The following is a 72,089-nucleotide window of genomic DNA, read 5'->3' on the forward strand; positions in this document are numbered from 1 at the left end:
ACAAGGGTACAATCAATTACCAAACGAAAAAGGTATGGAAAACATGTGCGATAGCCTTAGCAGGGGTGGGTGGATATGTGATAGAAACGATGCAAACTGTGTCACGAATATGACCAACGACTGTGAAAATTGTTGGTCAGAAAGCACCCAGAAAGCGCCCAGAAAAGCTCGAAGTCACACAAGTACTCTCGCCTAAGTGCACGGAAGGTGCAGCTAGCTGGCTGTAAAAATCAGATCAGCAAAATGAGACCCAGATTCAAGATAAATGAATTCGTCTCTGTGGATGCAAATATGCCCCATGCTTACCACTCTAGTGACATACAAGACTGCGGCAGTGACTGAGAATTCAAAGTTCAGCCCTGGAACCTGAGTTCTGCTCTAAGCTGGAGACATCTCGCTCTGCACCTTTAAGAGCAAGCGTACTGCCCCAAGTGCTGTGGAGGGATGTCTTCTATGATGTCTCTGGAGCAAGCGTCTCTAGAGCAAGTGAGTTCTTACCCTCCTCTACAAAACTTACTTGGTTCTGTCAGCATCGGAATCTCACCAGCTAATTGCATCATACCTTGTGAGTTGTGACCGATGATAATTTAATAAACATAGTGACAAATTCCTTACTCTTACAGATTTTCCTTCGGTTAACCGATGAAGTTTATCATTTTCCCCCTTGGTGTGGGGGAGAAGGCAGAAAATGTCCCCAACATGTAACAGATTTCTAGTTATGGCCAGTAAGAAACCATCCACATACAGTACACATGCCCAGGAACTACACCCTGCTACCAAAATAATTGCTATGAGCCAATCACGGAATTTTAAGAAGACATGCCATCTGGCTTCCTCCGGGCCTAACGGCTGGTCCCACACTCATAACATCACGTTGTCTCCTGTCCTTCAGATCTTTATCTTTAGTGAAAGGGATTCTTTTTGCTTGTGCACAATGAGACTTTATGACGGGCTGGCATTTGAAGATGTCCTATGTTTGGAAATGATCATCTATTCACTTACGCAACTGAAATGCCTTTCACACTAGTACAGAGCCATTGATTTTTTGAGTTTATACTGTTACATTAATGTAACATGAAGTGGTCAATCCGTGCTTAAGATACAGAGCAACATTCTAGCATCCTACGGAACCTCGAATGGCGCGATAAATCACCCACTCGTAAGCTCATAAAAATGTTTGGGAGTATTTAGAATGGCGTACTTGTGGACACGATTCGAGTATCGAGAGTGGTGTTACACGGTATTAGTGTGATATCTCCTAGGGTTGACCTTTTCGGTTCGGTAAGTTTATTACTTTTTCAAAGAAATTTTCACGACGAAGAAATAGGAGGAATCGGAATTATACAGAGTGCTACTAACTAAGTACCATCTGCGAATATAACACAATCGGGGACCGACGATTCTCGTACACGTGTGCCGTTCGCAGGGCGGCCGTAGAGCAGGATGCCGAGTGCGCGAGAGAGTTGCGGGTGGAGTAGCGGCAGGCGGCAGGCGGCAGGTAGCAGCGGCGGAAAAACGCCTGCGAACCCGGCCCCGGCCGGTGTCGCGGGGTCAGCGGCTAACAGAAGCGTCGGCGTCACTTTGCATATTGATCGGCGGCCGGCGGCCCGCGGGCGCGCGGATGCGCGCGCACCTCTGCCGCCGATTGGCCCGGGGGCCGTCCGGTGGGGAGGGAGCTCCAATATAAGTGTTAATTACGAGCGGTATTTGCGGAAGCGCTCGGGGCGAGGCGTCGAGGCGTCGGAGCGAGCGACCACCTGCGACGTGCGCCGGGCCGCGCAGGTCGCGCGTTGCCATGGAGACGCGCCGCCCCCGCTTCCCGGGGCAGGGCAAAAATCGCTGCAGCCCCCAGCGGTAGCGGCGCCCGGGCAAATACAGACAGATGGGGATCGCAGCGAGCCAGTCGCCTGTGAATTATTCGTTCCGGCGCGCGTCGCCCGAGCGGCCCGGGGCTCGCGGCTCGGCCGGCAGCTGTCGCGCCCTCCGCCCCCGCCTCCCCGCGGCACAGATCACTTCGCCAAAATGCCGCCAGCTTTCTCCGAAGGCGAAACGCCTCTAACGGCCTCGCCTCCAACGGTACCTCCAACTCTGCCCAAAGAAAGGGTTAACCTCTTTACGCGGTGCTAGCAGTCGCTCCCAGCAAAGAAATGCCGCAAAATAAAAGTAAGTCCAAACGTTACGAGTCGAACGAGACGGAGCTCAGACAAAGCGTATAACAAATGACACGTCATAAAGGAAATATGTAGTTACAGTTCCAGACAGAGAATATATGCACCGGGCGGATAAGTTTTGAAAATACTGATAATTCTTGATCACATTCTAAACTCGAATACATAAATTTCCTCGAGAGATAACGTTCTGCTCACAAATTAACGCCGATTTAGAAAGCATCGCTCGTGATAAACTCAGCTTGTAACTTTACCTCACGAACTGTGGATTAAGGCCAACAGGCAGATCCTATATTTGCAGGTTTCAGGGAAAACTTTGACACAGTACCATACTGCAGACTGCTAAAAACGGTCTGAGCTCACGGAATAGGTTCTCAGATATGTTAGTGGCTGGAAGATAGTTTGAGTAACACAATTCAGTGTGTTTTCCTATTCGGCAAGTGAGATCTGATCGGTCGCAAAATGGAAACCACAATGAAAACTAAAAAAAGTTCTCTACGTAGTTGCCACTCAGACCTAGACATTTGTCGTACCGTTCTCCCAACTTTCCGATACTCCCGTCATTCGAGACAGCTGTCTGTGCTTTCCACCAATTCTCTACCCTGGTCTGCAATTCGCTGTTTGTGACAAAATACTGGTTACATAGCCAGGGGTTCACACGAGCAGAAACGAAAATCAGAGGGAGCCGAGTCGAGGCTGCATGGTGGGTGACCAAATACTTTCCATCGGAGAAGCTGCAGGAGCGTCGTCATTGCCCCTACACTGTGTGGTCGAGGATTATTGTGAAGACGGAAATGCATAACAGTTACGTTGTTTGATCTGCATGAAATCGGGCGAAACCTCTCACAGGCACTCATACCTGGCGGGAGACACAATTTTCTAGGCATCATTACGCGCTCTCTGTGCGCTCAGAACTGAAAAATAACAACTTGACACGATCGACGGACATACTAGAGATATTGTCCAACCCATCTATGCAAAGCTTCATCGGATTTTCACCGCGGTTTCCATTTCGCGATTGATCTGACCTTACTTCCGAACAGCCCTTGTACATACACGATCTCACGGATGGACAGCAGTCTGCAACTGTAGTGCACAGGAGGGTGTTCTCTTTGAGTGACTGTAGGAGGATACAGGACGACTTGGATAGAATTTATGTTTGCTGTAACGTATGGAAGCTTGCCCTAAACGTGAAAACTGTAAGTTAAAGCAGATGAGTAAGCAAATAATCCTGTATTAGTAGTGTGCTGGTTGACACAGTCACGTCTAGCCGTAACGTTGCAGAGCGACGGTCGATTGTAGGGAAGGCGAATGGTCAACTTCGGTTTATTCGGAGAATTCCAGCTCATCTACGAAAGAGGCCGCGTACACAACACTTGTACAGCCCATTACTGAGTGCTGTTCGAGTATTTACGATTCCTACCAGATCGGATTAAAGGAAGACATCAAAGCAATTCGGAGACTTGCTGTTATATTTGATACCGACAGGTTCGATCAGTATACGACTGTTACGGAAATGCTCCGTGAACGTGAAAAGGAATCCTTCGAGAGAAAAAGACATTCTTTCCCCGAAGGACTACTGAGAAAGTTTAGATTACCAGCATTTGCGACCTACTACAGGCCTGTCCTCCTGCCACCGACATATATGTCACGTAATGACAGCGACAATAAGATAAGAGAAGTCAGGGCTCGTACGTAAGCATATAGACAAATGGTTTTCTCTCGCTCCATTTGTGAATGTAACACGGAAGGGAATGACTAACAGTGGTACAAGGTACGCTCCGCCATACACCTTACGGTGGCTTGCACAGGATGTATTTACAGGACTCGGATAAAAACTTGGATCAAAATATTGAAACACCGCGAGAAATACATGCTTGAACATAAATGCTGATCATAGCCAAGCCAGCAGGCTGTGCTGTTGTGCCTGACCACGAACGGCAGTAGTATAATGTCCTCAGTGCGTTGCAAGTGTATGTCCTTATCTGAACAGTGTTGCGTGTGTTGTGAGTGGATTATGTCAGAGCTAAGAGAATTCGAACGTGGGTGCTTCCGTAACCGAGGTACCCCAAGTTTTCGGCGTTTCGAGAGGCACCGTGTCGAAGATTTATACCGCATACAGGGTAAGCAAAAAACACTATCGCACAAATCACGACGTGAACGAAAATATATGTTGAGGGACTGTGACAGACGATCATTGAAGAGTATTGTGACGAAAAATAGGAGGATGACAACTGCAAAAGTCACCGCAGAACTGAATGTCGCACTCGCGAAGGAACTGCAGAGCGACCAGGAATTCCAAAGCCATCCATCAGAGTTGGAAATGCCCGTAAAAAGACAACGTGGTGCCGAAACCATGAAACCTGGATTGTGGACCAACGGAAGAACGTCATTTGGTCAGATGAGTCTTGTTTCACACTGTTTCCAAATTCTGGTGTTTCGTACAACCATATCGTGGTTTTTCGTGCGCCCCACGGTTATTCTGAAAGGTCGCATTACTACCGAGGATTGTGTGACAATTTTGGCCGATTAAGTCCATTCCATAGTACTGTGTCTATTCCAGAATTGTGATGCTGTGTTAAAGGAAGGCAGGGACCCTGTTCACGCAGCTCGCATCGTACAGACCTCGCTTTGTGAGCACGAGGAAGAATTTTCGCATCTCCCCTCCCCACCACATTTACAGATCTCAGTATTATTGAGCCTTTGATGGTCTACTTAGGAAAGAGGGGTGCTCTCTGTCTCCGTCATCGTTATCTGAACGTGCCACTATTTTGCAGGTAGAAAACCATACAGACCCCGTATTCATCCATTCCAAAACAACTGGAAGCCGCTCGACTTTCCTACAACGTATTACGCACGGTAATGTGTTGTGTTCTTGGTGTTCTCATATTTTTGTTCACCCCCGTACATGTATATCAGAGACGGAGCACAAGCTCGAATTGAGAAAGTATAGGGAAGGAAATCAGCCGTGTCCTTTTCAGAGCACCCATCCCGGCATCTGCCCTTAGCGATTTAGGGAAACCAAAACCCAAATCTTTATGATCAGACGACTGGAACAGCCCCTTCCCAAATGCGACTGCTGAGTTTTACCATTGGGCCACTCGCTCGGTCTGAAAGTACACAGGCCAGTTTGGTACTGTACAAGTCTATGTCTAATCACCTTATGTGGCCCTACAGTACGTAAAACGATATCTGCTACAATTAATGGTGGTGCTTATCGCTTCCGTCGGAACTGAATGCATTTTTTCCCGCAGAGCTGCAGTCAGTGTGGTAGGAGTTTGCTAACGCAAACTGAGGTAACATTCTTTCCGGGATCGTCCTAAACAAACATTAAGGATTTCATGCAGGGAAATCGAACTTGTTCCTGCAGCTTCTTGGTATTTAGTTGTTGAAATTCGACTACTAGATAAGCCCCGTGTAGTTTATAGTTGACATCTTGGAGGACGGAGTCATCGTCTGTCGCGCCACTTTCTTGAAGTTACTGCATGTATACATATTACAAATTTAAGACCTCCACCCTTTTTTCTGTCTGTATGTGAAGGCTAATACCAGGAACTACGGTAAGGATTTTGGTAGACTGAATCACGAGGAAGGTTTGTACATACATAATTTATTATTATAGTAATGATGAGTGCGTAACGTATGTACTGTTACCTCTTCCATACTTAATTGGCATTTGGATTGTTATCTCGTGGCAATGACGGCAGCTGCAGAAGAAGCTTCATCTGGCGGAGAAAGCACTAAAGCAAACAACTACCACAGCTCAATAGGGCAGGCATGCTTGACCAGAACCTATACATACTTCAGACTATACGAATGTACAGGCTGAACCAAAATTCCACCGACGAACTTCGATTGGTTGTTCAGGTACACCTTTTGAGTATTTTCGTATATGTAACCTAGGATTTCCGGCTGCCTATTACAGAGTTCCTGCATTTCGTTTGGAGTCTTGCCCCCAGTGGCTTTGCATTTGTACTGCAATGAAAATAGTGCACAACAGTTCAAATCTCACCCCTATCCTTTTACACCCCCATCTATCTTTTCACCCACACCCCTGAATGAAATGGAATATATCCTCTCCTACCACAATACTTTTCACCCAGTGGAGGTCCTTCGGATTTTAAGTGACAGTGCAATGCTTCAGTGTTTTTTACCAGAAGATGCGATGTGTTCTTAAAATGCATGTATTTTCGTTTTTTAGCTGACCACCTTCGATTTTTAAATTAACGTATAAAACAGCCCTAATACTTGTTTCTGATTCTCATTATACATTTTTTTTTAATTCGCTTGGCAGACGAGCGGAATATTGTGGTGCTGACAGCCCACCCCGCACCCATATGGGGAGAGGGGGATGAAGTAACAATAAAGGGGCAAAATGCAAATCTCGACAATATGTACTATGTGGCCAGTTTCCATTCGCTCACGGTACCTGCTGATGATAACAATAATGCCCTCACGTTCGCATTTAGCACTGCTCGACTGTGCCTAGGTTTTTGTTTCAAGGCATTCTCGATTGTGCGGTGACCGTGACACACAGCAGCACTGTGCATAGTTTTGTTGATGACGAGTTAGCCAGTATGCACCTCGTGTATAATTCATACTGTATAATTTCAGGTACCCTGTCGTGTTTTCCTTTGAATATGTGGAGGCTATGCTCAGGAACTGCCGTAGTGATTCTGATACGGTTTTCACTAATAGACTGATTCACGGGGTAGCTTTGCGTATAAAATGTATTAGTGACAAGTCTTCCGGCAGTAAATACTTAGGGATACCCGCGGGATAGGTCCCATAGTGACCCAGTGGACGCAGCCCACGTCATAGGGATGAGAAAAACCGACCGGTTATAGCTGATACCGGTGTCCTTGTTCTGAACAACAGGTATTTTTCGATATTTGTTTGTGTTTTTCTTACTTTTTACAAATAAAAGAGTAAAAACATAGAAATATCAAATGGATCAAATGGCTCTGAGCACTATGGGACTTAACATCTAAGGTCATCAGTCCCCTAGAACTTAGAACTACTTAAACCTAAATAACCTAAAGACATCACAAACATCCATGCCCGAAGCAGGATTCGAACCTGCGACCGTGGCGGTCGCGCGGTTCCAGACTGTAGCGCCTAGAACCGAAAGGCCAATAGAAATATCAATTAGCCATAACAGCAGTGCTAAAATTTTTCATTTTTAAATAAACCTTCTTTAAAAGAAAAGTAATTTTTATTCGTCAAATTTGCATTACCTTGAAATATTACGCTTTATAGGAAATGGGAAAACCGATCAAAGCTGTTTTAACAGCATTGCGACACTGCCGATAGAAACGAGCAACAAACACGTGGCATAACAATTGGTGCAGTATTGCTGGCACAATAACGTCCCTGCTGTCGTGTGTCGTGGCTTCAGATACACGTGTGTGTGTTTAGTGTGCAAGACTTTATGCACCTGGTCTATGCGGCAGTTTCTCTCTATCGTCGCCGGGCATCCGTTGTATTACAGAATGACACCAACCCTAGGCTGTAAATATTTTTTGGAAGTGACGTAGCAACGAAGTAAATTGCTTAATTTGTTTTAAAAGATCAATGATTTGTCTGTCATTTCTATAATGTAATAAAAGAGGAAGGAAATTATAATAACATCAATAAATTAAAAACTTAGCCACAATTCATTCGTAGTATACAATAGCAATAGAAAGTAGCTGACCTGCTGCCTGTGACTACATAATATGCCTTTATCTACTTGTAGCCCTTAAAACGGACGAATTAACCTCAGTTACCGCCGACTGTTCGTAATGCCCAAATGGTTCAAATGGCTCTGAGCCACGCCCAGGACGTGCATCATAAAGTCAAGAATCTCCGCGCAAGTTGTCCCTCTCGCCGAACCCTGCTTCTTCCCTCCTGCCTCAGTTGGTTATCACGTTGTACAAAGCGCTGCTCCAACCTGGGATCAGGTGGCAGACATGCATTTGAGGTCGCTCCAGACGGTGCAGAACCGAGCGCTCCGCTTGTTAGTACACTTACCGCGATATTTTCCGACGGGTCCGCTCCACTGCATGGCACAAGGCCCACGTGTATGAGACGGTTTTCGGGTAACTGCCAGCTCCTTCTACGAGGAGACGAGACGGTCGCATAACAGGCAGATCCGGTTGCTGGGCCAGAAAATGCAGCACAGCCTCACCACGACAGGACTTCAGCTCTAACTGCACCTTATACTCACGGATATCCACAAGTGAAAACCAATCGTACCGAACGACGACTGGACGGCAAAGCATGCAAATCGAGACACAAAGGAATTAAAGACATTAGTTGCCAATGGGTATTGATTTATATTAATGGAGCAAGTTGAAAATTTGTGCCGGTCCGTGATTCGAACCCGGGTTTACAGCTTACTAGGCAGATGCGCTGACCACCACGCCATCCGGACACAGTGGTCACCACAACCGAACGAGCTGCCCTTGCAAGCTTCTCAACTTACCCACACACCACTGACGCAATGCCCCATGCTCATTAGCCTCATAAGTGGCGGCATGTGGCAATTCCCGTAAGAGTCAGAGTTTGGTGTGAATCTGCACTGAAGGATATATATATATATATATATAATTATGGTGATGACGGCCAGTGATCCCTTCAGTGCAGATTCTCACACACACACACACACACACACACACACACACACACACACACACAAATATGAAACATGCAATTGTTGTGAACACCACCACCCTCAGAGACTTCATACGACTGTGTTAGGATCCGCGAGCAAGCTAGGGCGAGTCGCTACTATTTTATATTTTCCTGTTGACGTCATGCCACTAGAAAAGCCCTGTGTGGTCGACCGTTGTCATAATGGGGGATAGAATCATCATCTCTTGCATTGCTTTGAGGAATCAGAGAAGCGTGCCATCTAAATGAGGACTAATTCATAAAACTACAATTCGCTGTTGACATACTGTCCATGTTAGATGTTGTCGAGACCTCTGCAATCGCACCCTCCTATGCCGAGTGGTAAGTGGTTGATGACCACCCTGTATGCATAGCACCTTAATTAAATCAATAATTTCAGACATACCGTCTATGGAAGTTGGAGTTGGGCAGTCGTCCTGTACCTCTGACTGCAGTGCAGGAAATAAGTCATAACCATTACTCGCCTTTCACTGATTCTTAGCGATGGAATCCTGCTCCCGAACATGCAGTTCTGTAGCCTCCTCAATCCTGGTCAGTGCTTCGTCCTGGTATAAAATAAGACTAAAATACTAGATTTAAAAACTTGTGTGAGTCATTAAGATTTTGGATCATGTTCAGATTCTTATGTGCAATATTAACTCAATATTACACACCTAAAAATTGTGAAAAAAAGTGACACTGTAATGTGGAAGTATAGTTCGTTGGCGAAATTGGACGCTGTGCTACTTGCAAAAAAAATGGCACTGTATTGTTGTGATTAAATAAACAATATATTATTCGATGGTGTAGGGTATATTATCATGTTACAGCATATTTTGAATGCACTGTGGCCCCAAATTACTACAAACAAACAGAAATTACCTTTACTTCTTGAAGATGTGCTGACAATATGATAAAGAGCTTTTTTCAAGCAATTGTTGCCACTTACTGGGAACATGCAGAGACATGTGATACAAACAAAGCACATGGTGTAAAGTATATGCTACATTCAGGCACAGGAAGTTTAGTTAATTCTTTATGCTAGGAAAATATAAGTTAGGCGTAATATATAAGCTACATCAGGACTGAGGAAGTTAATGTTTACAAACGCGCTAGCGAAGTGTAAACGCCTAGTGTGCACATAACAGTATGGAGATGAACTATTGTGGTAAAAACACTCGACTTGCAAGACAATTTGCTTAAAATTTTCCCGAGATATTGCTGTTTTTGTGGTATAAATAATAAGGGACACTATGTATACTGTTTCTTCACCGATTACAGGTTTCAACTTCGAATGAACTGACAAGGAAATGGTCAGACTTGTCATGCCGAAACGTGTATTACTTTTTTTAGCACTGTTATTTAACTGTTCAAAAGGTCCGTATGCAAAATTGTAGCTGCTGACATGAACTGGAAGTCACCTAAAAAAAATCACGAACATGGCTGTTTTTCTTGCTTGGCGCTTGCAGTGACGGTTGGCCACCCCTGGAAATGGCGAGTCGCGAGCGTTGCGCGCATGTTCGGGCAGTGCGGCCGTCTTATCGCGGCGTTCACTAAAGATGAATACCGCTGCACGGTTTTGGTGGAAAGGGGAAGCGAATATTCGTTTCTGTGGCACGCACGTCCTTTTAATTTCTGGTACGTATTTCGAAACATACCATCCTGAAACTGGTTAGAGATGTGAAAGATGTTCTGAACATGTTCATCTATACCCCGCAAGCCACATTACGGTGAACATTCAATCTCCCCTTACAGCTGATGGCGAACCCTGTAAATGTTTTGCTGCTTGCCATGGGGATATACCACAGACGCCAAATGAAGCAATCAACAAAAAATGGCTCTGAGCAGTATGGGACTTAACATCTGTGGTCATCAGTCCCCTAGAACTTAGAACTACTTAAACCTAACTAACCTAAGGACATCACACACATCCATGCCCGAGGCAGGATTCGAACCTGCGACCGTAGCGGTCGCGCTGTTCCACACTGTAGCGCCTAGAACCGCTCGGCCACAACGGCCGGCGAAGCAATCAACAGAAAACACGCGTGAAGACTATGTGTTGTGCGACATGGTTGTTAAACCTCTAGACGAGCATGTAAATGGCGCAGACATGTGGCTAGAAACAACTGAAACACTCGATATTGCAGACTGTGAATCTACAGACGGCGAAGACACCGACGAAAGTTGTACTCATGAAGACTCTTCGAGTGATAGCGCCACGTACCATCATCAATTATCTCCGAAAGTAACACCAGCAACTACAATTACCTTATCAGACAAAGAAAAAGCGGTGACGTATTGGTTGAACGAAAGTGGTAACAAACGCCTACGTGGTAGTACTGTTCAAAATAAGCATCGCTTTGTCCGTTCTGAACGTGAATTGTATGGATGGAAAAAGGAAGTCGCTGGACGAAGTAAGAGTCGACTGGAAATTGCGACGGAGATAAATGCGCGACTTTTTGAGCTATCTACCGATGCCAGGCAACAGTCATTTAGTGTCAGCGATACAACTTTGCGTGATTGGGTGTTAGAGATTGCCAACGTGATAGGCGCTAAAGCATTTACAGCTTCTCAAAGTTGGATTAGTCGCTTCAAAAGATCGCATAAAATTGTAGCAAGAAAAATAACAAAATTTGTATCGAGAAACAGGTCGGAAAGTGAAGTGACACAAATCGAAATGATAGAAGCTTTTCTGACGAATGCACAAAATAAGATCGCTAGTTTTAATGAATCGTACGTGTACAGTGCAGATCAGTCAGGTTTTCAAAAAGAAATGCGTGCGAAAAGAACACTGTCATTCAGAGGGGAAAATCATATTGAGGCGATTGCGCAGTCCACGACTGCACTCACCCATTCATACACTATAATGTCCATAATTAGTCTGGATAGTTCATTGCTGCCTAAACTATATGTGTGTCTTCAAGAACCAACTGGACGTTTTGTACCACGTGTCAAAAGTACAATGTTCTACGCAAACAATCTTGTTGTAGAGCCATCGAAGTCTGGAAAAATGGGAAGTGAAAATGTTACACTTTTCATGCGTCATGCTCTCCTTCCGTTCTGCGGGAACAAATCTCTTCTCCTTCTAGATTCGTACTCAGGTCATAAAAGGTTTGATTCATTAAAAGCTGTATTTCGAGCCCACCATGACAAAGAAGCAGAGATACTTCAGATTCCATCCGACACGACGAACGTAATTCGACCTTTAGACAGAGAATTTTTCCGTCAGTGGAAGGCATTTTACAGAAAACTAACAGAGAAAATTATTGTGTGCAGATCACTGCAATTTCCTGTCTATCACCGTGACAACATTCTCAAGCTGCAATCAGTAGTACATTATCATTTTCCTCACCACGGTTTCAGAATTTGATTAAATATGCGTGGCACTCCTCGAAATATACTGATACTAGGCCTGATTCATTCCTAACACCAGCCCAGTTTTGTCTACGGACATGTAACAACGTCTGTGATTCGCAGGGCTGTCATATGTCGTCTTTGCTTGTATGTTCTTGGTGCACAAAAAACCTATGTTTCGAACAATGTGTCAATATTTCGCATTTTTGCGGTAATTACAAGAAATAAAATTTGGACATGTTCTAAACAGTACATTTATTTGTGTCTATTTCATAGCTATTTGGAAAGAATGTTGTAGATAACATATCAGCCATATTTGTCAACGAATGTTTAATTATCATACGATCGCTTTCACTGTAGAATCAGCTCTCTCACTGCTGTGGCAAGAGAGCGGCGCGTAGCTGACGCCACCTTGTCCCTAGATGGCGTTGCTATAACGTAGCGAGAGAGGTCAAGGTTGTACAAGAGGCAGTTATAAGCGCGGAAACCATGCGACAATAATGTCTTACTTCATAAAATTGTTTACAGACCTCCAGGTCATGTCAGCAGCTAAAATTCTGCAACAGCCTTCTTGCAATGTTAACTCACAGTGGTAAAAAAAGCAACACAGGTTTTGACATGACAGGTCTGACCATTCCATTGTAAGTTGACTACAGCCGGAGGTCAGGCCCGTTTCCACCATTAGGCAAGACTAGGCGGCCGCCCATGGAGGCAAAATTTTAGGGGCGGCAAAGAGCGGAGAAAATTAATTCCAAAACAAACAGCTAAAATTTGGCCAAATAAATAGAAAGGAGGGAAAATTAAAACACCGAACTGTTTTCAAAAACATACGGAACGGTTACATAATAAGTCTTTACTTACTTGGACGAAAATAAACACATTGCCTCTGCCTGTCTCAGAACTGAAGAAGTCTCTAGAGAGTACGAAATGGAAATCGCTAAGACCAATGCGACGCCGGAGTGGTTAATAAAAGTTGTAGAACTCTCAACAGAAAATGCAAAAAAGGCGTCATATATTTATTTAATCACAAGAAACTCTATGGTGCAAAAGGTTAGATTTATAGAGAGATAGAATTGACAGCAATTGAGAGATATATACCACATAAATTAATAAGTGATCGTACTGATCCCCCATGGTATACAAAACGGGTCAGATCGCTATTGCAGAAGCAGCAAAAAATAGCACGCCAAATTGAAAAGAACGCAAAATCCCGAAGACTGGCAAAGTTTTGCAGAAAGTCAAAATATAGCACGTACTTCAATGCGAGATGCTCTCAATAATTTCCACAACGAAACTCTGTCTCGAAATCTGGCAGAAAACCCATAGAGATTCTGGTCATACATAAAGCATACCAGTGGCAAGACGCAATCACTGCGCGATAACATCGGTGAAGTCATTGATGACTGTGTCACTAAAGCAGAGTTATTAAACACGATTTTCCGAAACTCCTTCACCAAAGAAGACGAAGTAAATATTCCTCAATTCCAATCAAGAACAACTGCCAAGATGAGAAACATAGAAATAAATATCCTAGGTGTCGCAAAGCAGCTTAAATCACTTAATAAAAGGAAGGCTTCCGGTCCAGATTGTATACCAGCCAGGTTCCTTTCAGAGTATGCTGATAAAATAGCTCCATATTTAGCAATTATATACAACCGCTCGCTCACATAAAGATCCGTACCTAAAGACTGGAAAATTGCTCAAGTCACACCAATACCCAAAAAGGGAAGTAGGAGTAATCCTTTGAATTATAGGCCCATATCAGTAACATCGATTTTCAGTAGGGTTTTGGAACATATACTGTATTCGAACATTATGAAGTACCTCGAAGGAAACGATATATTGACACGTAGTCAGTACGGATTCAGAAAATATCGTTCTTGCGAAACACAACTAGCTCTTTATACTCATGAAATAATGAGTGCTATCGACAGGGCATGTCAAATTGATTCCATATTTTTAGATTTCCAGAAGCCTTTCGACACCGTTCCTCACAAGCGTCTTCTAACCAAACTGCGTGCCTATGGAATATCGCCTCAGTTGTGAAACAGGATTCGTGATTTCCTGTCAGAAAGGTCACAGTTCGTAGTAATTGAAGGAAAGTCATCGAGTAAAACAGAAATAATGGTTCAAATGGTTCAAATGGCTCTGAGCACTATGGGACTTAACATCAGTCCCCTAGAACTTAGAACTACTTAAACCTAACTAACCTAAGGACATCACACACATTCATGCCCGAGGCAGGACTCGAACCTGCGACCGTAGCTGTCACGCGGTTCCAGACTGAAGCGCCTAGAACCGCAAGGCCACACCGGCCGGCCAGAAATAATGTCCGGTGCTCCCCAAGGAAATGTTATACGCCCTCTATTGTTCCTGATCTATGTTAACGACATAGGAGACAATCTCAGTAGGCGTCTTAGATTATTTGCAGATGATGCTGTCATTTACCGTCTTGTAAAGTCATCAGATGACCAAAAAGAATTGTAACATGATTTAGATAAGATATCTGTATGGTGCGAAAAGTGGCGATTGAGCCTGAATAAAGAAAAGTGTGAAGTTATTCACATGAGTACTAAAAGAAATCCGCTAAATTTCGATTACGCGATAAGTCGTACAAAGCTGAAGGCTGTAAATTCTACTAAATACTTAGGGATTACAATTACAAATAGCCTAAATTGCAACGATCACATAGATAATGTTGTGGGTAGAGCCAATCAAAGACTGCGGTTCATTGGAAGACCACTTAGAAGGTGCAACAGGTGTACTAAAGCGACTGCTTAACATCACGCTTCTCCGCCCTATTCTGGAGTGTTGCTGTGCAGTGTGGGATCCGCATCAGGTGGGACTGACGGATGACATCGAAAAAGTACAAAGAAGGGCAACTCGTTTTGTATTATCGCGACGTAGGGGAGATAGTGCCACAGACATGATACGTGAATTGGAATGGCAGTCATTAAAACAAAGGCGTTTGTCGGTGCGACGGGATCTTCTCATGAAATCTCAGTCACCAGTTTTCTCCTCTTATTACGAAAACATTCGGTTGGTACCCACCTACATAGGGAGAAATGATCATCACAATAAAATATGAGAAATCAAGGCTCGCACAGAATAATTTAGGTGCTCGTTTTTCCCGCTCCCGTTCGAGAGTGGAACGGTAGAGAGATGGCTTGAAGGTGGTTCATTGAACCCTCTGCCAGGCACTTTATTGTGAATAGCAGAGTAATCACGTACATGTAGATGTAGATTTCTCAATCTACAATTATGTCAGTTAAAACAGAAACAAAATAACACCTTATCCAAATTACGTAGTTTGATGCTCGGTATGTCTCCCATTTGTATAAGTTCTAAATTCAATGAACGATTCATTCGCACCATAAAATAGTTTCACACGTTTATTAGTCAGTTTTCTTGCAATTAAATAAAATAAGCAATTGATGCCAAATTTGGTTGCTCTGGTATATTCAGTTGAGTTCTAGTTTGAAATATTCACCACATCCTTCTTATTTCAATTATTTTGGGAAATCTGAAAAACTGAGGAGAAAAATAAGAAATTGTGGGTATTTGTTATCCTGAATCAGTTTTAAATGAATTGAGGACAAATCATTGAAAGTGAGGACTGTCGCCAGAAAATGAAAAGGTCTGGTCACCTTTGATTAACGATTAAAAGGATAATAGGAGATATGCATTATTGTGCCACTGGATGGTGGTGGTGGGTGAGGGGATATCTGGGAGACAGACGGTAGTAAAACACCTAGCAACGGCTCCTACGGAGAGCGATGCATTTATCGTATGCCGCTCACCTTATACGTCCTCACCTCAGTCAGGATGTTTCGTGCACCTGTGGAGAATTGTCTTGTTCAGCACAAACAGTTCTATTCTCTAGGTAGTGCAAAGAGAGAAGAGGTGTGATTAAGAAACGTCGACCTGCAACTAACAGCCGGCCGAAGTGGCCGTGCGGTTAAAGGCGCTGCAGTCTGGAACCGCAAGACCGCTACGGTCGCAGGTTCGAATCCTGCCTCGGGCATGGATGTTTGTGATGTCCTTAGGTTAGTTAGGTTTAACTAGTTCTAAGCTCTAGGGGACTAATGACCTCAGCAGTTGAGTCCCATAGTGCTCAGAGCCATTTGAACCATTTGGAACTAACAAACTGAGACACAGACGATTGGGTAGAATTGATTGAGGCAGCAGACACAACATTCCAGGATCTATTCAGTACACATGGAATACAGTGCACGGAATACAAAAACTGCGTGCGCAATATGAAGATAGACTCGTGTATTACTTCTGCGTGTGAGTGTAATTTGGGTTAAGCTATAAATGAGAAGCGGCCAACGGCCTTGTCGCATTGGTAACACCGGTTCCCGTCAGATCACAAGCGTTAAGCGCTGTCCGGTCTGCCGAGCCCTGTTGGCAAGCGGAGTGCATTCAGCCTTTGAGAGGCAAATTGAGGAGCCACTTGCTTGAGAAGTAGCGGCTCCAATCCCTGGACGGGAGAGCGGTGTGCTGACCACACGCCCCTCCATATCCGCATCCAGTGAGACCTGTAGGCCGAGAATGACACGGCGGTCGGTCAGTACCGTTACACCTGTTAGGATGGAGTTTAGTATAAATAAGAACCAATAAATTGGCTTAGGCTAACTGTTCCTTGTTACTGTAACGGAATAGTCAACTTACGGATGAAAAGTAGTCTGGAACGCCATATGTAGTCACTGTTTATTGTTACGGTAAAGTCGTATAGAAAGTTTAGATAACTCGTAACAAATAACATAGCTCTTGAAGATACTAACACAATAACCAACAAACTAACGCATTACACTAAGAGAGTAACGCGAAATAAACATCAAAGGGCTCTAGATTGGAGACACCAATTTGGTAAGCGCTCGGAATAGGTAAGTTACCACAGAACTATGTAAGATGCTGCGACTTTAGGTTTTTGGACGCGCTGCACACCGCATGGGTGCAATATTAGTGTAAACTAGGCGTTCTGCCACCCGGGGGTAATAAGGCCGTATTATATATGAAATATTTACCTACTCTACGAAACTATTGCATTATGAAAGTGCCTACAATAATGATGAAAGTACCGAACTGCCAGAACACTTTCTGTTCGAATTTTGTACACTGGTCAAGAGAGAGTAAACAGCCGTTGTTTGCAAACTGAAACATCGATACTATTTTCTATTTACAGATATGCCAAAATCTAATTTTATTTATACCTACAAATGTTTGAAGCAAAGCAATTGTTCAAGGATGTTCGATGAATTTACTAATATAAGCAACCCATAAACAGCGGGAATTCTTTGTTTCTTAATTGCAATTTTTCGGTTCTATTTGATTATTATGGATCATTATCGTTACTCAGACGTCGTTCTTATCTAAAAAGGAAGTGGTTTTCTTGGCAAGAATCACATCGTGATTGACACCTTCGGCTGCTGAAGTAAATAATTATGTTAAATGTCGGCTTTACTCTACATGACCAGGTACCTGAAGATGGGCGTGTGGACTGAAACCGATAGTGAATGTAATTACAATGAAATCCAGACCTTTAGCTGCCTATAAGCGTTGATAAATATCAACAGGGACAGTTGAAAATATTTGCCTCGCCCTAGACTCGAACCCGGGCTCTGCTGCTTATATGGCAGACGCTCTATCCGTCTGAGCCACGCAAAACACAGAGGGTAGCGCGACTGCAGGGACTTATCTCTTCCACGCCCCCCCCCCCCCCATGCGACCCACATTTCCAACTTACTGTCCACATTTGTAGTGCCCCTGCCCACTATATTCATTACTCGCGGCAGTCTACCGATTCCCGTAACAGTTCTGGCAATGTGAGTGCAGCCGCACTGCAAAAGATCATTGGCCGGTAAGCCTTATCTATATGAAGATGTTATCTGTTCTTTCGGACATGTCCGAATAGAGCATCTGCCATGTAAGCAGGAGATCCCAGGTTCGAGGCCCGATCGGGGCACACATTTTCAACTGTCCCCGCTGATATTTATCAACGCCTGTAAGCAGCTGAAGGTGTGGATTTCATTGTAATTTCATTCTTCGAGAGCTGCAAGATCACCAATGGTATCTGTTCTTTCGGAAATGTCCGAATGAACAGATACCATCTTCATATAGATAAGGTTTACCGGCCAATGATCTTATTCAGTGCAGATACACTCACATTGCCCTAACTCTCATGGGATTCGGTAGATTTACTGCCGCGAGGAATGAGTATAGTGGGCAGGGGCACTATAAATGTAGTGTGTGGACAGTAAGTTGGGAATGTGGGTCTCACGGGGAGCGTGCAAGAGATAAGTCCCTGAGTCGCACTGTCCTGTCTGTCGTCGGTGGCTCAGACGGATAGAGCCTCTACCACATAAGCAGGAAATCCCCGGTTCGAGTCCCGGTGGGGACATGCATTTTCAACTGTCCCCGTTGATATTTATCAACGTCTGTAAGCAGCTAAAGTTCTGGACTTCACTGTGTTTTCATTCTCCGAGATCTGCAAGATCACCATCTCCATATAGATAGTGAATGTAATTGTTTAATTTAGCAGCTGAAGGTGTTAGTCACGTTGTCATTCCAGCAATATATCAGAGCTGTGGAGCACAGCCTATCACAATACCTTTCCGTTTTGTATCCAAACCATCTTGATTCATGTGCTATCAACCACACGACTCGATGAAGCACCATTTGGTCTACGTTGTATGTCATTTCTAATTACCGTTTAGAAATACATTAACAAATTAATGGGCCAATTGTGAATGTCTTTTCCTTTTCGGTTCCAATTAGCGGCTTAATACACCAGTCTTGTATAGATCTGCCATTAAGACTGTCACCACGTACACCGTAGCCCACGACATATCGATGTTCCGTGGAGGGGCGTAACGTTAGGGGCTGGTTTTTTAGGGGCCCACACAAAAGCAAATGAATTATTATTGTTATTATTATTGGTATTAAAAATGAATACAAAAAATTAAAATATATATACAAATATAGACACGGAAATATGTATAAGGTAAATAGTCAAGTCAAATGCCAGTCTGCACAGAAATGGCCAGATCAAAACAATTTCATAGAATCGGTCAACGTTGAGTTGAGTTGAACACAGCTGTAAGAGTAGGTAACTGTAAACAGTGTTGATCCTTGCCATCTCTCGTAGCACTTGGTGTGCAACACGTTCCTCGGTAGTCACAAAAGAGCGGTCATATTACGATACAATGACAACAATGAAAATGAGTACCAAATTTCACATTTAAGTAGAAGATTATTCTTTCTTGGTGTTTAGTGTACCTGAGATTCTATTATGCACATTTTCCTCTAAACATATAACTTTTGTGATATATCTACTCAACAAAAACGTCAGTTATCCAAGAAGATGTTATGGTGTAATAACGACCAGTCAACAATCAACCAATTTTCATACGAGCTTTCTTCGATGGAAGTTAATAATAGTTGTTATATTTTTCAAACTCGACTTGAACTGTGTAACGTTTAGCATTTTAAAGTTAAGTACGAACACGTAAGTGGTGCACAAAAAGAAAGAAGAAGCGAGAATCAGAAAAAGAAACAAACTGGTGAAGATAGTAACTTTTTCCTCTCCCTAGTGGTAGTGCCCTTGGCAACGATAACACAAGTTTGCAGCGTCACAAGCGATCACAGTAATCGTGAAAGCAAAAAACAAGATTGCAACAAAATCTACATAAATAAAATTAGACGTATTAATTTCGCAAACTGTTCAAATGATCGTACTGATTATCAGTTCCGTGTAGCTGATGCAAGCAAAAAGTTCTTTGTTAGACAAAATCCTTATCACCCAGCAGGTCCATTCCCCAAAGACGCTAACCAGGTAAATAGGTCCTTCTCCACTAAGTATTACGAAAATTTCACAGTAACAGACGAAGGATTTGGAGCGAATGGTTGTGTTATTAACCTAAAAATGTCTGTGTTTACATGAAGCCGTGTTGGCTTTCTGGAGGACGGAGATCATCGTCGGTTTGCAGGGTGGGGGTCTGAACTTAGAGGTGGCTAAGCAAAAGTGTTGTGCCACACGAAACTAGCAATGACATTTGAACCCATGCGTTGTTTTCAGTTCGTGACAGAAGAAAAACACGATTAATGCAAGTGTGGTTTCACAAACAAAGAAAAGTGAGAACGCCTGGAAACAGGTCCGTGAGTGTATTGCTAATGTGACGTTAAAACTGGCATCCAATAATATAGCGTTTCGGAGACATAGCTAATAAATAAACCAAAATATATGCAAAAGTACCTTAGGTCTTCAGTTCGAAATGGGTTAATAAAAGTTGAACACCGCGCAGTAGAAAATTATTAATGGCATTAAAGTTGCCCCATGCTTTCCTGTTATTGCAGATACATCACAGGATATTACCAAAAGAACTCAATTAATTCAGATATTGATCTATGTTACAGTTTCATAGCCGGCCGGTGTGGCCGAGCGGTTCTAGGCGCTTCAGTCTGGAACCGCGAGACCGCTACGGTCACAGGTTCGAATCCTGCCTCGGGCATGGACGTGTGTCATGTCCCTAGGTTAGTTATGTTTAAGTCTAGGGGACTGATGACCTCACATGTTAAGTCCCATAGTGCGCAGAGCCATTTGAACAGTTTCAAATGATGTCACTGGAAAGCCTTGTGACGTGAAGATAAACGAAGCCTTTTAGGTTTATGCGAAATAAAATACCGAAGTGCGTTAGGAGTGCAAAAAGAAATACCAAGTGCAGTAGACGAAAAGGACCTATTGTTCACTAAATGTCGTGGTCAGTGTTATGACGGTTTTGACAATATGTCTTGCGTGTGTAGAGGTGCCACAACGAGAATACAACAAAGACAGGGAATTGCAAAATTGCGCAATGTGCAGCCCATAATTTAACTCTTGTACCAAGCGACGCTGGTTGTAGAATTCAAGAAGTCGGGTCCTTTTATGGCGCATTAGAAACGTATATTTTCTTCATTCATAGCATTAAAAGATAGGAACTTTGGGTATGTTCTTGTACCTTAAAAAAGCTTTGTCCAACACGGTGGTCTTTGAAATACCAGTCTGTTAAAGCCCTTCATTATGTTTATGTCGATGCAGCTTAAGGCTCTGGTGAAACCAATATTGATATCTAAAAAAAGGAAAGAAAGAGAACAAGCTGCTGTTTTGATTAAAGGATTAGACAAATTTTCAAATAGCGCTGCATTCAAAGATTCTAGAAGTACTAGTTTAGCATCTCAGATTATGCAATCGGGAAATGTAGAGCACGATAAAGCGTGTTCTCGTGTTTAGAATGCAGCTAATAATTTATCTTGCTACTGGAAAAAATTCTGAAAATGGAATGACATCAGCTACATACTTGCAAATAAATGGGGTATTTGACCAAAACTTGAGAAGAAAAATTCAAAAACTGAAAATGTTTTGATCAATTGTATCAGGAAGAGCGGCTACTGCATTAAAATATGTATTCCAAAATCACTGTTTTAGTGGCTGTTTCCATATTATTGTAATCCAGTTAACAAGTTGATTTGAGGATACACATAACGTTAACAACGTCTTCAAAATTACTTTCCTAACACTTCTAAATTTTTCTTCCAACGAAGAGATTCACGATGCAGTAGTAATTACTCAAAAAGAATATGAGGAGGATTTGTCCAGCGATTTCCCAGACCAGGTGATAAGTTTCAAGAACGCTCTGAAAAAAGGAATAGCCTCATTAACCTCTGTAGTTGACAAAACTATTAGTAATAAGGTATTCAGTCGTAGCTGCTAGCTTTCCAAATTTACGCACAGCATATTACCTTTTCTAACTATTCATGTTACGAATTTTCCCGCTGAACGCTAGGGATCTAACTTCGAAAGATAAATGTGTAACGATGTATTCGAATGTCACCTTACTAAATATAAATTAATCGAAATTAAGGTGTGGATATTTCGATCCACTGGCGTTAAAAATTTAGTATTAAATTTCATATTGTAAATTACGACTGCACGTGTTATTTAAAACTAAGAGGACTGGGTTTTAAGAATCAATAAAAAAATAAGGAAAACCAAATTTAATTATACATTATTTTACATATAAACAGAGAAAAGGTTATACTACAGCATATGAAAGAACAGACACAAAAATTCACTCAGAATATAGATGATATAAAAACAAAAATTATCAGTTCCAAAACTTATTTTCTAAAGAAGTAAATAAAGTAATTTATTGGCAAGTTTCGCTTTTAATTTACTGCTTTCAGCAGACATAAATTGACGAGCTTTTGAAAATAGCCTTTCTACCGGAACTTAAGTCCCTACAAAAATACATATTTATCAAGTATTGAAGAGTCACCGTGGAAAAATTAATGAATTACTGTGCTGATAAAGCTCTTACATTATTTGATATTCAAACAGCTGAGCAGAGCTGAACGTACTCAGACATTGCGCTCTTTACCTATTCTGATCAACACTAAACTGACAGCCAATACTTTTAGCGTAACGCAATCTGACTTTCAATAATCCATACAAGAGAATGGCCCTGACTAACATTAACCTATACGTTTCACAAATCACTTACCTCACAAAAATCTTCGTTACTCGAACTACTGCAATACAGCGAGCGCAATACTTCCAGCTAAATAAAAGATTCAAACTACTGAAGGCACTAACTACTGATAGCCATAGTTAGCAAATGAAAGATTTTGATAGAGAACAAACAATGTATTTACCTTAATAGTGTTCAAAAGTCATAATATATATATATATATCAGTCCATGACATCCAATATTACGAATTTACTCTTTCTGATGGACACACGTCCAGATCGTCCGCTCTCAAAATTGCGCCATCTGTCTCCCCACATCCACCACTGCTGGCGGCTCACCTCCAACTGCGCAACGCTCAACGCTGTTAACAGCCAACTGCCCAACACTACAATAGCATATACTCCAACAATGCAAACCAACCGCAGCCTTCACACAGCACCGTCAGTGGTTTTCATATAGAGCGCTACGTGGCGTTACCAACATAAAAACCTAAACAGCCTACTTACTGCATAAGATACAGAATACAAATAGGTTGAAACATTTCCCTGCAAATTGTGAGTGGGTTATCTTCTAGTCGCCCTCGGGGTGACATTCACTAATATACTGATAATGAAGGAAAAGTGTCTTCAGTATTTAGAGTTATTCTCTGTTATCAGCTTTTACGTTTCAAATATTTCTACCAACCTTATTTTCGAGTGATAGGAGTTTACGACAACACACAATTGACGACAGTCAAAATTTCTCTAAGAACTTCAAAGCAAAAAAATGTAATTGCCATGCTTATGTTGAAAATATTTCAGTATTAAAAAGAAAGTAGAATTGTGACCTCTATTATGAGTTAGATGATGATAATAGCGTTATCCTCTTATGTCGGCACAAAATATCGATCTTACCGACACGTCGTCGGAACAATTATCGATTAGAAATATCGCATTACTCATGGCGACATTTCGATATATCGCTGTCGGATATCCCAACCATACAGAGCGCTACTTTTCGAAGCTAAAAATTATAAAAAAACATTGATGGCAGTGAAATTATCAATACTTACACACGTCATAGAAAGTACACCACATGATCCAGTTTCACTACAAATCAAGGCAACTACAGTAAACTTTTATAAGTACAAGTACATCAAACAACAGATATTGAGTGTTAATCACTACAATGAGTTTAATTTTAATGACGGTTAACAGTACTAATAATTTTCTTTAATACTTTGTAAACAGTGAACGTATAATCCGTTTGGTTATAATACATAGGATTTAGCAACATATTGTATTAAGTTTCTTCTCCTACCTCCTATAATTAAATTTCTGTTAGGTACTGGTAGGCTGTACTTTTTTTAGGGTGACCGGATTTTTATATTTACAAGCGTGCCCGTACAGCGTACGTTACGTCCTTGTTTCCGTGATTCATAACTGTCGAGATCTTGATTAGCTGATTTAAAGAAAAAAAGATATTACACAGTAACAGTCTCGTCCTAGAACAGTTTCATTGTTCTCGTTAATTCTTAGGTTACTCATGCGAAAACATTTGCATAGCCTCTGACAGTTTTCAACACATTCCTCTTCAACCCTGCATATTATCAATATAGCATTTTGTTGATTAAAATGTCAAGAGATACGTGCATGAGTGCCCATCCAAGGAATGGAGTTTATTTACGAAAACCGATATTCGCAATTTTGACCTCTTCTTCTTTCCCGATCTAATGACGTATGAAGTGATTAATTCTGTTTGAAACTGAACAAATTCAACACCAGAATCTGAAATAAACAATCTAGTATTAGAAACCAAATCATTTTCCAAAAATTTCATAATTAATATGGCTCCAACTCCTCCAGGAGTGCAACATTTCCTGACAACAGAACTGAATGTGAGTCGGATTAATATTGGGATACAACGTACCTGATTGTCACAAATGTGAAGAAACCTGAACAGGGAGACATCGGTATATCGATAATGTTTACTTCTAAGGAGATTTTATCATTTGTTCACGATATTTCAGAACTTTGTGAAAATACAAGACTGCGATTTCGTCGTTTAGGCAAACGAAGCAGAGTTTTTTTATCATTTGTCACAACCATGTGTCCCTTATTTTCCTGACAGCAATACAATTTTTAATTTTATCCGTTTTGTTTGAATAATCTGCATATATCAGAATTATATGAATGTACGTATAGGTGCAGTATCCATTCAAAAAAACTTCAATCGTAATCATATACAATGGTACGGGCAGAACCCCGTGGACTTATCTTCGGGTACTCTGGTTTCTGCAAAATATATACGGGTATTTTATGCAGTTTCTTGGATCTTGAAAGAAATCAGACTTAGATAAGAGTTGAAAAAAGAATAATTCCTTGCAGAAAGGGGGGGGGGGCACAAGTATCGCAGATCTTGATGTAATGGTGAGTCTTATGCTTAATAAAATACAGTAGACATTGATACAAATCACAACTTTTATTCTAAATAACCAACTGGATATAAACATTAGAGATTCATACACAGAAAAGTTATAGAGCCTATGTTTCCTACATTTAAATGTATTAGATTTCTAGAAGAATCTAAAGTGTCACAAATTAGATATATAAATATCTGTTAGTTTTAGAGAAAATAAATGTATTAGCTAACCGGCATTCTTGAGCTTTTTTCCAAAATGGTTAACAATTTAACCTACATGTCTCAACAAGATTACTGAAAAATCCGTAGCTCCCTTTTCTCGTTCAGTATGTTTGTGAGGTATTTCAACTTTGTGTAACACGTCTTTTGTGATTTGTGATGCACATTTTTGTCTGTCGATGATCTTTCAAAGTATTTCAGTTAAAATTGAGCAATGTGTTCTTGACAGCGTTATTTAAAACTTCTTCTAGTGGGCGATGTAAACTGGTGTCCAAAACTTAAGCAAAAAATAGAAATTTTTCAAGCTTTGCCACAAAACAGCATAATCAGGTGATAGTAAAGTAGAAACAATATTAAGAACACAGAACGTAAACCACTGCAAGAAGCATAACGGTAGACAAAAATGTTCTTTTTTTTCCCAACTTAACAGATTTACACACACATTCCGACAACTGGTTAATGCGCTCAGAATGGGGTGTGACCACCTCTAGCAGCAATACAGGCCTGACAAAGGACGGGGCATGGTGTCAAAGATACCACCAATCTCATGTTGAGGCAATAATGCCCATTCTTCCTGCGGCGCTGTTCGCAAGTCTTGGAGAGTGATTGGTGGGCGCTGATGTGATGCAACCTGTGTCCCTAGTTGCATCCCAGACGTGCTCTTTGGGATTCAAATCGGCAGAGCGACCAGGCCATGTCATGAGTGCAATATTTTCTGCTTCCAAGAAAACATCAACCACGCGTGCTCTATGATGTCGAGCACTGTCGTCCAGCAATACGAAGTCTGGGCCCACAACACCTTGCAACCAGCCATGGTCTTTAAAAAAATGGTTCAAATGGCTCTGAGCACTTAACTGCTGAGGTCATCAGTCCCCTAGACTTAGAACTACTTAAACCTAACTAATCTAAGGACATCACACACATCCATTCCCGAGACAGGATTCGAACCTGCGACTGTAGCGGTCGCGAAGTTCCAGACTGCAGCGCCTAGAACAGCTGGGCCACCCTGGTCTTCGGATACAGTTTCCATCTCTATGAACTGTCGCCACACCCGAAAAACAACAGAACGATTCACATTAAGCCATGGCCCCACATGAGTTTGCGACTGTCCTGCTTCCATTCTGCCATACTGCACCATCTGTTAGTGTGTACACAGCGAGTGTGGATGTGGGACAACCCGGCAAACACCATCCCGTTTGATAGGTGCCCTGACGTCATCGTTGGAATGGCTGTTCGTTGAACACAATGCAGGACACAATAGTGCGGATATCTGTTGACAGTTTATATGATTATATCGTGAATTAGACACAGGATGGAGAAATAGTAGTTTGCTGATTTAATTTTGGACACGAGTGTATTATGCAGAACACCTTATACATCTCGTTGTTGCCTTCGTTGTCTATATGCTATGTTATGTTGCATGATAAATGTTGTTATAGTTTGTCAGTGGTGTAGAAATCTGTACGTCTGTGGCTTTTTATAATATGGTTCTAATTTTCTGGGAAATGTACCCGAGGTAATGTATGTTGGAAAATTCTGTGTTATCTTAATGTTCGCAACTTGTTGGCTTGCTAAGACGAACGACTCTCTTTATATAATCTATATATACACTCCTGGAAATGGAAAAAAGAACACATTGACACCGGTGTGTCAGACCCACCATACTTGCTCCGGACACTGCGAGAGGGCTGTACAAGCAATGATCACACGCACGGCACAGCGGACACACCAGGAACCGCGGTGTTGGCCGTCGAATGGCGTTAGCTGCGCAGCATTTGTGCACCGCCGCCGTCAGTGTCAGCCAGTTTGCCGTGGCATACGGAGCTCCATCGCAGTCTTTAACACTGGTAGCATGCCGCGACAGCGTGGACGTGAACCGTATGTGCAGTTGACGGACTTTGAGCGTGGGCGTATAGTGGGCATGCGGGAGGCCGGGTGGACGTACCGCCGAATTGCTCAACACGTGGGGCGTGAGGTCTCCACAGTACATCGATGTTGTCGCCAGTGGTCGGCGGAAGGTGCAAGTGCCCGTCGACCTGGGACCGGACCGCAGCGACGCACGGATGCACGCCAAGACCGTAGGATCCTACGCAGTGCCGTAGGGGACCGCACCGCCACTTCCCAGCAAATTAGGGACACTGTTGCTCCTGGGGTATCGGCGAGGACCACTCGCAACCGTCTCCATGAAGCTGGGCTACGGTCCCGCACACCGTTAGGCCGTCTTCCGCTCACGCCCCAACATCGTGCAGCCCGCCTCCAGTGGTGTCGCGGCAGGCGTGAATGGAGGGACGAATGGAGACGTGTCGTCTTCAGCGATGAGAGTCGCTTCTGCCTTGGTGCCAATGATGGTCTTATGCGTGTTTGGCACCGTGCAGGTGAGCGCCACAATCAGGACTGCATACGACCGAGGCACACAGGGCCAACACCCGGCATCATGGTGTGGGGAGCGATCTCCGACACTGGCCGTACACCACTGGTGATCGTCGAGGGGACACTGAATAGTGCACGGTACATCCAAACCGTCATCGAACCCATCGTTCTACCATTCCTAGACCGGCAAGGGAACTTGCTGTTCCAACAGGACAATGCACGTCCGCATGTATCCCGTGCCACCCAACGTGCTCTAGAAGGTGTAAGTCAACTACCCTGGCCAGCAAGATCTCCGGATCTGTCCCCCATTGAGCATGTTTGGGACTGGATGAAGCGTCGTCTCACGCGGTCTGCACGTCCAGCACGAACGCTGGTCCAACTGAGGCGCCAGGTGGAAATGGCATGGCAAGCCGTTCCACGGGACTATATCCAGCATCTCTACGATCGTCTCCATGGGAGAATAGCAGCCTGCATTGCTGCGAAAGGTGGATATACACTGTACTAGTGCCGACATTGTGCATGCTCTGTTGCCTGTGTCTATGTGCCTGTGGTTCTGTCAGTGTGATCATGTGATGTATCTGACCCCAGGAATGTGTCAATAAAGTTTCTCCTTCCTGGGACAATGAATTCACGGTGTTCTTATTTCAATTTCCAGGAGTGTATATAAAAGAAAGTCGTGTTAGTTACACTATTTGTAACTCAAGAACGGCTGGACCGATTTGGCTGAAAATTGGTGGAGAGGTAGCTTAAAACCAGGAGACGGACATAGGATACATTTTATCCCGTTGGACCGCTATAAAACGTGGTATAACAAAAACGCATCTGTCATGGAATAACAAAACGCAAATGTCAGCTATTCGTCACTATAAAACGTGGTATAACAAAAACGCATCTGACTTGGAATAACAAAACGCAAATGTCAGCTAAACGTCTATGGTTAAGCATAAGTATACATCATTAATTAAAAATTTAAAGAAATAATTAGCTTTTTCTTTGAATCATCATTAACAATGCTGCGACCAAGACGAACGAATATTTCTCGACAAAGCCGTATTGCAAGAAGGATACAAAACATTGCGAATGAAAGGACTGAAGAAAAACAACAAATTGCCCGTGCAGAGCGCCGCGTTAGTATGGCTCGACTTCGTGCTTCTCAATCACAAGAGCAAAGTGAGGCAGTCCGTGAAACGGCTGGGTTGGCAATGCGAAATCGTCGAGCGAACAACAGAGATCAATATGTAGATAATTTTCGACGCACAATAAGAGATTTATCACGAGATGATTTGAATCGAGCAGCGATTAGATACGATTGCAGCACTGATTACTGCTTGCATCCTTGCGTTTTCAATCATTGCTCTGTGGCGAAACACCAGAATCACGTCATTTTCTTGCAAACACCCAAAAATACAATAGTTGTTTCCAAATGACCTCATTTGGGGCAGACAGTATCGAAGAACGAGGACGCAATGACTCGAGATGTTTTCGAGGAGCAATGATTTTACTGTCTGGCGATTTCCAGCAAACACTGCCAGTACTTCCAAGATCAACGGCTGCAGACGAAATAAATGTTTGCCTCAAATCATCGAATCTATGACGCTATGTGAAGAAACTTTAGCTGGCAACAAACATGTGAGTTGCATTGCTTAATGATACATCTGCTGAATATTTCTCTGAACAATTGCTGACTATCGGTAATGGTCGAGTACCTGTCGAAGAATCGAGCGGATTGATTTCATATCCTCATAACTTCTGTAACTTTGTCTCATCGAAAGACGAATTTATCACCAAAGTATTCCCAAACATCATTACTAACTACAAAAGTAATGAATGGTTGAGTGAGCGAGCAATTTTAGCGGCTAAGAAAAAGATGTAGATGACCTAAACGACATAATTCAGAATGAGATCATTGGTAAAATGCATTTATTCAAATCTATTGACTGTGTAACAAATTAAGATGAAGCCATCAACTATCCAATTGAATTTTTAAACTCCTTGGATGTGCCTGGCTTACTACCGCACAATTTTTCGCCTAAAAGTTGACTCCGTAGTAATCATGCTTCGAAACATAAACCAACCAAAACCGTGCAACGGTACGCGTTTGGTGGTAAGTAAATTGATGAACAATGTTATTTACGTGACGATACTCAAAGGAAAATTCGAAGGTGAAGTTCTCATTCCGAGGATCCCGATGATCCCAACCGATATGCCGTTTGAGTTTAAAAGATTTCGATTTCCGATCCGTCTTGCATTCACCATGACCATTAACAAATCACAAGGCCAATCTTTGAAAGTTTGTGGTTTAAATCTGGAATACCAATGTTTCTCACATGGTCAATTATATGTGGCATGTTCACGGGTTGGAAGACCATCTGCGTTGTTTGTTCTTGCGCCCGATAGTAAAACAAAAAATGTCGTGTGTCACAAGGTACTTAATTGAAAAGTGGAAGCTATGCACCAAAAAACATAAAGAACAAAGAATCATTAAAACACCTAATTTTTTATTTGTATTTGCTAATAAAAATTGAACCTAACATCAAAAATCTGATTATTTATTGGCTTTAAGGCGGAAAAGAGTTCGCCGGGTCAGCGAGTCCGTTGATAAATGTATGAAAGTATCAGTCGCTTTTATCTGGTTTTCTTTTTTTTTTCAGCAGTCTTTATTTCCAGCCAGAAATAACATTCTGTTGACTGACACTTCTTAATCTGCTTTATGCTCTTTATGCTACTTTGTTATAGAATCTTTACTTGAAATGTGAGTCTTTAAATAACAAGTCATCATTTTCCTTTACTAGTGTACCTTAGTACGACGAACGTAGACCACCTTTCTGATGGCTCTCGATCTTCCACCATAACCGAGTCCATCAATATGAGGTAGCAAATATGAGGTAGCCAGGGAGGTGGAAACGTGGGTTCTACTATGCCAAGACTGCTGGGTAGCTACAACAGGAAAACACAATTAATTATCAGGAGTACAAAATAAGAAAGTATTTATTACTTTGTTGTAGTCCATGATCTGTTGGATGACAATTATAAAAGACGCGACTTGACTAAGCGTCTGTAGAATGACATCATTTACAAGTCACAAATCTTGCAGTGACGAATTAATCTCTCATAATACTTAATGTCGAATCTGGTGAATTTGAAGACTAACTTGAAACTGGGTTACACAGACTTGATGGCAGCAATGACTGAGCTGCAGACGATGACTAACATCGGCACTGGCTGACCACTGAGCGCGGCTACGAACTGTAGCCTGGCACAACTGCACTACACTCCTGCTACGCATAAAGTGGCCTAGCGGCGCCTCGCGGCGAGCATAAAGCCTAGTTTACACGACGTCACTAGGTTGCAAGCAACTGCGCTACCGGCAACTGCGCATGCGCGCCGCGCGTTTGCGCAACTCGTTGGTGAAACTAAACGCTTTCGGCGTGTTACAACTATGACGACAGTAGCTGCGTGAGTTTTGAGGTTATGTGTGTTCATAGAGTGTAGACGAACTGAAATATGAAGTGGGGAATGGAGAATAATGTTCGCCTTTTGGATATCTATGTTTTGCATAAGTGTTTGTGGGATTTCAGTGATGTTGATTATAAAAATAAGCAATGTACTGCTGCCGCTGAGACCGTCATGTGCGATCATAACACAAATGGTTTGACAATATCTGAGCTGCAGGGCAAAATTTGTTGAGTTATGAGCACATATACAACTGAATTAAGAAAAATACAAGCAAGTGTAATTCTAGCTGTGACAACGCTCTCATCTACCAGACTAAAATCCCATCGTTCGAGTTGGCCAACTCTTTGATAAAGAATATTGTTGACAGGAGAGAAGGCTATACAAATTGAAGAAACTGCCTTCTTTATTCAATATTCATCTATTTAAAACGCCGCTGCAGTGCACGCCATACACATATGTTAGAATTTTGAAATATTGCCACTGTACAGATCTGTCTTCAAGAGAGTAGTTTGCAAACCATTCTTTTCTTAATGCGGGCCGCTTCGAATAATTATTGTTGCTAATGTTAATAATTATTACTGTTAATGTTAGTAATTATTGGTGTTAATGAAATAATGTCGTCACCAACGCAAACCGTATCTTATAGCATGCCAAGTGTTCTCGATTGTAATACACGCAATATGATATGTAATGTCAGTTCTGGTGACAGTGCTTCATTCATTACAATACCTTTATTCCTTATCGCATAATTAACTCTATTTAGAAGAAATATGAACAGTTCTGGTGACATTCTAATTAAAAGAACTTCTTGGATCTCCCGTTATAAATTATTTCAGCTAGGATGCTGAGCAACCGAGCTGACGTCTTTTCTTCATCCAGTCACGAATCGAAACACTTTTCTTGTTTTTTTCTTATGCAGCAATTCCACGCAACAAGCTTTAACTGCATCACAACTCGCTCGACGTGCAGCTGCAAAAACTTTCATTTCAGACACGACTCAGGGACACACAAAACGACGAAACTGAAGTGCATAGTGGGGCCACCGTGTCAACAGTCATATATGAAACCACTTGCGTGCAACTCATTCCACGCAACGAGTGGCGCAACCCTATGTCGTCGTGTAAACTAGGCTTAAGTACTGCGTCTGGCTGTGTACTCTTTGGCTAGCACAGCCGTTCTTCTGTTCTGTTTCTCAAGAGAATCGCATCTGGCGGATGGATCTCTCAGGCGGCGGTGTGGTCTTATGACTGATGACATCACACTTTCCTCTGCAGAACTAGCACCCCGCAGATATAAGGCTGCAGTTGGCAGTCATCTAGCGATGAGGGTAGGCGAATGTGTACAGCTGAATGACCCGCTCCCTCGCTGCATGGATTTCATGGCGGGGCAGGTGTGTCGACCTCGTTAGCATCGCCCGTGCTCCTTGGAGGGTGTCAGACATATAGCAGCACGTTCCATAATTGCCAATGCTGGGCGTAGTCAGCCGAATGAGCAGAGGACCAAACAAAATTCATCTGCGTTTCAGAAAACGAGGATAAGGTGAACAGTTTTCGGCCAGACAATACATAAGTGTTCTTTATGTGAAGAGTTCACACATTTTTGACGTAAATACCTTCCAGATGCGCTGAATAAAATGTTCACAGTGTTTAAGTTCTACGACTAAAGTGCAACTCTGGAAATCCTGTTAAATATACAACCAAAACACTCACATACAGCTTTCGTAACCTCTCCATTTGACTTAAATTGTTTGGCAGTCACATACAGGGTGAATCACCCAAAACTTGCTCTGCAAATATTGAGGAAATGGAAAGTGCTATTGATGGGCGGTTTTCACAGAATGGATTGGTACTCAGGGACTCGTATTGTTAGCCAGTCAGTAGATTGTAATAATACCTAGAAATCGTATTTTTGTGCAAACATATACCTTTTTAAATGGGGCAAAGCCTACTGACATTAACAAACAAAAGTAGCGTAAATTAGAATATGAGTGTGTTTGTTGCAGGGTTCTAGTGCGAGTCGTTTACGAGATATTGTATTTTGAATCGTTTCGACACTGACACGTGTTTGCGCCATTCAACCTCCTCGATGTTGTTATGTTTACTCACGGTGTTCCTTGAGTACATGTCGACTTGCAAGTTACTCAGTGTGTGACAGTCCAAGCATTTGATCGTGAGTGAACGATGGGATTTACCAATGCAGAAAAAGCCGACATGCTCGTCACGTATGGAAAGTGTAGGGAGAATGCAGTTCGTTCTTGTACGGTGTACACGCAAGATAGCCCAGTAGACGTCAACCATCTCGGCAATTATACGTCAACCACTTCAACTAATTACGTGAAAGTAGCAGACTAACATCTAAACAACGTAAAAGAAGGAAACAAATGACGACAGAAGAGGGGAAGTTAATGTTGTTGCTGCCGTTGCAGTTGATCCGCGAGTTAGCTCCCGCACTATCGCACGAAGAAGTGACATGAGTCACGCAAGTGTCCTACGCATTCTCCATCGACATAGGAAGGTCCATAACATCTCTCTCCATCAAGAGGATTATGAAGATCGTGTTAACTTCTGTACATGGGCGTTAAGGGAGAATACTCCGGATGTATCATGTATCTTATCTAGTGGTGAAGCAACATTTACCAATTATGACCAGGTAAACTGCTGAAACGCGCACTATTGACAGTCCCCGTTGGCTTCGTCAGGTGGTGGTTCAGCGTCCATGGAGTGTAAACGTGTGGTGTGGGATAGTGAACCATCAGTTCACAGACCCGTGTTTCGTAGACGGAACACTGAACGCTCGTACGTATCGTAGCCTCCTAACAGACCATCTTCCACGGATGCTAAAAGACGTTCCTCTGTGGACTAGGAGGAACCTGCGGTACTAACATGATGGCTATCCAGCCTACAGTGTACGAATTACTACAGCATGTCTTCACGAATCGTTTCCAAATGGTTGGATTGGACGTGGAGGACCTATACTTTGACCGGCGCGTTCCGCCTGTTTGATACCTGTAGGCTTTTATCTGAGGGGAAAGTTGAAAGGCGATGTCTACAAAGACATACCAACTACACCCGGTGATATACATCGACGTATCACTGCAACCTGCTTGGCCATCCTCGCTGAAATGCTAGCACGTGTGCAGCAGTCGTTCCATACCAGACTGAAGCGTGTATTGCCGCTGCCGGTGATCATTTTGAACACTACCTGTTACGGTCAGTTGTCTCGTTACTGCTCAGAATCCACATATCTAGTGTATGTACTTGTGTTGTTCTTCAGTGTATGCTTCCAAAGCAATTGTAAAAACGTCGGTGTGGGAACTTTTCAAAATACGATATCTCATAAACGTCTCGCACTATAATCCTGCAACAAACACCACTGGCATTCTAATTTACCCTACTTTTAGTTTGTTAATGTCAGTAGGCATTGTTGCAGAAGTGTATGTTGGCACAAAAATATAGCTTCTCAGTATTATTACAATCTAGTTATTGACTAACAATACGAGCCCCTGACTAGCAATCCATTCTGAGAAAACCGCAGATCAAAATATAGTTTCTGCAGGGAATCATATAACTTTCTTGGCAAATGCCTTTCCGAGATTGATGTCTGAAATACGCCTCTGTAATACAAACAAGGGGGAGACTGAGTCAATTAAATCACTGAAGACTAAGGACTCTCATGGTTATGATGGAGCGCCTATCAGAATATTAAAGTACTTTGCTGCACATGTTAGCCCTGTACTTAGCCATATTTGTAATTTTTCCTTTACGAATGGTCAGTTTCCCGAGCGATTAAAGTACTCAGCAGTAACGTCGCTTTAATAAATGGAGAAAGGGATAACGTAGATAATTTTAGACCTATTTCTATGCCATCAGTGTTATTTAAAACGCTGTGTATGTAAGTATAATTGATCATTTTGAATCACACGATTTGCTATCAAATGTACAGTTCGGCTTTAGAAGTCGTTTAATAACTGAAAATGCTATATTCTCTTTTCTCTGTGAGGTACTGGCTGGGTTAAACAAAAGGTTTTTGAACGATAGGCATATTTTTTGATTTAACTAAGGCGTTTGATTGTGTTGATCACAAAATATTGCTCCAGAAGTTGGACCATTACCGATTACAGGGAGTAGTTCACGATTGGTTCACCTCTTACTTAGCAACAGACAGTAATTCACAATGTCGAGAATGGCTGTGATGTGGGGTCTGAGTAGGGTACGGTCAAGTGAGGAGTGTCCCAGGGATCAGTGTTGGGGCCACTCCTGTTCCTTATTTATATAAATGTTATGCCCTCTAGTATTACGAGTAACTCTAAAATATTTCTGTTTGCAAAACAAGTATGCACTAAGCCGGTATAGGTCTCATCATGTTAGTCAAAGGTATTGTAGTCTGCCAGCCACCATCTACGAGGAGAGGCGTGCTATGCAGAAGTCTACAAAGCGACATGGTCCTACAGGAAGCGTCATGAGACTTGGCCTCCACTAACTGCAGGACTACAGTTTGCTCTAAGTCCAATGCTGTTGACTTAGCATCTTGCAAACAATGCGCTCCTCCGAGCTCAATTCAGTTGCAGACAGCCTACATGACTAGGGTGGTGCAGTCGCTTAACCACCTACATTTGTGTGGGGGTACTCTTGCTGTACACCCCCACTCACAAGGGCTGAGGGCTGTCTTCTAAGTGGATCATGGTAGATACCGCTATTCCAGTGCGTCCTGCCCTGCGCTGCACATCTGTGCCCAGAAGGCACATGCGGTACCACATACTCCGAGCATCAACGTTGCTGCTGAGCTTCTGGCGTCGCAGTTGGCTACGTCCGCCTGCTGCATAGGTGCCTTCCCACTAACTGTCTGGAGGACGTCGCCACCAAAGAGTGCTGATACGAGCGTTCTAGTTTGCTCTTCAACAAAACGTACATACCTCAACCGTGCCACTGCAGAGGCCGTCCACCATGGGCCTTTACAACACCTCCAGTACCTACCGAGGACTTGAATCTATGCCATGCAGAATCGCTGCTGTATTCTATTCCAAACGCGGACTAACACGCTACTAAACAGGTGATCATACGGGGTGACAGTTACAAAAGTATATGGAAAAACGTAAATTAGTTACAAACTACGACGTGCAGACACTTTATTCAACATGTAAAAGACACTACAGATACTCGGATTTGGGGTATGACATGTTCGATATGCCTGCCATCATTGGCGATGATATGGCGCAGACGAATAGCGAAATTCTGCATGACCTGCTGAAGTGTCGGAACATCGATGCTGTCGATGACCTCCTGAATGGCTGTTTTCAGTTCAGCAATAGTTTTGGGGTTGTTGGTGTACACCTTGTCTTTAATACAGCCTCACAAAAAGGAGTCGCATGTTTTGGGATCCGGAGAAGATGACGGCCAATCGAGACCCATGCCAGTGGCTTCTGGGTATCCCAGAGTCAGAATGCAGTCCCAAAAGTGCTCCTTCAGGACATCAAACAGTCTCCTGCTTCGATTGGGTAGAGCTACGTCTTGCATGAACCGCTTATTGTCGAAATCAGGGTCACTTTGGATAATGGGAATGAAATCATCTCCCAAAACCTTCACTTACAGATCGGTAGTCACCGTGCCATCAAAAATATCGCACCGATTACTCTGTGACTGGACACTGTACACCACACAGTCGTCCGCCGAGGTGAAGAGACTTCTCGATCGCGAAATGTGGATTCTCAGTCCCCCAAGTGCTCCAATTTTGCTTATTGACGAACCCATCCAAATGAAAGTGGACTTCGTCGATAAACCAAACCACATTCACACCAAAGTCCTGTTCACAATTCTGTCGAAAATAGCGTTGGCGAAACACAACCACCGTTCCATGGCCTTGGGGTTTAATAGTTGAAGGGTTTGAATTTTTTATGGGAAGAGGTGCAGGTCTTCACAACAACTTGTTGAGTGTCTCCTGGTTGATTCCCACCTGCTGTGCAGCTCATCTGATCCATTTCTTGGAGCTGATTTGAAACACAGCGCGTGTTTTCTCGATGTTTTCAGGCGTTTTCACCATTTTTGGACGACCAACATTGAAAACACTGTCATCACTAACACTAACCGTTCTCTCAAGCTTGCGAATCGTATTCTTAACTGTTAGCACACTTGGACCGGTTGTCTTCAGCTTGAACTCCGTCACAGACTTCCTTAGAGCCGCAGTTGGGTTATTATTGCTCGCATAGTATGCCTTCACAAGCGCTATACGCTCAGGCTGTGACATTTTTACGTGCCTATGGCCGGCAACAACAAGGCGTGTTAGCAAACACATACTAATTCCCATCATGCGCCGCGAGCAACTGTGCGGTTTGAACTTCCTAACGCAAACCGTTCAGAACTTACTACGATTTTATCTTATATAGTTCAATAATTGGCACCTTGTGTACACTGATAAGCCAAAACATTAAGACCACTGCCCATTGCGACGATGGATGCCACCTGGTTGCGTTGCGGGCATGTGACGCGGTAATAAAAATGTCTAAGGGGAGCAGACATGGACGGAGGATCACCCTAGCGAAGAAATAGGGAAATCCATTTATATAAGCAACTTTGACAAAGGGCGGATTATTTTTACGCAGAGCTTGTGGACGACTATCCCGAAAACGGCAAAGCTGGCCGAATGTTCATGTGCTACTGTCGTTAGCACCAACGCAAAGAGGCAGGACAGTGAAACTACCACTAAGCGCTAAATGGTTGGACCTGCAGAACGTCGTGAAGAAGTATCGTGATCATACTATTGTAATAGGGGGAGACTTCAATCTACCAGGTATAGAATGGGATAGTCACACAATCAGAACTGGAGCCAGGGACAGAGACTCTTGTGACATTATCCTGACTGCCTTGTCCGAGAATTACTTCGAGCAGATAGTTAGAGAACCAACTCGTGAAGCTAACGTTTTAGACCTCATAGCAACAAATAGACCGGAACTTTTCGACTCCGTGAATGTAGAAGAGGGTATCAGTGATCATAAGTCAGTGGTTGCATCAATGACTACAAGTGTAATAAGAAATGCCAAGAAAGGAAGGAAAATATATTTGCTTAACAAGAGTGATAGGGCACAAATCGCAGAATATCTGAGTGACCACCATCAAACGTTCATTTCTGAGGAAGAGGATGTGGAACAAAAATGGAAAAAATTCAGAAACATCGTCCAGTACGCCTTAGATAAGTTCGTACCGACTAAGGTCCAAAGCGAGGGGAAAGATCCACCGTGGTATAACAATCATGTACGAAAGGTACTACGGAAACAAAGAAAGCTTCATCATAGGTTTAAGAGTAGTCGAATCATAGCTGATAAGGAAAAGCTGAACGAAGCGAAAAAGAGCGTAAAGAGAGCAATGAGAGAAGCATTCAACGAATTCGAACATAAAACATTGGCAAACAATCTAAACAAGAACCCTAAAAAGTTTTGGTCATATGTAAAATCGGTAAGCGGATCTAAATCCCCTATTCAGTCACTCGTTGACCACGATGGCACCGAAACAGAGGACGACCGAAGAAAGGCAGAAATACTGAATTCAGTGTTCCGAAACTGTTTCACTGCGGAAAATCGTAACACGGTCCCTGACTTCAGCCGTCGCACGGACGCCAAAATGGAAAATATTGAAATAAACGATATCGGAATTGAAAAACAACTGCTATCACTTAGTAGCGGAAAAGCATCCGGACCAGACGAGATACCCTTAAGATTCTACAGTGATTATGCTAAAGAACTTGCCCCCTTTCTATCAGCAATTTATCGTAGATCGCTGGAAGAACGTAAAGTACCTAGCGACTGGAAGAAAGCGCAGGTCGTTCCCATTTTCAAGAAGGGTCATAAATCAGATGCGAATAATTATAGGCCTATTTCGCTTACGTCAATCTGTTGTAGAATAATGGAACATGTTTTGTGTTCTCGTATTATGACGTTCTTAGATAATACAAATCTCCTTCATCATAACCAACATGGATTCCGCAAACAGAGATCATGTGAAACTCAGCTCGCCCTATTTGCCCAAGAAATTCACAGTGCCGTAGACACTGGCGAGCAGATTGATGCCGTATTCCTGGACTTCAGGAAGGCATTTGATACGGTTCCGCACTTACGTTTAGTGAACAAAATACGAGCTTACGGAATATCGGACCAGGTTTGTGATTGGATTCAGGATTTCCTAGAAGAAAGAACACAACATGTCATTCTTAACGGTTCAAAATCTGCAGATGTAGAGGTAATTTCGGGAGTACCGCAGGGAAGCGAGATAGGGCCTTTATTGTTTACAATATACATAAATGACTTAGTTGACAACATCGGTAGCTCCGTGAGGCTATTTGCAGATGACACGGTTGTCTACAAGAAAGTAGCAACATCAGAAGACTCGTACGTACTCCAGGAGGACCTGCTGAGGATTAATGCATGGTGCGACAGCTGGCAGCTTTCCCTAAACGTAGATAAATGTAATATAATGCGCATACATAGGGGCAGAAATCCATTCCAGTACGATTATGCCATAGGTGGTAAATCATTGGAAGCGGTAACGACCGTAAAATACTTAGGAGTTACTATCCGGAGCGATCTGAAGTGGAATGATCACATAAAACAAATAGTGGGAAAAGCAGGCGCCAGGTTGAGATTCATAGGAAGAATTCTAAGAAAATGTGACTCATCGACGAAAGAAGTAGCTTACAAAACGCTTGTTCGTCCGATTCTTGAGTATTGCTCATCAGTATGGGGCCCTTACCAGGTTGGATTAATAGAAGAGATAGACATGATCCAGCTAAAAGCAGCGCGATTCGTCATGGGGACATTTAGTCAGCGCGAGAGCGTTACGGAGATGCTGAACAAGCTCCAGTGGCGGACACTTCAAGAAAGGCGTTACGCAATACAGAGAGGTTTATTATCGAAATTACGAGAGAGCACATTCCGGGAAGAGATGGGCAACATATTACTACCGCCCACATATATCTCGGGTAATGATCACACCGAAAAGATCCGAGAAATTAGAGCAAATACGGAGACTTACAAGCAGTCGTTCTTCCCACGCACAATTCGTGAATGGAACAGGGAAGGGGGGATCAGATAGTGGTACAATAAGTACCCTCCGCCACACACCGTAAGGTGGCTCGCGGAGTATAGATGTAGATGTAGATGTAGATGTAGACTCCACGACTCTTCACAGAACGTGGGGACCGGAGGTTTGTCGGCTCTGTGAAATGGGATAGATGGTTATCTGTGGCATCTCAGCCAAAAGAGCACGATTCTGGTGCACACCCAAGTGTTTCAGAGCACACATTTCGTCGTGCATTGTTGAACACGAAGCTCCGCAGCAGACCATACCTATGCGTCCAGATGTTGACCCAACGACATCGTCAATTACGATTTCAGTGGGCATGGGTCCCTCAGGATTCGACCTTCGATCAATGGAAACGTGTCAGTCCCTTGCGCTTGCATGGGACCTGTGTTAGGAATCGAAGACACACCGACAGCTGCGAACCACCTGCATCCTTCATGCCTGATGTCTTAACCGACGGCGATGCCATCTTTCAGCAGTATAACTGTCCTCGTCTCGAAGCCAGACCCGTGCTACAGTGGTTTGAGAAGCATTATAGTGAACTCACGTTGATGTCTCGGGGCACAAATTCGCCTGATGTAAATCCTATGGAACCAATTTGGGTCACTATCGGGTGTCATAACTGCTTACGTAAATCAATGGCCCTTTATTTACATGAATTTGTCTGTGTGTAAGACTTCTAATGTCACATACTCCCACAAACATACCAACAAACTGTCGGATCCCTGATACGCAGAATCACTGATGTATTTCGTTTCAAAGACGGACAAGCAAGCTATTAAGCAGATGGTCATAATGTTTTGCCTCATCAGTGTAGGTTTGCCTCTTCAGTATATTCCATTTATAGAGATACAATACATACAAAACATGTTACACCAAGAATTAAGTGCCAGTGCTAGGAAATTCGAAACATTAAAGTATCGTATGCCTTTTTGGCAATTAAAGCCTTGGGGTAGCAAAATTCCGCTACGTTAGACAATGCAGGCACTAGACGTCCAGATTTCGTCATCAAACATTCGAAGATTCTGAAATCGTATATTGCACCGATTAACGTTCTTGTTGCCACTACATTGGTTCCACTGCTTCAAACCAAGTTGGAGGATGTCTGCGGCAGAATGTGGTGCCTACATCTCTTTCCATTTCAGTGTTATCAACATCATTATCACCTCCTCAATGTAAGGCGAAAGTTGTGGAGAGACTCTCGGATATTCTTGTTGTCATCTTTCTTCATCTTCTTCGGTCGAGATGCAGATAGTCACAATCGAGCTGTGCACCGATGACACGTGCATGATCTTCTTTGATTGTCACAACTTCTGGTGTCCATACGTCATCAAGTGTATGGATGTGAGGCTCGACAAAAACGCAGAACCCCTTCTGTGACAATCCACATATGACATAAGAAACGACTGTGTCATGTCACTTGATACGGGTGTCGCAGCTGTGGAACCAACTATGAACAATGTGGTTGGTAATCTTGAAAACAATGCGTCTCATTCTTCATCTGACATCCGTTTCAAGGCACTGGTGGAGGCCTGGAAGCAAGCAGTGTAGCCACTTCTGGACAAGAAGTGGTTGAAGTTGGTGAACCACTGCTGCTGGCCAGGTGAGGCGACATATGCCAAGAAGACCGCTGTATTGTAGACGATGTGTTGCCTTCCTAGATGATATGTCGATGTGACCCCACAATCTAAGGTGCCTCGACAGTTCCGTACCTCTCCTAGGTCTACCTATACGTGGCAGTTGTGAGCTTCTGAAGGGTCTGCTCACTGTAAGGGCAGGAGATATCCAGTGAGTCAAGAACTTTACTGGCTGTAGGAGCATGGAAATAGGTCAGAGGTGTATCCACCCGGGAAACAGATTTCTATGTGTGCGAGGGCACCAATTCTGGTGTGGCTCAGTGCATGTTCATTCCACAAGCCAAGGAGAAGCACAATGAAGACTGCATGCAGCCTCTGCGGATGATGATATCCAGCTGTTCCATAATGTTGGGCTTCGATTTGAAGATTACGCATGTTTTCCGACAACCCCTCTTATGCTGACTTTCCACACTGAGTCCCTACTCTTGATAGCCTCAGAATATTTTAGTGATGTGAGAGTCTGTTACTTATTATTCTTGAAGTTTTCTCAGCGTAATGAGTATTCTATCAGGTTTCGATATTGCAGATGTCGTCCTCAGCGTGCTACGATGTTTCTGCTGACAAAAAGGCAGCCATCTTCAGATGGTAGGAGATGGTAGGAGACGAGATACTGGCAGAAGTAAAGCTGTGAGTACCGGGCGTGAGTCGTGCTTTGGTAGCTCAGATGGTAGAGCACTTGCCCGCGAAAGGCAAAGGTCCCGAGTTCGAGTCTCGGTCGGGCACACAGTTTTAATCTGCCAGGAAGTTTCATCTTCAGATGAGGTTTGCACTCAGTAAAACGGTTGCCCTGTTGATGGCCAAAAAATGTAGAAAGACGACGACGTTATTACAGCTGCAACCCTTAAACCTTTTGATATACTTATCACCAATGACGTATTAAAAATGGTAGGATCTTTTCGTCTATTTCCACATACTATATCTTATTTTCTCACTTGAAAACAGGATAATTAGTCAGCACCAACATTCATAACTATCAAGTCTAACTGAACTCCAAAACAAGTATCCACTGACGCCATCTCTCAATACACAACAATTTCATCAGTAAAAACACTTCGATTTTACGAAAGACTTGAGTGTTGGATATTTTGTTCCTCTTAAAGTGTGAGTGTGAGTGAGTGAGAGTGGAACAGGGTGGCAGAGATATATATTTGCTGTTTTACTTGTGACCTTACTGTCATTTATACAAAGCAATATTGTTTCATTTTCCTGCCACAATTTCGCGATTATTTTATTGTGAGTGCAGGACATATTTGCTAGGGAGAAAAGCACTGTGATCCTGGTATGGTCTGAGGTGCCTGTTTATTGGCAGAAGGCAGTCAGTGTATCTCATTAGGAGAGGTGAGCCCCTCTAGGGAGAGAGACAGTTTTCATAGAAGTACGTCTATGGCCTGTCCCGTGCTTTTGTGGGGCGGAACCAGCACCTGCCGTCAATGACGGCGAAGGATGCCGCGTCACCACTACCAACCCCAGGGAATAACTGAGCATGATATTTTTAGCTTTTCTGCATAAACAACAAAGGACGAGATGGTGAGGCCCAACCAGTGTGCGAGAGTCAGTTGGATTTTGCTCCAAAAATGATTTTGTGTACCCAGTCGCATGTGTCGCCCCTGTCTCCATGCTTGGCACGAAAAAGTTTGCCACTCTAGGAGACACGGCTCCGGGTTGGTACCGACCTCCTGTTGTTATTGTGTGTTTTGTACGCGAAATGTGGGAAGTTTATACTGTGTTCCCCTATTTTTTCGTGAAGTGAATGGTATTCTTATCCATCACATTGCCAACAACATTGAGTTATCCCTCTTCGCAAAGTCTTTTTGGGAGGTAGATAGTTGAGGAGGGAGAAATGAGATTTGTGACTATTCGTCTTCTGGCCACCGGTCGGTGCTGATTTTGGGGAAATGTAAGTGTCGCAATCCATGGTAGTGCAATCTATATTTTGAGCAGTTTGCTACTTAGTTGTTCTGGTATGCAACTCGAGTTTCCAACTTGACTTTTCATTTCCGATTTCCCTCGTTGACTTTGAATTGGCGAACTTCCCAGATGGGGATACCTTGTTGCTTTTCTCCATGCAGTCTTCCATATAATTTCGTTCCTCCTCACAGTGGTGGTATCATTTTGTGTGAATTCAACAGCAGTTTCAGATAACTTCGCTCTCTGTCAACTTCTTGTGGACTGTTTCCATCAGTTAGAGCAAATAAAAATCTGTTATAAGCACGCTCGTATTTCAAGATCCTTTGATTATACTACAACTTTTCCATGGTTAGATAACCTACTTACAAACTGTTATACACCTACATTAGTGAGTGCGTTATCGTTGTGCACAGTAGCCAAACTCAGCGATCATTCATTTATTATTCAGTGAAGGTATGGAGGACTGCACTCACTAATGTTGTATGACTATACACGGTGTTTCCGTAAGAGCGTGCAAATATGTAAAAGGACATAGAGAATGCTCCACTGAACAATTTGGGGTAGGGAATCTGGGGTCGGAGAAGCCAGCTTCCGGAGATATGGAAGTAAACTTGTCTACCGCTTTCTCTAGAATTACTGTTTTGTTGCTTATTTACAGCTAATATGGGTACAAGTTTACAGGCACTGTGCTGTTTATTTACATGTACATTCTTTATTTCCTGCATAGAAATAAGGAGGACGTGCCTAATTACTAGAAAGTCATGATGCAGATATTGTTTACTTTACTTGTCCATAAGGAGAATTGTAGCTGTCTGTGATGTGATTCGAAACACAACAGGTATATATGTTGTAACGTCCCCTTAGAACAATTATACATGCCTGTCCTTAACCTGACACACAATATTTTTAGCGCAACGCAATCTGACTTTCAAAAAATCCCTACGAAAAAATGGCCCTGACTAACATTAACCTATGCGTTTCACAAATCGCTTACCTCACAAAAATCTTGGTTACTCGAACTACTGCAATACAGCGAGCGCCACTACTGCCAGCTAAATAAAATATTCAAACTATGGAAGGCACTAACTACTGATAGGCATAGTTAGCAAATGAAAGATTTTAATAGAGAACAAACAATGTATTTACCTTAATAGTCATAATATATATAGCAGTTCATGACAAATTACAAAACTCCGCCATCTCTCTCCCCACATCCGCCACTGCTGGCGGCTCACCTCCAACTGCGCAACGCTACGCGCTGTTCACATCCAGCTGCCACTGCCCAACACTACAATGGCAGACAACAATGCAAAGCAGCCACAGACTGCACACAGCACAGCCAGTGATTTTCATACAGAGGTGGCGTTACCAATAAAAAAAACCTAAACAGCCTACTTACGTAGCCCCCATGCTCCCCACAAAAAATTTTACAAATTGTTTTGGACAGTGGCCAATAATGATTTGATAAATTTTTTTTTTAATAATTACAATAACAAAGATATCAATTGCACACACTTATTGATACAATGTTGGTCAAAAGCTAAACTTTCTCACAGTCCATAAAGACAGTCCTGATTCATCACAGTAATATAGCAGTGTTTTTCTCAAAGTCTGAGCAGTAAAAGAAAATGCACACAGAAGTTGTGGATTTCCATGCAGTCTTGAAGAAGTAGTGTTGTCCTTCCAACGGAAAGACAGTGCTGACTCTTGACATGCAGACAGGTAATGGGCCACAACAGAGCAAACCCACAGCAGAGTCAGTCGAAGTTTTGAAGAATATTGGTAGGTAGGTCATCACAGAGTAGACCCACTGTAGTCCTGGTAGAGAGTATGGTATTGGTGGGCCACCAGAGGTGCAGATCTACTGCAGTCCTTGAGGAAATAATGGTACTGGTGAGTCATCAAAGGTGTAGACCCACTGTAGTCCTTGTAGAGATGGCCAGCAGCCATCTGTTGTGACTGTGCGGGTGCACAATCACCATTGAAGAGTCTTGCAGATAATATAGCAAGTCCATAACCACCACTTGTGCACTCACAAAGTTTTTGCAATTGTCCTTAGAACCAGCAATGCTGTTATCCAGTCCCTTGCTGAATTATTAACACACGTGTAAACACTAACAGTCCCTACTTCTCACATATTGTCCATATACTATGACCAACAGAAACGTGTGCAGTGAAATGTAACTTAATTTGAAGAACTGGTGTCTATACAATTATAAATTTACAACATGAAAATACAATTACAAAGGTACAAAATACATCATTAAAGAACATAATAGTACAGATAACATTTGTGGTACAGGCTTTACAAAAGAATCGAACTAACATATACATCAGTGCTACAGGAATTATGACATAAGTAAATACATAAAAGATCAGAATAACTTTTGAAACATCAACTTTACACATGAGCATTAAAACAAAACAGGATAAATAATGTCTAAGCATATTTACAAGGTAAATAACATATTATTAATGTCAATTATATTTGAGGATAACAGTATTCCTCATCATAGTGAATGTAGCCTAGTATTAGAAGGAAAAAAATTCTATGAAACTACACAGAGACAGGAAGAAAACAAATACATAAGGGTACACAAACACATAGCATAATAATACAAAAGGAAATGACAGGGTTTGTTTTACTGCAGTATTTTGCAAACAAAACTTTCTTTACTTCTTGGATATCTCCCTTCATACATCATTATTCCCAAAAAGTCCTATCTATACCTACTTTCTGTATTCTACTTATATTTCTTTCAATATAATTATTTCTCAGTGTACAGTACTCATTTTGGCCCAAATCTTTTTCATATAACTTCGCAACACATTCTTTACCTATTCTCCATAGTCAGTTTCTTATATAGTCTACCCCTCTTAAGCTAACTTAAATCTACTGAGCTCAGATGCTAAACTAAGGGACGAGGCAATGCAGCAGCACAAAACAATTAACGCAAACAGCAATAAAAAAAATGGAAATTTGCAAAGCAAGCTACAGTAAATCTAAATCACCAAGCAATTCAACATTACAACTAATATGGGGCAATGCGCAGCAAACAAGAAAAATAAATCTGGCTTAGCAGAGTACCACAAATTGAAATTCAGTAGCACTATGCCTGGCAACCAACAACAGAAAATGAAATAACTTATACCTAAACATGACAAAGCTCAAGCAGAAAAAATAGTACACTAAAAATGGCCATGTCTAATACCTATGTCACATCTTAATACTAGAGTGATGCATCACAATTTATTCTACAAAAGAAATTACCAACTACTTGAAAAGAAAATTATGAATGCAGTTCCAGTGAAGGTAAATGTCGTTTTGTACTCCCTCATTTTTTGAAAAAAATTATTATTTACTCAATCTGTAGACAGAAAATATTTATATTAGCACATCTATAAAATTTTATTTTAACCAATGCTGCAGTGCAGCTAGGAACTAAATATTAAACAAAATAGGCAACGCAAGGCGTCAAACGTCATTCACTAGCCATATGGCATTTCATAATGCAGTAAACAATCTTTCAACTAGCAAGACAATAGACATGAAATGTTTCTCATCATTTCATTTCAGTAAATATCATAAATTAAGAACTCTACAGAGTAATCATGTTTTCAAGTTTGAGGGTGTCGTATTTACGATGCTTTCTACAAAGGAACGTCGATAGCGAGGATAATGGCCTCCCTTTTTTTTTTTTTTTCTACCACCTAATGGCTTTTTCTCAAGGCGGCTGGCACACCTGGCCGCTCACAGCGAATTACGTCACGGTCACTTACCTTTCTTACCGAGATATTTACGACAGCAGTTTTCGCTACAGTGACAGTCTCATATAAAAATTTCACAGGTCAAGAATTTGGGTTACAAATCTGTAGAAACAAAATCCTATAAATATAACAGCGTCCAAAAAATTTTCGCCAGCATTGTGATACATTCACGCATATACACACATTTCATAACTCTTAAAGTACGATTCTTGGTTTCCAACAACCTTTTTCACAAACCAGAGTCCCTAACCACTACTCATTATTCCTTACCTTATTCGTCGACACTTCTACAATATTTCATCATAACAGATACGTAGCATAATCAAATAACTCATACAGCATCAGCTTATTGATCATAAATACACCTCAGCAGCATAATACACATCATCATCATAATAATAACATCATAAAACCTCAGCCAAATCTCAAAATCGTCGTAGCTTCCTCCAGTAGTTTCAAAACCTAAAAAAATTCTCTGCTCATGTCAAAAGGGTCATCTGCCTCAAACGCACTTCAAAAATCATGATACCATACCAAATACATCATTCAAAGCTCTCATAGTATCACAATGGTTCCGAAAAAATATGAACAGTTTACAAAGTACAGACAAAATACAGTTTCATAAGTGTGAAGTTATACAACGATGTAATTACGTAAACATCTGTCACTGATGTAGGAAAAAAATGTTTGTTTCTCTGTCAAGTAATCAGATAGCTGTGTAATTCTGTGTTAGAGAAATATGGTACCGATGTGTAAAGTTGTATAAGCAAATACCATATTATCTAGGGCTCCTTGTGCTTGCCAAACACATGATACACAAAGTAAGCGTGTACCCCCCTGAGGATTAATGTAATTATACCATCAGGTGTTACAGATTACAACAATGAAATGAAATATATCACGGAAAACCCTTGTATCATTGTACTTCAAATATCTTAAAAAATACATGTTTTACGTGCGAAATTAATCACTCAAATACGTGTACTGTAGCGCTAAACTGTGCGTCTTGTTGTAAGATAATCTCTGTGGAAGTGTCGTAGTTATCGTCCTCCGAAAGCCAAGTTCTGCAGAAGTACTTACCTCACGATAAACAAAAGTGAAATGCTTTGCATATAGATATCTTAGTTATTATGCTTATTTCCGTGATGAAGAAAGTACTGTGCTGTAACGTATTGTTGTGCTACGGAAAAGGCTGTCTCATTGTAGCTATACCACAAAAGTTACTACTAAAACATGTTTTACTATCCAGAAGAATTCAGAAAAACTGTGCAGATATAAAACAGATACACCGCAAAAGCAACATTGTAAATTGTCACTCATTAGTAGCGTCGTGATATAATCGTGTAGCTGCCACATAAACTAACCTCTGTGTCATCTGGTATCTCACAGAAAGTACTTTAAATCCAGAATGTATTTTCAAGTAAACCAAAATGTTGCATTAAAATCTCATTAGCAGTACTGGTAAATGTTCTAAGTATGTGAGCCTTATAGTCGTTACGTAATCGTGCAACTAACAAGCAAGAATGTACAAATAACAACACTGTGTCGTCTGTACACTATAACAATGCATTCGTAATATCTGTTGAAATAAGTTCTCTTGGTTCTTGACTGGATATTTAACTTCAAACATTGTTGCATGTTAACAGATTCTAAGTCTGACAAAGCATACTAGTAATGTAAAGTGAAAAGTTATATGGCAAAGACAAAGTTAAAAAGCAGATTATCTTTCAATAAACGGTTTTACATGTGAAATGTGGTGCAATCCTTTACTCTTCCTAGTACGCAGAGTTTCAGCTTCAACGCAATTATCATGCGGTATACGTCGTTAAACAATACTGGAATCTTTCTTAAGGTTAGCGTCTATGTCATTTTTCTCTGAGCCAGCTGGCGCAAGCGGCTGCCTGCGGTGCGAGTCATTGTCTGTCCCTTTGTTGGCGCGCGTCGTTATTGGGATTAGGAGACCTAGCTTCTACAAATTCACGTTGTCGAAAGTGCCCTGCTCTGTTTGAATCCCACCAGTTCTGATGAAATTCAGGTCTGTCGTTATGATTATCTCGTCTGTCGTCATGTCGGCAGATTCCATAGTTTCTTTCTTGTCGGTCATGTGGTGGAGAATTTCTCCCTGAATCGTAACTGCGCGCTGAACTGTTGCGTCTGAAGTTTTTTGTCTCTATTGATAATAATTATTTTGGTTCCCATATTGTCTGTTTCTCTGATTGTCTCTGTGATAGTCACTACCGCAGAGAGGTAATCTTTCCCTGTAATTATTACTACTCTGCCAACGGTTGTCATACGGGTGGTGTCTGTTTTGGTCACGATATGTGTTGTGAGAATAGCCTTGTCGTGTCCAGTTATTATTTCTTTCATCGCGGAATTGTGACAGATGTGACCTGTAATTGTTGTGCTCCTGTTTCCGCGTTCCCCGATTGTCAGTGTCAATTTCCAGTTCTTGTAACAGTCCCTGAAAAGCCTCAATGTCTTCTTTGCAACGTCCTGCTAAAATAATATGTCGTAAATGTTCAGGTAATTTGATTAAGCAAATGCGGATGAGTTCTGAGGGGCTGTATGGGTTTGACAGGTACTGATTCTTGTGCAACATGTCTTCAAAATATTTCACAAGACTGGAGAATTCAGATTGTTCGAAATGTTTCATCATTATGATGCTATGTTTTACTCGGTCTTGTGTAGCTTGAGACCAATAAGCTGAGAGGAAGGCATGATAAAATTCTCCTTCACTGTGACAATCGTGAATGACCGATCGCATTCTTGCAGCTGGTTCATTCTCTAAATAGCCACACATAAATTCTAATCTGTGTTCTAATGACCAGTTGGGAGGAAAACAATGAGAGAATTGATGGAGCCACGCTTGTGGATAAATGTCGTTGCCAGAATTCTTAAATGTTTTAAATTTACGTGTAGTAATGAACAGCTTATAGTCAAAATCATCATGTCGGCGAGTCGCATATCGGTAATTGTTACGTCGTTTCGGCGGTTCCATTTCAAAATTCGGTGCACCTTGCCAATTTCTTTCATAATTTCCGAAATGCGCTGTGTTATTATTTTGTGGCTGTTCCGTATTTCTATGTCCCTCTTCCCGTATTGGGGCGCGAGTGTCCTCTGAAATACGTAATTCTTGTACTACCTGTGTCAGCTGATGTTGTACTTCGCGGATTTCTCTTTGGTGTTGCGTATTAATTTGAGTCTGATTTTGTTTGAATTTCCTAATTTGTTCGCACTCTTCTGTGTCATTAAAGACTACCGATTTTGTGTCATTCAGATTATCATCTACCTTCGTAGATAAATTATTTAGCTGATCCAAAAGTTCAGCTACTTTCTCTGATAAAGTACTAATTTCCTCCATGTGTCTTTCTACTGTGTCCTTTAAGTTTTCCTGAGTTTTTGCAAGTTGCGTAACCGAATCGGTAGACGCAACTGAGTCAATTTTAGCTTGCAAGGTCTCATGATTTTCATGAACAATAATTTGCAGTTCTTTTATGGCTGCTTCGTGATTCTGTAATGCATTTTCATGCCGCGAAAAAATAGGTTGAAAATGCTCACATATTTGAGTTTTTACGTCATTACAGACTTTTTGACATTTCGATTCAATGTTATGTAACTCAGTAGTTAAATCTTCACGCGTTTGTTCAAGAGTTTGTTCCAATGAGTCTAACTTTTGAAGCTGGTGCTGTGTTTGTCTCTGATTTTGTTCCAGTGTGTCTAACTTTTGAAGATTTTGTTCCATTGTGTCTAGCTTTTGAAGATTTTGTTCCACTGTGTCTAACTTTTGAAGCTTTTGTCCCATTTGTTGCATTAATTGTAATAACAATGCACTGGTGTCTGAAACATGTTCCTCAGTGCTTTTCGGCAGTGAATTTGCACCGGCAACATTCACATTTTGACAAGCAGAAAATGTGTCTTGACTCATTTGAGAAAACGGTGAGAACCCAAAACCTGAGTCTGCAGTATTTGCAATATTGTGTTCTGTCATTCCCGATTCCTGAGACGAGCTGTTGCCGACCGATCGATCGATAACGCTTCCCTGTTCACTACCCGTTTCACTGTCTACACCATTATTTGACGCCCGCTCCATTTCCCTATGCACAGTTACCAAATTACTTCTTTGAATGTCTGTTACTTCATTACACAGTGGTGCTGATAAGCTACGCTCGTCGTCACTATTATTTCTCAGTTTACTTTGGAGCCTAGTGTTACGTTTTTCACACGCCATTATTGTCACAATATTTCACACGATAACACAGAAAAGCACAATGAAGAGCAAAAATAAGAGAACACATTAACATAACACTGAAAATAATATCTAGTTAATTGCAGCTGCGAAATACTTGGTGCAAATCTACATGCATGCCACAACTGTTTTACTGTACAACAATGAAAGACTGCAACTACAAAGGAGATTTTCTCTACAATTACGCGCTAGCAATAAACAAAATCTACGCTAATTACACAAACTACAAGGAAAAAATCAGAAGATCCAGTGAGGTATCCTCGGGTAAGGGTCGACATATGTAACGTCCCCTTAGAACAATTATACATGACTGTCCTTAACCTGACACACAATATTTTTAGCGCAACGCAATCTGACTTTCAAAAAATCCCTACGAAAAAATTGCCCTGACTAACATTAACCTATGCGTTTCACAAATCGCTTACCTCACAAAAATCTTGGTTACTCGAACTACTGCAATGAAGCGAGCGCCACTACTGCCACCTAAATAAAAGATTCAAACTATGGAAGGCACTAACTACTGATAGGCATAGTTAGCAAATGAAAGATTTTAATAGAGAACAAACAATGTATTTACCTTAATAGTCATGATATATATAGCAGTTCATGACAAATTACAAAACTCCGCCATCTCTCTCCCCACATCCACCACTGCTGGCGGCTCACCTCCAACTGCGCAACGCTGTTCACATCCAGCTGCCGCTGCCCAACACTACAATGGCAGACAACACTGCAAACTAGACACAGACTACACACAGCGCAGCCAGTGATTTTCATACAGAGGTGGCGTTACCAATAAAAAAACCTAAACAGCCTACTTACAATGTAAAGATGCGTCAGACTCTTGTACGCCGATGTCTTGCTTGAATTGAGATCGCTGGCCGTCAATTTCAGCCAGTGATTTTCATACAGAGGTGGCGTTACCAATAAAAAAACCTAAACAGCCTACTTACAATGTAAAGGTGCGTCAGACTCTTGTTCGCCGATGTCTTGCTTGAATTGAGATCGCTGGCCGTCAATTTCAGCACATTTTGTAAGATACATGGTACTTTCATTGTGTCAGTGACGGTATTTGCAGTTAAATAACTAATGTAAATAAAAAAGTACACTGTAACGTGATTTTATTCCTATTATTTCCTTACGCTGGCTTCTCCGACCTCAGGTTCCCTACCCCAAATTGCTTAGTGGAGCATCATCTACCACCTGTTAAATTTTTGCACGCTGTTACGGAAACATCCTGTAGGTTTGTTTCGTAACAAGGGAGGATTGTGTCGATTTCCCCTAGCATTTTAACACTGCTGTGTGTTGTGCCATGATAATTTGGTTAACGATGTTACAGTAGTCGGATGTAATAAGCACCAAAATTTATATAGCAACATCATATAATAACGCAGTTCAAGGGCACACAGGCCTCACAAGCAGAGAATCAGACGCGAAATTTTCATGTCAACTCTTATCCAGGATCTTACTTTTGGTTTCTCTTGATATCATGCAGTTAAGACGGCACAATAAGACACATCTTGGGGTGAAAATGGATAGCAACCATTTTATTGTCCCATTTCGTACTTTCTTCTGCATTAATCTGCAACTGATGCATAACCTAGCTTGGCGCATGCCATAATTTATTTCTTTATATGTATGTGTATTTTGGGAGATTTTGGGGAAAATTTATATGTGTGAAGATTTTTTAGTACGTAGGGTCATTCATTCTGGTTAAATTTATAATAGTGATAGTTCATTGTATGGCGGATTCTGTTTGCATTTCTTTTATACGAGAAGCTCGCAGTAAGTAATACAACACTTTTTTTCAGAAAGAAGGTTGGTTTTATTCAGGGTTTCCAAAAAATGGTTCAAATGGCTCTGAGCACTATGGGACTTAACATCTATGGTCATCAGTCCCCTAGAACTTAGAACTACTTAAACGTAACCAACCTAAGGACATCACACAACACCCAGTCATCACGAGGCAGAGAAGATCCCTGACCCCGCCGGGAATCGAACCCGGGAACCCGGGCGCGGGAAGCGAGAACGCTACCGCACGACCACGAGCTGCGGACTCAGGATTACACCATACCATATTATTCCCCACACTTTTAGCTACAAAATCCTGTTTTTCAACATAATCTCCGTTCTATGCGACGGCATTGCACCACCTTACTGCGAGACCCTGTACGCCTGCATGATACCATTCTACTGTTCAACGTCGGAGCCAACGTCTTGCTGCATTAACAATCACCCAACTATCCACGTACTGCTTCCCGTGGAGTGCATCCTTCATTGGGCCAAAGAGATGGAAGTCAGAAGGTGGGAGACCTGGGCTGTGAGGTGGATGAGGAAGAACACTCCAACAAAGTTTTGTGAGCTCCTCTCGGGTGCTCAGACTTGTGTGAAGATTTGCGTTATTATGGAAAAGACGAAGCTCGTATGTATCCCTCGATCACCTCGGGTGAAAGCGTCCGCACGGACCAAAACTGTCATAGTCACGACTGCATGTAGCCGGCCAGCACGCGGAGATGGGACAAGTTTGACGACCTTGTTGCAAAATTACAGGCTCCTCACCCAACGTCTCACAATGCTTTTGTTCACTCCCATATCTCCGTAGATATTCTGCAAGCATATCTATGTTCTGGTGCTGCACGGAGTGGCCGCGCGGTCTGGGGCGCCATGTCACGGACTGCGCGGCCCCTCCCGCCTGAGGTTCGAGTCCTCCCTCGGGCATGGGTGTGTGTGTTGTGCTTAGCATAAGTTAGTTTAAGTATTGTGTACGTCTAGTGACCGATGACCTCAGCAGTTTGGTCCCTTAGGAATTCACACACATTTGAACATTTATATTCTGGTTTTCCGCCAAAAGAAACTCAATGACAGCTCTCTGCTTGGAATGCACCTACGTTACTGACGCCATTTTGAAGGCTATGTATAGTAACGCCACCTGTCGGAATTTAATGAAAATATAGAGACCGAAGTTTTAATATTACACGTTGTCCAATGATAAATTTCTCATTTTTTAGCCGAAAATGACGTAGAAAAAAATGTGCTGTATTGCTTATTGAACGCCCCGCGTACATGGATAGGGCTAGTAGAGCGCAGTATAGAGAGGCAAGGAAAATTTTTAGCCAGGAGAATTCAGCAGAATCGGGGAAGTCGTATCGAAATTTTTTGTCAGGTGTCAGCAGCAGCTAAATTGCCTTAAACCCAGAAAAGCGCACCGATAACCAGACAGAGTCATTTATCACGACTTGAGAAATAGAGTCGATCGTGGTACAGAGCAGCTCAAATTTCAGAATCATGGGGGAAACAGATCCGAGAGAAAGCAGAAGGAGTTGGGAAACAACTAGAAAAGAGAGATAGGAGGTTACAAAAACGGTAGAAAGCAGTGTCACCAGGCTGGGAAATGCTGAGTCTAATTTGAAAAAAGTGTAGGGAATAACCAGCCCACTTCTTCAAAGAAAGCAGACTGTAAAGGAAACAAACACCTCAATATCTGAAAGAGTGCAGGCTCTGGAGGAGCGAATTGAACATAAGATTACAGAACCGCCTCAGTTCGCAGATACTGATGAATTTGCCTCCTTCAGGCATGATGTAGAAAAGGCAAAGAGATTGGGCGACTGCGGGTCGCGGAGCCATTAATGCCCCTGGCAGAGTCAATAATGTGCGATTTATCTGTGATAGTACGGAGTCTAGTGTCACGATATCAGTGACACATGATCGGGCCATTGAAAGCGAATTATGCGCGGCGACAGGTTCTGTGTACATCAACAGGCAGAATTTTGATGATAAGCATTTCTTCTCACTGCGGGTATTCTTCACCTACATTTCAAGCAGAGACCTGCATATTAAGACGTGTATTGGGTAATTTAAGGACAGCGTGCCGAACTCCTGGCTAATTCAAATAATGTTGGAGTTCGTGAGTAGCCACATGACCGGGAAATTCTTACCAGTTACAAGACACTGTACATCCTTCGCAGTATTTGACTCCGAAATTGAAGCTATACTGATGTGCTGCGGGACAAAATAGGGTGTGCCTAAGCATCATAACTGGCAGTAACATCCTTTCAGTCTTACAAAAAGTGTTTTGACGAGATCCTAAATTTAAATCAACACATCGACCACACATCCAGTAATGATGAACTGATTCAACATTTCATTAACATGGTGCCAACAAAATGTAATAGAACCCTGCTCTGTGTTGAAAAGGGTGATCTGGAGACATTTTAATTAATTTTAACAGATCGGGCTGTATATGTGAGGGATGGTAGGAGCGTGAGCTCTGCCACGGGAAAATATCAGTACCGAAACTCACTGGAGGAATCGCAGTGTAGATGGTAGCCATCATAGCTCCACAGTTGACGACGTATATACACACAGCAGAAAAAGTTTTGCATCACTCCGCTTCTCAGAACTCCTGAAGATAGACGTTGACTGTGGATATTGTATCATAGATACAGTCCCTTTGACTATTCAGAGATGTCACTAAACCCACTCAAAGATGTAAAAACCATGAATGAGCAGCGCCTATTAGATGAAGGGGGTCCGACAGCCGATAAGTTCCAGTCATTCCACCAGGAAGAAGGTACACGGCTTCTGTTGTCTGTAGTTCAACGATGTCTAGACGGTCAATACCGCGGTTCGATCGCGTCCGCATTGTTGCTTTGTGCCAGGAAGGGCTCTCAACAAGGGAAGTCTCCAGGCGTCTCGGAGTGAACCATAGCGATGTTGTTTAGACATGGAGGAGATACAGAGAGACAGGAACTCCCGATGTCATGCCTCGCTCAGACCGTCCAAGGGCTACTACTGCTGTGGATGACCGCTACCTGCGGATTATGGCTCGGAGGAACCCTGACAGCAACACCACCATGTTGAATAATGCTTTTCGTGCAGCCACAGGACGTCGTTTGGCGACTCAAACTGTGCGCAATAGGCTCCATGATGCGCAACTTCACTCCCGGCGTCCATGGCGAGGTCCATCCTTTCCACCACGACACCATGCAGCGCGGTACAGATGGGCCCAACAACATGCCGAATGGACCGTTCAGGAATGGCATCACGTTCTCTTCACCGATGAGTGTCGCATATGCCTTCAACCAGACAATCGTCGGAGACGTGTTTGGAGGCAACCTTGTCAGGCTGAACGCATTACACACACTGTCCAGCGAGTGCAGCGAGGTGGAGGTTCCCTGCTGTTATGGGGTGGCATTGGCTGTACGATACGTGAATGTCGTCCTCCGACCTATAGTACAACCATACCGGCAGGATATTGGCGAGGCATTCGTCTTCATGGACGACAATTCGCCGCCTCATCGTGCACATCTTGTGAATGAGTTCCTTCAGGATAACGACATCGCTCGATTAGAGTGGCCAGCATGTTCTCCAGACATGAACCCTATCGAACATACGTGGGATAGATTGAAAAGGGCTGTTCATGGACGACGTGACCCACCAACCACTCTGAGGGATGTATGCCGAGTCGCCGTTGAGGAGCAGGGGCTCTACAGGATATTAGGCAGGTGTACCAGTTTCTTCGGCTCTTCAGTGTATAAACACCAGGCAGAAAAAAATCAAAGTGACGTTGGAACAAAGGGATACTGAAAGGTCAAGCAATAGCTGCAACAGTCCTCTGATCGTAGTGCCAAAGAAGAATGGCACGATCAGATTGGCGCTCGACTCCCACCAAATAAGCACTATCATTGTGCCCGAGACTAGAAGCGTTGCAAAAAATTCCACGGGAAAAGTATGTTTTCAGCGGTCGATTTGTGGGAAAGATTTTGGCAGTTAGAACTATTCCCAAGTTGCTGGCAATATAATGTGTTTTTATGCAATGGTAAATGTTATCAATTTAAATATTTGTCAACATCTTCAAGCATGTTTGCTTGTGCCCACAACACAACACATAACAGAGTAGTTGAAAATTTCGTCAGTAAGTATAGCCATGATAAGTTTGCAAGGAGTCGTGGGACGAGCATAACTACTGTGAAAAGAAGTTGCTACAGGCGTTGCAGGTGGCTGGACTCACTGTAAATTTACAGAAGTGAGTTTCGGAAACAAGGAGATTGTGTTTCTGAAACACATGATTCCTTGTACCGGAATCCGTCCTGACAGCTAAAAACTCAAAGCAGTATGGCAATCCCAACCCCCAGTGACCAGGAAGACACTGAGGATCTTCCGTGGGTTAAGAAATTTCTACCGCAGATTTCTGGGGAACGAGATCTATACGTCACCAGGCTTTGTGCCTTTACAGAAAAATCACGCCCTGGAACTGGGATGAGAATGCAAGTAGAGAATCGATTGAGATGAAGCGATCTTTAACAAATGTGCCCATTCTGACCCATACTGAACTGAGACTTTCACTTTGTGGTGCCTGAGATAACAACAAAACCGGAACTGTGATGGAGGTATTGTAAGAGGTGGATGTGAATGGAGTAAAGAAGCACAAAACAATAACAATTGGCAGCTGTGTGCTAAGCAAGAGTGAACATAACTATTCTTCCACATACTTGGAGGCTTTAGCCATTGTCCCTCCTTTCTAGAATTTTTTTTGTGTAATGAAGTGCAGCCACAGTCCGTGAGGATCATCGGTGGATCATGATGAAGCGTTTTCTTGTTCTCTTTCACAAACGTCAAGGACGTGCACGGTAACTAAACATAATGTCTAATATTGTCGTTTCTTTTACATGACTCACCTAATTTTCTGTTGATGTTTGGTCCATATGAAGGGCTTATTTCAATAGTGGTACAAGTCCATTTTTGTTCATTCTGAGATACAGAGTCCAAAAAGTTAAATGAAGGCTGAAAAATCTGCATATACACTACTGGCCATTAAAATTGCTACACCAAGAAGAAATGCAGATGATAAACGGGTATTCATTGGACAAATATATTATACTACAACTGACATGTGAATACATTTTCACGTAATTTAGGTGCATAGATCCTGAGAAATAAGTACCCAGAACAGCCACCTCTGTCCCTAATAACGGCCATGATACGCCTGGGCATTGAGTCAAACTGAGCTTGGACGGCGTGTACAGGTACAGCAGCCTATGCAGCTTCAACACGATACCACAGTTCATCAAGAGTTGTACCTGGCGTATTGTGACGAGCCAGTTGCTCGGCCACCATTGACCACACGTTTTGAATTGGTGAGAGATCTGGAGAATGTGCTGACCAGAGCAGCAGTCGAACATTTTCTGTATCCAAAAAGGCCCGTACAGGATCTGCAACATGCGGTCGTACATTATCCTGCTGCAATGTAGGGTTTCGAAGGGATCGAATGAAGGGTAGAGCCACGGGTCGTAACACATCTGAAATGTAACGTCCACTGTTCAAAGTTCCGTCAGTGCGAACAAGAGGTGACCGAGACGTGTAACCAGTGGCACCCCATACCACCACGCCGGATGATACGCCAGTATGGCGATGACCAATACACGCTTCCAATGTGCGTTCACCGCGATGTCGCCAAACACCGATGCGACCATCATGATGCTGTAAACAGAACTTGGGTTCAGCCGAAAAAATGACGTTTTGCCATTCGTGCACCCGGGTTCGTCGTTGAGTGCACCATCGCAGGCGCTCCTGTCTGTAGTGCAACGTCAAGGGCAACCGCAGCCATGGTATTCGAGATGATAGTCCATGCTGCTGCCAGCGTCGTCGAACTGTTCGTGCAGATGGTTGTTGTCTTACAAACATCCCCATCTGTTGACTCAGGGATGGAGACGTGGCTGCACGATCCGTTACAGCCATGCGGATAAGATGCCTGTCATCTCGACCGCTGGTGATACGAGGCCATTGGGATCCAGCATGGCGTTCCGTATTACCCTCCCGAACCCACCGATTCCATATTCTGCTAACAGTCATTGGATCTCGACCAACGTGAGTACCAATGTCGCGATACGATAAACCGCAATCGCGATAGGCTACAGTCCGACCTTTATCAAAGTCGGAAACGTGATGGTAGGCATTTCTCCTCCTTACACGAGGCATACAACAACGTTTCCCCAGGCAACGCCGGTCAACTGCTGTTTGTGTATGAGAAATCGGTTGGAAACTTTCCTCATGTCAGCACGTTGTAGGTGTCGCCACCGGCGCCAATCTTGTGTGAATGCTCTAAAAGCTAATCATTTGCATATCACAATATTTTCTTCCTGTCGACTAAATTTCGCGTCTGTAGCACGTCATCTTCGTGGTGTAGCAATTTTAATGGCCAGTAGTGTATATACTTGAATATTTTTGGTATCTCAATTACTGATTTTTCAGCGCTCATTTAACTTTAGGACTCTGTACCTCAGAATGAACAAAAACGGACTTGTACCACTATTGCAATAAGCCCTTCATATGTTGTGTGAAACAAGTTTTTGTTATGCTTTGAAAATCATTAGTTTCTGTCACCCGTTTTAGAGTTTTGAATGATGCGGCTTCTCGTACTGTGGCTTAAACATCACTGAACCCTAGCGTCTGTCGGCACTTCTAATGTGTTGGTTGACATGGTGTGAACAACAGGTGCGTAGGGTTGGTATCTTTGCGGCGTAGCACGTGTGGCGGTCTCTTCTTGCATCTGTCAGCTGCACATCTATTTCTGTAACACTCACAAGATTCAGTTTTGCAACTGTACACAGTCATAGATATAGCACATGAGAAACATGACTTGAAGTTTTGCCATGGTCAACATTAGAAGTATGTGTTGTGTAACGGTGAAGGATCTAATAAAAGAAACTTTAACGTGATGCCAGTCATTAGTGTACGTCATTACAAATTACAGCAAGTCAAAACACGGTTGCCACAGCAACATGTAAGAGCCACTCCTGACGCATAGAATCTCGTTAATCTCGTTGTGTAAGAAACAAATATCGTTACCCACAAAAATCTTAAGTTTAACAATTTACTGGTTCTCTGCCACAGGTCTGCTCATGTGGTGGTCAAAGTGTGATGTATATTACGCATAGGAAGTTCAGAGAATGTGGATCTTAAGTTTAACAATGTACCGTTGCTCTACCACAGGTCTGCTCCATACAAATGTTCTATTAGAACAAACATGAAAAAAATGTATTTCGCTCTCTCACGCCTACTGAATAAAAGGACTATAGTAATTTTCTGTGGATGTTGTAACATTACATTTGCAACAAATTAACGATCGTTGTTACAACGTGCAATACTCGTGAACAAGTGAAGTGTACAATATTCAGCTGTCATGAGTAAATTTAGGGTCTCTTCTTCCAGTGATGGCACTCACCCTGTTCCATGGGCGGATGCATTAAATGACGTAGCTGCTTTTAATATAGCATTCCGCGCTGCCATTTGTTATGAAACTGTCGAAGCGATATAAAGAATATCTACGGCGAAGAGAGCACTTAACGTCCTTGGAAAGAGTACGCCCGCATCGTCTCGTGATAATCTCAAGCGAGGCATATTGTGCATGAAACTGCTCTAGTCGGTGCAGTGAAGGTGACAATTAAAAAAAAGAGGAATAAGACTCTGGCTTCTCGTAACGATGGACAGCAATCACTCCCAGGAGCGTCGTTAGGAATGTGCGCGAAGGGAGTTATATTCACGCCGCTTCAGAATGCCGGCCGTTGATATTCGAGAAGGAATCCAGCAGAGCTCGGCGCTATTGCAATATCGGGCCGGGAGGTGCGGAGTAATAAAGCTAAGAGCAGGGCCAGGCGCGACAATGCTCGGTTCCACAAAGAAGGGCCTCCGTGTTAATCGCACTTTGTCTTGGTGCGCTCGCTCCCCGCGGAGAACTTGCTGCTAAAACGCTGGGGTCACGGTCCATTCGCCGTGATAAATCTAGCACTCGCTCTTCTCGCTTCCAAGGTGACATAACAAAGAAAGAAACTGAAAGACGTTTGCTCGCGGAAACTGCGGTCTCGGGACAAAATGTATCGCGGCAAAGGAGGGCGTTTAATACACTGCTTCTTCAGTGTGGGCTTGGGTGTTTCGGAAGGAACGCAAAGATAGCATTGATAGAAATCTGGAGAGTGTTAGAATATAAATGACAGTGTCGTAGAAAGTGGTCAAGTAGGTGCTTTTTAACAGGAAACAAAAGGTCTAAAATGGGTAAACTCATGAATCAAACGGTCAGCATCTTGTGTTCTCTCCAAAATTCCATCTTCTGCCCCTTGTTTTTTCTTGTGTATGCTAATGATCTGTAATCAATAACGTTGGCACATGAGTTTGTCTTTTTTGAAGATGATGTATATCTCTTGATAAATAGCAAATCGAATACAGTTTTAGAAAGACCTGTTAACGAAATTTTCACTGTCACGTATAAAAGATTTGTAGCACATTATACACTATTATTAAACTTTGAAAGAGCCACAATACCCAAAGAACTGGATACATGTATCCACCCCGTATTTGTGTACATGATATCTGCACGTTCAAATGGATAAACTTGGTAATAGAACTAGATAATTAAAAAAATCAATACGGAAAACCACGCTATCAAGCTGCTGGTACTTCCGTACAATCATTTATTTTCAATGTGAATGCAGCTTAGTAATAAGTGCTAAACAGAATGCTTTGGTTACTTTCTTCCCATAATGTCATATGGCATCGCTTTATGGAGCAATTCCATTAGCCAACTTAAACATTTGCACTATCAAAAGTGTGTAATATGGATTATTTGTGGTGTGAATCCAAAACCACCGTACAGATACTTGCTCTAATAATATGATGAACTAACTACTACACACTATTGCTAGTACTGTTTCTCTTCTTCTATTCGTTAATGACATGTGTCATTAAAAACATGTCGCTTTTGCCAAAAGCTCGGTTCCCATAACAAATCTAGGTGTGCTTAAAATCTAAATAAAAAGTTCAAGGCGGTTATTTTGGTGTAGTATTGTGTCCCATTGCCAGGCAAACACGTCTATACTATCTATAAAACAGTCGTGTCTGTCTGTCTGCCTGCTTGAACGCGCTGATCTCCAAAACTACCAGACGAAATTTCATGTTACTTGAGTGTAGCTAGGGCCCACATATAGGCTTCATTTTATCAAAATCGGGACACGGAAAAAATGAAACCGTAATTTAAAATTTCATCTAAAACAGTCTGCTCAAGCTAGTAGTTCGGATGTTTACCTCAGTGACACTATCATCATGACGTAGTACACCAAAGCATCAATAGATGTCACTGTCAGTTTTGTGGTACACCAAAGAACCAGTAGATGTCGCTGTTAGTTTTTTTAACTCAATGATGGATGTATTTATGAAAGTTTACATCACTAACAGAATTTAAGCCCACCGAAATTGTTTAATGAAACGAGACTCAAAGTTACTCCTCTCTAACGTAACATCATAGATGCATAACTTTTGACCGGAAATGGCGTAGGCGAGCGAAATTTTATAAGCTGTATCCTGCTAGTATTGGGACAACCTGCGTTTTGGCACACTCTGCATTATTGCCAGATGTATCCAATATGGCGGCGATGACATCATCCACCACCACCATCTGGTGGCATATAGACTTGGCAACAGCGCATGACATCATCCAAGATGGCAGCCACGACGTCATTCAAGATGGCTGATTTTGGCGGGAAGATAGGTCAATTGCGCTACCTCCCTCCGAAAAATGGCGGTAAGTTCAGATTCCAACAGGATAATGCATCACACCACTGTTATCTTCATTAAGCTAAGAAAATAATGGGAAGATAGGACACTTGGGCGAACCTAAGTCACCTGATCGCCACTTCTCCCTATGAACTGTGGCCAAGTTTGAATTTTGGCGGTAAACAAAGGTCAATTCGCGGATCTGTACTAAGCTAATAAAATGCCACCTCCTCCTAAGGATTCAGGGGAAAGGACTTGGACATATGTCTTTATTTAAACAATTTCAAGTAGTACGGCCATCCGGTGTGTTCACCATGAGGTCTGGACTCCAACTGACTTAGTACACATCGCCACCACCAGAGGGCACTCTCATCGGTGATGTAATCCAATATAGCAGATACCAGTACGTTCATCACGAGGTCCGGACTCCAAGTGACTTAATACACAGTGCCACCAGCAGAGGGCTTTGTCGTCCAAGATGGCAGTCATGACGTCTGGTGATGACGCAAGTACTGTTATCCAAGATGGAGGCAAACAGTGTGTTCACCACGAGGCCTAGTACCCATTATTGAGACCAGAGGGCGCTGTCAGGGTGTCAGCTGATGACACAAGTACCGTTATCCATGGGAACCAATAGGAACCATTAATCCAGTCATGTGTTCAACTTCAGCCAGTAGGATGGAAGTATCTGACGATGTCATTGTAGCAGATAGAGATGAGGCTCAGCAGCTCTGAGGCCTCAGTCTTGTTCAGTCAGTCATCAGAAGAAGAAGAACCGTGAAGCATCAATGGCAGTCACATTCCAGCACAGTCATGCAGAACACAATTAAACAGAAAAGTAAGCATCCCATATCACATTATTCTCTTGTTAGCCTTATTACCACTATTCAAATGGTTCAAATGGCTCTGAGCACTATGGGACTCAACTGCTGTGGTCATTAGTCCCCTAGAACTTAGAACTACTTAAACCTAACTAACCTAAGGACAGCACACAACACCCAGCCATCACGAGGCAGAGAAAATCCCTGACCCCGCCGGGAATCGAACCCGGGAACCCGGGCGTGGGAAGCGAGAACGCTACCGCACGACCACGAGATGCGGGCTTACCACTATTATTCAAAGTTTTCACGTCTTGGTCCATATCTAATGCTTTATAGTCTTGGTTCAACAGGGTCGAGCGCCAACATGCTGTTGTGGGTTGGCAGGAGAGCCAACACCCTATTAGAGGAAGCCGAAAGGCACGCGTTTTAGCTCACGCAGGCTGGCGTGAGGTCTGGAACAGGACAAGGAAATTAGACTTAAAAAAAACGGGCGTAGCTGGTGGAATACTTAACTTTAATCCATTAATGGTGAACGTCGGTCTGACGATACATGATTAACAAGATCAAAAGCAACTGATAATGGCGCCTTGGTAGGTCGTAGCAAATGACGTAGCTGAAGGCTATGCTAACTATCGTCTCGGCAAATGAGAGCGTATTTTGTCGTGAACCATCGCTAGCAAAGTCGGTTGTACAACTGGGCCGAGTGCTAGGAAGTCTCTCTAGACCTGCCGTGTGGTGGCGCTCGGTCTGCAATCACTGATAGTGGCGACACGCAGGTCCGACGTATACTAACGGACCGCGGCCGATTTAAAGGCTACCACCTAGCAAGTGTGGTGTCTGGCGGTGACACCACACATGCCTAGCTCTGCTGGCACATCCGGACCTGTAGCAACCTCACCTGCCATCTTGTCGAGACCTACAGAAACAACAGCCTCCAGTGCTTCTGAATCAGTAGCGGCCACGTGGGATCCGGTAGTGCACATAGCCCACTTGTTGGATCAGGACAAAGAGTTGCTGTTGTCCATCCCACTCATCGATTTATGTGATGAGGACACGCGATCTGCCCCCGACACATCGAATGCTGACGCTGGCAGTGTTAAACAACAAGATGGAGGTCAGTACTGGTAGCCTACATATGACCCATCCTAGCAGAGCATTCTTGTGATAGCGCACCCACAGACTACAGATACTTTGGATAATAAGGCGTCGAGTACACCTACGCTTTTCACCTCAACACACAATTTAACTCCCAGTGGATCGAAACGAGTGAACATTGCTATAGAAGCGCATGATGTCTGGGGGTTGCATACGATAATGGAGACTGAAAATGTATCCAAATGTGTTAAAGTCCCAATTCCCGATTTCGACTGGGATGAAATATGTCGTGCAGAGCGCTACATCAATCAACAGATGAGTAAAGAGTATTAACCAACTCATTCTCCCCCAGACATTCGCCTTACTGGTGTGACACTTTCTATTATAACAGTGTATGATGACTGTGCATTATGTGTGAAATTGGGTGACAACAGTGTTTATCTAAGACAAGCCTCCGTTATGAAGTTATACGATCTGGACACTGCCATACATCTTGCACTGGACTGACTGAATCGATGGTTGCCTAGCATAGACTCTGTATACAGTGGTGTAAACTCCCTACATGGGCAGAGTATACATGTTGACGATCTTAAGCAACACCTTTTTTCGCATATGAACGCTAAACCTAAAGAGAAACAAATTAAATGTGCATGTGAAAAACCTGAGTACTGTGAGACATCTATTGACTTGAGTGAGATACGCACTGAATTTATTGCTTGTCAAAAAGCTTTATTTGGTAAATACTGTACAGGTTCGAAGATGAAGATACATACAGATTGTAATGATATTCCTGGAATACTACACCCCATGTATGATTTTTAAATAAATAATTATGTATAATCTCAAACCGTGTTTGTCTTTCATTTCATACCTCTCTCATTATAATCAAACTATTACAATTATTAATTTTTTTTCAATGCTGAGATGATAACTGATCAATTTACTCTTCATGGGTAAAATAAATAACAGTTTTCTCTCTATAGTCAATGTAGCTCAGTCGGTTAAGTGATTGAACTATAGTGGCTACACATACTACAATTATCCTTTCAAGTGTTTTTTTTTCTATATATGTCAACTACTTGTCTGTACCTGACGCAGTTAGTATCATGGCGGGCTGGGTGAAACACCCTCGCCACAAAGATTTTGCTGTCGGTGACTGGTCCTGTGAAGATGCAAATGAAGACTTGAAGAAGAACAAGAAGTACGGAATTCTCCTTCCTGATAATATACGAGCGATTATTGTAAGTCCATCCAGTTGTGGGAAGACTAATGTCCTCATGCCTCTGCTAACACATGTAGATGGGGTCCGATTTGAATATGTTTGTGTACTCTCAAAAACACTGTTTCAACCCATGTATCAGCTATTGCAGGAGATATTGCTCGGTGTAGATGGTGTTACACACACGACATTCAGTGAAAGCAGTGATATCCCTCCACCTGAAAAAGCAAAGCCAAATACTGTCTTCATATTTGTTGATGCTGCTGTGGAAAACCAAGACGAATTTCCAAAATATTTCTGTTTCGGCCGTCATATGGATGCTGATGTATTTTCTCTAAGTCAAACATATTCCAGAATCCCCAAACAGTTGGTCAGGAATAACGCAAATCTCATTATAGCCTTCAAACAAGACAACCTGAATTTAAAACACATTTACCAGGCACATGTCTGAACGGATATGTCGTTCAATGATTCGTAAAGATATGAGCAGATTGCTGGACTCATTCACAGTATGAGTTTCTCGTTAGTGATAAAACAAGAAAACTGAGTGCTGGTAGGTACAGGCGAAACTTTCAAGAGTTTTTGCATAAATATCATGGCAAGAGAGGTTAGTGCATCAGTCTAGGCTACACCATGGACAAATTCGCGCGTTTGTCTACCTCTTAACCCGAGAGGATAGGTGTGCACAGACAGAACATTTGCCTGTACATGAATTCGAAAATTCAGGCTATAGCGCATAAAGTTGCAGGTATGCACAGGGAACTAGTATTACCAGACTCTTCAGAGAATGGTGAATGCGTTAAATGAGTTAGTTAATCAAGTCAGTAAGAAATTAACCGACTTAACTGAAAAGGTCCATGCTATTCAGGGGAAAATAGATGTAAACTTCCTTGTTGTTGAGAAGGGCGATCAGGATCATAGTAAGAGGAGGAAGAAAATGACCGGATAAATAAAGCCTCATGTTGTGGAGATGTCTGATTAGTATACACCGAGATGTCCACGAAGCAGAAAGCAGCTGCTGAGGTTAGGGCATATGGATCGACAGCAAACACTAAGAGAGACCTTTAAGTCGGTTACTGAATCTCTCCGACAGCTCTCAGCATAAACGAAATCACACGATAACGAGGGTGTTGCCATTGATGAATTAATTATTCGTCACACCCCCAGTCAGACAGATAGAACATTCGGCGTTAGCAAGGGAAGACCGTACATGTTTGGTACGCATCCTATAACTGTAACTGAAGACACAATACAGATTGGTGATAGACGGTTTGAGAAAACACATGGCTTAATTAATGGTATTTTTCTAAGACCTCCCAAAAAACCTATAAATTATTCAGTTAATGATAGGGAAACGTACGGCGAAATACTGCACAAGACTGGTGTACACAAGATCACGAAAAGTCTGAGCGACAATAAATATAAAACCATTATAAAACCAATACTTGAATGCGAGAGCAACAATAGCAGGAGAGGTGATGGTATTTACATTGAGCATAAAGCAGTCAACAATCGAATCCCTCAGTATATATATTATGACGACCCCAATGAACTGCACTACTAGCCATTAAAATTGCTACACCAAGAAGAAATGCAGATGATAAACGGATATTCATTGGACAAATATATTACAATGGAACTGACACGTCATTACATTTTCACGCATTTTGGGTGCATAGATCCTGAGAAATCAGAACCCAAAGCAAACACCTCTGGCCGTAATAATGGCCTTCATACGCCTGGGCAGTGAGTCAGACAGAGCTTGGATGGCGTGTACAGGCACAGCTGCCCATGCAGCTTCAACACGATATACCACAGTTCATCGAGAGTAGTGACTGGCGTATTGTGACGAGCCAGTTGCTCGGCCACCATTGACCACATGTTTTCAATTGGTGGGAGATCTGGAGAATGTGCTAGCCAGGGCAGCAATCGAACATTTTCTGTATCAAGAAAGGCCCGTACAGGACCTGCAACATGCGGTCGTGCATTATCCTGCTGAAATGTAGGGTTTCGAAGGGATCGAATGAAGGGTAGAGCCACGGGTTGTATCACATCTGAAATGTAACGTCCACTGTTCAAAGTTCCGTCAATGCGAACAAGAGGTGACCGAGACGTGTAACCAATGGCTCCCCATACCATCATGCCGGGTGATACGCCAGTATGGCGATGACGAATACATGTTTCCAATGTGCGTTCACCGCGATTTCGCCAAAACGGATGTAAACAGAACTTGGGTTCATCCGAAAAAATGACGCTTTGCCATTCGTGCACCCAGGTTCGTCGTTGACTACACCTTCGCAGACGCTCCTGTCTGTGATGCGGCGTCAAGGGTAACCGCAGCCATGGTCTCCGAGATGATAGTCCATGCTGCTGCAAACTTCGTCGAACTGTTCATGCAGATGGTTGTTGTCTTGCAGACGTCCCCATCTGTTGACTCAGGGATCGAGACGTGGCTGCACGATCCGTTACAGCCATGCGGATAAGATGCCTGTCATCTCGACTGCTAGTGATACGAGGCCGTTGGGATCCAGCACGGCATTCCGTATTACCCTCCACCCTCCTGAACCCACTGATTCCGTATTCTGCTATCAGTCATTGGATCTCGACCAACGTGAGCACCAATGTCGCGATACGATAAACCGCAATCGCGATAGGCTACAATCCGATCTTTATCAAAGTCGGAAACGTGATGGTAGGCATTTCTCCTCCTTACGTGAAGCATCACAACAACGTTTCATTAGTCAACGTCGGTCAACTGCTGTTTGTGTATGAGAAATCGGTTGGAAACTTTTCTAATGTCAGCACGTTGTAGGTGTCGCCACCGGCGCCAATCTTGTGTGAATGCTCTAAAAGCTAATCATTTGCATATCACAATATTTTCTTCCTGTCGACTAAATTTCGCGTCTGTAGCACGTCATCTTCGTGGTGTAGCAATTTTAATGGCCAGTAGTGTAATAGATCGACTACGGCTGTTCGTAGCATCAGCTGCTGCAGGTAATACAGCTCATTCGAATAAGGCTGTTTCAGTAATCTCAGAGCTTAGAGAGAGAGGTATTATCGAATAAGTATGGAGACAGTAATTCGATAACTGCACAAACCAGCATGCAAAACATATCCTTGCAGGCATGTTATGATTAAAGGGTTGGATGGCTTGTGGCAAACTGATCTTGTAGATATGAGGGAATATTCACATGATAATAATGTATTCAACTATATTTTAATGGTTATTTATACATACTCCAAATTTTCCTGGGCATTACCTGTCAAAACAAAAACGGGTCGAAGTGTCGCCCATGTTTTTGAGCGTTTGCTACAGAGAGGGACGAATCGATACCCAGACAACCTCCAAATCGTTCACGGTGGAGAGTTCTACAATAGGTATTTCAAGACAGTGGTGCAGCGGTGCGGAATATATCACTATTCAACATTAACTCACCTGAAGGCAAGTATCGTGGAGCGAATGAACAGGACAATAAATGATCGAATGTGGATGCGTTTTAACCTTCGCGGCTCATACAAATGGACAGATATCCTCCCAAAATTATTTCTCAGTACAATCGAACCAAACATAGCACAATAAAAATGAGACCAATCGATGTTCGTGATAATGGACTCATGGATACGGTGTACTATCGCATTGAGATGCTGGATCCACGCAAACAGAAATCTAATGTAGGTGATTTGGTGCGTGCCTCAAAACACAAGACGACATTTGAGAAATCATACCTACCGAACTCGACAACTGAGGTGTTTACAGTTTCAAAAGTGCAACGAACGAATCCTGGAACTTATATATTGAAGGATAATGAAGGTGAAGAAACGGCAGGCTGCTCTACGCTGAGGAGATGCAGAAAAGCTCAGAACTGGATATTTTTCTCGTGGAGAGAGTCATAAGACGTCGGGGAAATAAAGCACTAGTCAACAGTTGGATTGATGCTGGCGATTTGCTATGTAATGGGCGCGCTTTTTCCACAACCGCCACAGTAGCACAACATGCGTGCTAGGAGACGCATTAGAGGAGTTGGTGGTATTCTAGACAAACTGCCAGTGGAATTACACATCCCTGGGTATAACTACTGTGGACCTGGCACAAAGCTTCAGAAACGCTTGGCGCGAGGTGATAAGGGAGTTAATCTGCTCGACGAAGCCTGTATGGAACATGAAATTGCATACACAGCAAATAAAGATCTATCAAGTCGTCACATTGCACATAGGATTTTAGCTGATGAGGCTAAGTCGATACGGAGAAGAAAGGATATTGGTATAGGTCAACGCATCGCACCATTTGCAGTTGATAAAACCATGCGTGGAAAAATCAAGTTGGGTTTAGGAGTGATGAATTTCAAGCGAGCTATGAATGCCGCACTTTGCGCACTAAACAAGAAGAAGAAGAAGAACAAGAAGGGCTGTTTGAAGAACTGTGTCCTGACAGCGATATGTAGCTATAAACGCACTTAAGCAGAAAGATGCGGGAAGGAGAAGAAGAGTATCTGTTAAAGCACCTCGAGTTCTACCAATACCCAAGACATCTGGTAGTTTTATACTATTTCTCATCTCGGCCATCTCCGCGCTCTCGGCGGTAGGTTCCCTCGCTGGTGGTGCTGCAGCTACCGCTCGAACGGTCAAGAACGCGCAAAACTCCCAAGCACAGTTAGAAGAGGCAAGAAGACATAACCACATGATGGAAGCCGCAGCCATCGGGGAAGGACTATACTTGAAACCGTATAGGAAAGGGCTTGGTCTATTCATAAATAAAAAAAAAAGAGTCCACGAACGGTCCTACCAGATCGACCCCTCACAAATACAGATCTTCTTATGTTTGTTAGAGACAAATTCAAGATACCAACATTACGTGGTGTTTTTATGCAGGATACATTACCGAAGACTATGTGGGAAACTGGTGAATGCAGTATCGTGAATTTAGATGTTGCTGGAGGCCCCGGCACCCACTGGGTGTCGTATGTTATGAAAAATGCGGATACCGTCAACTATTTCGACTCATTTCTTGACCTTCAACCACCAGAAGAATTACAACAATACTTCACTCACAGAATACATGTGCTCTACAATTCTCGACGCTATCAGGACATTAATACACACCTCTGTGGACATCTATGCATCATCTTGCTCTTGACAGTTAAGTTTAGAATCATATCCACATAAAACTTGGAACGCTGCCACATCAGGTACGTGTTTTTGTGTGAAGGTTGTATGTGAGGCTAAGGGGTTCCCTTCACAACGAGTAATAGGAGCCAGCAGACATTCAAAGTCGGCGTACACTACAAAAGGACACCGCTGCTGGTGGTGAGCATTTTGAAATTTAATGAAGTTATTTTCGTCAGTGGGCATAATGACACATACAGGGTTCTTGGAAGCTTAATCTAATGCATGTATCGCTAATAACTCTTCTGATGAAAAATAATATGCCTTTTATAGTGGTAGGGAGGTTCAAATGGCTCTGAGCACTATGAGACTCAACTGCTGAGGTCATTAGTCCCCTAGAACTTAGAACTAGTTAAACCTAACTAACCTAAGGACATCACAAACATCCATGCCCGAGGCAGGATTCGAACCTGCAACCGTAGTGGTCTTGCGGTTCCAGACTGCAGCGCCTTTAACCGCACGGCCACTTCGGCCGGCAAGGTAGGGAGGAAAG

Source organism: Schistocerca americana, chromosome X, assembly GCF_021461395.2.
Source record: "Schistocerca americana isolate TAMUIC-IGC-003095 chromosome X, iqSchAmer2.1, whole genome shotgun sequence".
Lineage (NCBI taxonomy): Eukaryota > Metazoa > Arthropoda > Insecta > Orthoptera > Acrididae > Schistocerca > Schistocerca americana.